We start from the raw sequence: 72,089 nt of genomic DNA, 5'->3' as shown, positions 1-72,089 counted from the left end.
GTTTGATACTAAGCATTTTATATGCTAACAGATAGTTGGACACTTTACCTTGATCTGATATATGTATAGTAATGAAATATGAATTACCTGTTCTTATATGTATAGTATGAAATACGAATTACATGTTCTTATATGTATAGTGTGAAATACATGGTAACCAATTAAAACAGTTAATACCCGGAATCTAATTTGAATACTCTTGTATAGAGAGAGAGAGAGATTATTTCTTTAGTTATTCTATATCATGACAATATTAAGTTTAGTCTTTTTCCTGTTGTCTGATCCATGCCAACATTGTATAATTTTTATTTAATACTTCAAGGTTTTAAGCTAATACTTTGAAATAGTTCTCTAGAAACAGTAGTTTTTCACAAAGAGCATTTCTGTTCCTCTTTCCCAATAGCTGGTGGCTCCTTTTTGCAATGCTGGCAACTGTCACCCCAGATTGGGACTGGTGATTACAAAAGCAGTTGTCCTCTGCTGCTGCTGGGGGTTTTACGACGTGTAAACCGACCTATAGTTCCTGTTTCGGTTGTTCCAACCTGTTATCTGGCATTCCAGCAGTCACCAAAGTTACACATTATTTGTTGAAATTAAACAGTTTTCAAGTCAATGGATACGACATCCATCTTTGGGGCTGACTACCCCTGGCTGCAGCTGTTGGTTGGTGCTTGGGAGGGTTGAGCGCAGCCTGCGGCTCATCAACAGCTGTGCCGGCGATTTGAAGTTGACTGGGGTGTTGCGATATTCAAGGAGACTTAGGTAAGGGTCTCTTCCGTCAGCTTTAGCCTTGTTCATGAGTGATTCTGCTGTCTTTACGGTTCTCTCCGCTAGTCCGTTGCTCTGAGGATAATGTGGGCTTGACGTGACGTGTGTAAACTCCCACGACTTGCCGAATGCCTCAAACTCCTTAGACTTATATTGTGGTCCATTGTCTGAGACAATGGTCTCCGGGACACCATGCCTGGCACAGGCTGCCTTTAGCTTGTGGACTACAGCTGCTGATGTGGTGCTGTGGAGTCTGTCTAGTTCGAAGAACCTGCTGTAGTAGTCGATGGTCACAATGTAGTCCTGGTTGTTCCAGTTGAAGAGGTCTGTCCGTATAACCTGCCAGGGACGGTCTGGGATGCGATGAGGCATCATGGGCTCCTTGGTGTTTGATGGGCGGCGTTCCTGACATATTGAGCACTTTTCCACGATTTGCTCTATATGCTTACCCATTCCAGGCCAGAACATGATGTCTCCTGCTTTCAGTTTTTCATTTTTCCATGCCCATGTGGCCTGCATGGGTCTTGATCAGCATCCCTCCTCTGAGGATGGTAGGGATGACTATTTTCTCCCCTTTGAAGATGATTCCATTAGTTTTGGATAGTTCATCTCGGTGGTTCCAGTATTCAGTGATGTTCTGGGGGCATTGTTTTCTTTCCTCAGGCCATCCCTCCATGATAGCCTGGCTAAACAGCTTGAGCTGTGTGTCATTGTGTGTTGTTTCTCTGATCTCCTGTAGTCTGGCGTCGTGTACAGGTAGGCTGTTGTACACCATGTGTACCTGAAGGTCCATCCCTTCACTGAGTCTGTCGTTGTGAGAGGCGAGTGATTTCCTGGATAGCGTGTCGGCAACTGGGATATCCTTCCCAGGGCGATGCACGATCGTGAAGTTGTACTTGTGTAGCTGTAGTATCATTCTCTGTAGCCTTGGTGGGGCTGCGGCGAGGGGCTTGTGGTCAGATTGCACCATAACATGGCGACCGTAGGCATATTGATGGAAACGTTTGAATCCATATAGGACTGCGTACATCTCCTTCTCGATTTGTGCGTAGTTGACCTCGCTGTCTGTGAGTGATCTGGATGCGTAGCTAATGGGCCTTCCTTCCTGCATCAGCACAGCACCCAGCCCATACTTCGATGCATCTACCTGCAAGCTGAGCTCCTTTTCAGGGTCAAAATAGATGAGAACTGGCCCCGGTTCACTGGTGAGTATGACTTTCATTTTCTGGAATGCAGCGTCGTGCTGTGCGTCCCACAGGAAGTCATTTGATTGTTTCAGCAGCTGTCTCATGGGTGCGTTGATCTCGGAGAGGCTCGGGCGAACTTGGCCAGGTAGTTGACCATACCTAGCACGGTCTCCAGCTCTGCACGGCTCTTTGGCGCCTCCATCTCCTTGATGGCAGCTATCTTGCCTGGGTCCGGCTTCACGCCGTCAGCTGAAAGAACGTGCCCGAAGTAACTCACTTCGGTGGCTCCGATGGTGCATTTGTCTGCATTGAGCCGGACGCCTCTCTCCCGTGATCTCTCTAGCATTGCATGGAGATTCTTGTCGTGCTCCTCTCTGGTCGCGCCATAGACGAGGATGTCGTCTACTATCGCTGCTACTCCATTTAAACCCTCGTATGTCTCGTTGATTTTCCGTTGGAATTAATCCTGAGCAGAGGCGAGTCCAAACGGTAAGAGTAGGAACCTGTACCGTCCGAATTATGTGTTGAACGTCGTCAGCTTTGATGATTCTTGAGAGAGCTTGATGGACCAGTATCCTGATCTTGCATCCAGTACGCTGAAATAGCGTGCACCTGTTAGTCTAGGTGTGATGTCCTCTAGTGTCTGCAAAGGGTAATGCGGGCACTTGATAGCCTTGTTTAGCTCCCTTGGGTCCAAGCATATTCTGAGCTTGCCTGTGCGTGGTTTCTCAACGATGACTAGTGCACTGACCCACTCCGTTGGTTCAATGACCTTGGTGATGATCTGTGTGTCTTCCATATGTTGTAGCTCCTTTTTCAGGCGGCTACACAGGGCGATCAGTGTCCTTCTCAGTGGGCAAACCACTGGCGTGGCATCTGGGTCTATATGGATGTGACACTCTCCCGGGAACAGTCCAATTCCTTTAAACACATCGTGATATTCTTCCATGATGGTTTGTTTGTCTGTGTATGCAGTGACTAACACTAGTTTAATAAGGTCCATATTCAGGCATGCTTGTAAGCCTAGAACTGGGGGTGCCTGAGTGTCTACAATGTAAAAGTCCAATAACATGTCACACTCTTTGTATTTACAATTCAACGTGCATGTGCCCTTTACTGCAAGCTTCTCTCCACCATATCCTGTCAGTCTGCGTGAAGTAGGCTGGATTTTGCATTTATCTTGCAAGCTGTGATACTCTCTCAAGGGAATTACATTTACCTGTGCACCTGTGTCTAGTTTAAATTTAAGCTCTGTGCCCTGCTTTCCTATTTGTAAGCTGCTCATGCGCGCTGCTCGTGACGCCAATAAAGCTTTTGATCTGAGATTGTGCCAGCTCGTGAGCTGTAGCTACATCTATTGCTTTGTCTAATGACAACTCTGATCTGACATTTAAAAGTTTCTCTCTTACTTTTGCTGAGTGTATGCCAAACACTATACGGTCTCTAACCATCTCATCATTGTTCACATATGCACAGTCCTTCACGAGCAGTTTCAATGCAGTGACAAATTGTTCAAACAACTCGCTAGGTTGCTGGGTTTTTTCATGGAATTTGTACCTAGCGAAAATCGTGTTCCTTTTTGGAATTACGGTACGTATGCTTCGAAATTGTCATAGTAGCTTTTCAATACCCTTGCTTCCTCTGTACTGAGAATCCATGTGTTGAAAATGTCTCTCCCTTTTTCTCCACCCCACACTAACAGGTAGCTAGATTTTTCCTCCTCTCCTTTCTTTTTTAACGGGCCCGAAAACATTAGCTCCGCGTGCTGTCTGAACTTCTTCCATTCTCCCGGCAAGTCCAGAGAGTCCCAATTCATCCATGGCGATGGAACCCCGTTGAAGTCCATGTTGAATCCCACATCTGACACCATGTCGTATTTATGCTTTAGATAAATAATCATTCAGGACAAGGATAGTACGTTAGCTTCTTTATTGCGACGTCAGCAACATGAGTGTGACTCTAACGTAGGCTAGTAGCCAACTGGCCATCAGGACCCCGTGTGTGGGTACTTAAACAGAAAGGTGCGCCTAGCGCCTAGCACGCCTGTTGTTACAAAGGGTCAGATTAAACCGAATATATATATTTATTGCTTGAGATCCCATGTATACTATTTGTATATCGTTTGATATCCCTTGTATATTCTTTGTACATATACACGGAATATCCCTTTACCTAGTACAGACCATAATATTCGTTCTCCTATTGGACAGCGATCCCCTAGGCGCCACGGCCATACCCCCCAATGTCTAGTTCAAAGTCACCGCTGAGACATGCCTGGACATGCCCGGCTCTGCGCAAGAATACGAGACAGAAATGAGGCTGGTACTAGATTGTTCACCTAACGTATAAATACGGCGCAGGTGAATACAGCAGTATGTTAACCAATAAGTTGAAGCCTCACACCACGATACAACGTGCTGTGAAGTGGGCCCGTTTTGCCCCAAAATAGAGCCTTGAGACCGCGTGCGAATTGATAGCTGAAGTGTCAGAGTTTAACGCTGTATCGTCGAGTTCGACCTATTCTATTATTTAAGTAATAGTCTATTATGTATAGTGTATCGTGCGGCTATCGTTCTACAGTGACCAGCATTACCAACGCTTCCTCGTACCGAGCTAGTGTGCTTATCCAGGCTGGGCGGCTTAACCTGGTGCCGTCATCCGAGGAGCCCTAGACGAGAACCGTGTGGATATGTACACTGGATAACCTACACCGGCGACTACAGAGCCCTTTTCGGCTGGATTATATTTGCTTTGGTCCTGTAGCTGATGGAGCGGAGAATCGTCTACACCCACAATTGTGTGGGATTTACCCTGTGAGGAGCAACGTCGAGCCCGCCTCTAGGACGCCTGAGGCCGGCTAGCTTTCTTCCATGCGGCACTGCATACCGGAGAATAGCTGTTGTTCGTCTGCGGATCAAGAGATTATTGCACTGTCTCCTGTACCTGGAGTCTCCTTATTCCTCGTTGACCCAGACTTTCGCTACCGACAAATCCTCTCCCCTGCTGGCCTACAACCGGAGGGACCCTATTAGTATCTCCAGCTGCCCTACTAGTGTACCATATATATAATTCTTATGATACAGGTGGTATTAATTATCTCCTGCATAACATGCTCATGGACTTACGCTCTTGACCTATTCATGCACATTCTTCGCCTTACAAGCGCAATTCTCAATCTTGATAAGTAAAGTAATGTAAGATAATCTTCGTGCTGCTAATAAATATTCTTCTAAACGAGTATTTGTGTGAAACCGTGTTATTTTGGATGTGTTCATCTCATATACCTGTGTACTGTATGGCCAGTAGTAATGTACATAAGTCAGTAGTGGTTTAATGATACCATACTTATTCAATACAGTCAGGGAATTGTACCCCTCAGTTACAATTGGTCCTTCGAGCCGGAGGGTAATTAGCGTAATATTAATATAATATTAATATTAACATGGCCAATGATGAACACTCCACAAACGGTTCTCCTAAGCTAGATCGCCCGGAGCGCAGACGGCAGCCACCTCGTTACCTAGAGGACTACGCTGCCAGTCTACTACCTAGCTTTATACAGACGTTAAACGCGGAAAAAGCGGATAGTAAAAGTATGTCAAACCCTACCGACCAGGCGACCCCGCCAGTAGAGACCCTAGTGGGTTCTAACGTAACTGACCAAGCTCACGGGGGGGACCAGGAGGGACCTGACATGACTTTACCCCCCGCCAACATCAACGAGGTAGTCCCCGGAGAGCTCCAGGATAAAGAAAGCGCTCCAGGGACAGAACCCGACCCACTACCAGAAGAGAAGCGCGCCCAGGAGACGGACCTCGAGGCGCGCCCAGAGAACAGATCTCCAACGAGCACTGCCAGAAGCCGATCACCTCCGTCGGTGTCTTCCCCCAGCGAAGCGGACAAGATGCTGGCGCAGGCATTCATCGCCACCCTGGCAGCCTCCACCGAACGCGATCGACTTCAAGCGCAACAGACGAGCGAGCGCGAACAAGCTGCGGACCAACGAGAGCGCCTTCACGCGCAACTCCAAGCGCAAGCCCTCAGTGAACGCGAACATTCTGCAACCGAGCGAGAGCGCTTCCAGGCGCAACAAAGGAGTGAAGACGACCGCATAAGACTGGAGACCAGACGCCTTCAGACGGAAGAGAACATTGAAAGAAGCCGCGCCGATGCACAGCACGCCGCCGCCAATGCACAGCGCGACGCCGCAAATGCACAGCTCCACGCCGCCCATGCCAGCGCCAATGCACAGCGTGACGCCGCCAATGCCCAGCGCGAAGCAGTGCGCGACGCCGCCCATGCCCAGCGCGAGGCAGAGCGCGACCGGCTGCAGGCGCAGACGATGGACAAATTGATTGCCATGGCGACACCCCCTCTCTCCGCACGGAGCTCCCGGAGATCATCACGACAAGGGTCTAGGGCACATTCCCCTACCCGACCAAGCGACCCGGGACCCCGCCAACAGGAGGATCCTGTCCACGTCTCCGAACCCCCTCCCCGGCCGGTCCATACGAGACCCAGCAACCGGGAAGAACCGGACCACGCCGAGAGACTGAACAGAAGACTCCAGGACCTAGCAGAGGAAGAGGAAGAGGAAGAGGAGGAATGTCAAGCCGACCAGCAGCAACGTACTCTGGACCAGGAGGCCCAGTACAGCCCAGACGTCAGCCCCGAGTCACTGCGCTACAAACCCCCGACTCAACTCACGGGTGAGTTTGACGCATCGTCAGCACCGAGGAACAGCACCTGGGTACCCGGGCTTCGGTACCCACCAAGTACCAGGCCACGACGACACGTACGGGGAGACTCGCCCAGGAGGCCTCTCCCCCAACGCTCACCGATGTGCCAGCCATCCATGGCATCGTACCTTGGCACACCGACATTCCCGGATTTTACACGCGAGGACAGAGCACAGTACACGGAGCTACGGATGTGCTTAGAGACTATGCTGTCCGACGTCCCAGACGAGATGTACAAATATGCTATCCTCCTCAAGCACCTGAAGGTGCCCAGAGCGCATAATATAGCGCTGGCATATTCCAACTCAAGTACCCCATACACCGCGGCTCTAGTAGCCCTCAAGCAACGTTATGGACGCATATGGGACTACGTGATACAAGAGATAAGAGACATCGACCGTCTCCCCCCAGCCAGAGACAACAGAGCATTAGATGACCTCTCTATCAAGGTACAGTCCCTGGTAGGGATGCTGGGGTCCCAAAAGGAAAAAGGGATATACGAACTGTACGCTAACTCTAATGTAGAAATGGCTCCCTCCCGCCCGACAAAAGCGTTTTCGGCGGCAGAGAGACCACCGCGACCCCAACGGCCCAGAGGCATCCCTCCTAGACCTATCTGAGTTCCTCGCCAGGGAGGTCAGCAGCCTACGACTGGATACGTTCGTATGGAGTGGACCAAGCCCAAGACTAGGACCTCGGGGATCAAATGATAACCGCCGGTCGGTGACCGTTATGCACCAAGCCGAATCAGTACCGCAGCACAAGAACCACAACACCCCCTCGACGAAAGAGGAGTGGAAGATTGAATGCCAGTACTGTGAAGGGGAACATCGGCTGTATCAATGCGACACTTTCGGGAAGCTGACCACGGACGAGGTGAGTCAGTGGATCAAGGACCACCGCCGCTGCTTCCGCTGCGCGCGCAGCCATATGGCAGCTGAGTGCCGTTTGAAAAAGAAGTGCAGCAGGTGCGGCGGCGCCCACTTGGAGGTCCTGCATGACATCAACAGGCGTCCGCCAGGACAACAAAGTGGGCCCGTCACGGTAATGTACCAGACCGAGGCGGTGGCACCAGTACCGAAGACCCACCAGACCGCCCCCTGGTGTACCGACTGCTACAGCAGACACTGGGAGTCACGGTGCTACTCGGACGACCGCGAGTCGGCACCACTCCAGAAGATCCAAAGCAACCGACCAACAGGAGTGCTCCATATAGACCAGCATAGCGGGACCCTCCGAGTGCTCATCAAAGTGGTCAGAGTGCTCCTGAGCTACGAGGACAAGGTCCTGGACACTTACGCCGTCCTGGACGATGGGTCTGAAAAGACTCTCCTCCTCGCTTCCGCCGCAGCCCAGTTGGGCCTGCGGGGTGCCAAAGGTACCATGACAATACGCACCATCAGAAGAGACCAGAAGACCATAAAGGGTGAAAAGGTCCCCTTCAAGATAGCAGCGGTGGACCAGACCGAGAAGCAGTATAGTATTACCAACGTCTTCACCAGCCACGACATAGGCCTATCACAGTACACCTACCCCATCCCACAGCTGATGGCGAAGTATGTGCACCTACGTCAACTACCTATACCGCTTATCGACGGCGCCACACCAACCCTGCTCATCGGCTCCGACCACGCGGACCTCATTCTCCCAATTGAGGCGGCCCACATCGGACCCAAAGGATGCCCAGTCGCGGTTCAGACCCGACTGGGGTGGACGCTCCAGGGCCCCCTCTACGGACTTGACAGTCAACCCACGTCTACACGCTGCCTACACACAAAGGCGAGCGACACCGGCCACTCCCTCGTACAGCCCGTTGAGAGGCTACTGACATTAAGCGAGAGGCCTGTGAGAGAACCGTGGGCACAAGAGGGAGTTCGGAACTCCACCCCCCTCAGCTGCGCTCCAGACGTAGCTGACCTCGAACCCAGCACCCCAAGCGACTCCTTGATGGGGCGGCCGGAACCGGCCCCTCCTCAGACGGGGTACAGAGCAAACAAGAGAAACAGACGGAGGAGGTGGAGGCGCAGCCAAGCACAGATCAAAGCAGTCTCAGGCCCGCTTCCTCCTAACCCCCCTACCATCCCTTCCAGCCCGTCAGAAGCGGGTCAAGGACGGGGACAACTTAAAAGTGGACACAGTCGTCGTGATCATAGACCAGTCACTACCCCGAGCTGCGTGGCCGGCTGGCCGCGTAAGCAAAGTGATCACCGGTGCCGACGGAAAGGTCAGAGCGGCAGAAGTGCTCGTCCAGGGGCGGACATACACCCGACCCGTGGCGAGGCTGATAGAGTTGCCAAGGCTCCCCGACTCGCTTAATGACGACCATGACCCACTGACTTTGTGAATTGCCCTACTCCTCACAACGGACATTGAGTAGTGGACAAGACGGTTAATCTGTCTCTGCTTATCTAATTAGGTGCGGACTAATTAGGAGGCGGCTGTTACAAAGGGTCAGATTAAACCGAATATATATATTTATTGCTTGAGATCCCATGTATACTATTTGTATATCGTTTGATATCCCTTGTATATTCTTTGTACATATACACGGAATATCCCTTTACCTAGTACAGACCATAATATTCGTTCTCCTATTGGACAGCGATCCCCTAGGCGCTACGGCCATACCCCCCAATGTCTAGTTCAAAGTCACCGCTGAGACATGCCTGGACATGCCCGGCTCTGCGCAAGAATACGAGACAGAAATGAGGCTGGTACTAGATTGTTCACCTAACGTATAAATACGGCGCAGGTGAATACAGCAGTATGTTAACCAATAAGTTGAAGCCTCACACCACGATACAACGTGCTGTGAAGTGGGCCCGTTTTGCCCCAAAATTGTGAGGTTTGGTTCTTTCCCCACCACAGGCTTCTTAAAGTACTGTGATGATTGGTCCGCTCCCCACCCACTCGCTCCGTTCCTTTAAGGTACTTTGTTGATTTATTGCATTCCCTGCCTCGCTCCGTTCCTTTAAGGTACTGTGAGGATTCTGCGTTTGATTGGTCCGTGCCGAACACACACTTCTAAGTCAAGTATCAATTACCATCACGCACCTGATGTGTGTTCTAATCAGCGCCCCAAGAGGCTTTATAGACTCTGATTCCCCTAGTATCGATGTTGGATCGTTCTGAAACATTCCCTGCATTTGCCTGTTCCTTCCCGTCGCTGCTTTCCCTGTTCTGTTGCTTCCCAGGACTCTCGAGAAATATTCCGTTTGGAGAACCTGCTTCCCCGTTACGAAGCGGCCGCTTGTTTTGATCTGCCCGCTTTACGCGCTGCGCTCTGGTGAGTTTTTGTAAACAGTCTTTTGGATCTATCGTTTTTTGTGTGTTTGTTAAAGCACTGAAGAGATCCTGTTTTTGTTCAGACTGTTCACTCTGGACACTGCTCACTGTGTGTTTCACACCGAAGATCTGTCACTTGGATTATTTGTTTGGACAATTCACTTCACCAGTCACCTGTCAGTTTTCAATTGTGCGCTGAGCTAACTCGGACTCTCTCTCTCCCTCTCCGCCTCCATCCGGAGTATATGCTGGGAGGATCTGCAGAGCGGCTCAGACGTCACGGACAAATTCGACAACGTAACCTTCCGGGAGAAGCTGCAGAGCAGCAAACATTCCTCACATGCCTGTTTCCCAGTTTGTTCTGTTCACCACCAAATTCATTCTTGTTACTCAGTAAATAAACACGCCCTTGATTTTGGCTAACTCTGAAACAACTCTCTCTGTGCCGTTTGCGTTTGGGGTCGGTGTCAAACCATAACAAAAATAGAGCCTTGAGACCGCGTGCGAATTGATAGCTGAAGTGTTTAACGCTGTATCGTCGAGTTCGACCTATTCTATTATTTAAGTAATAGTCTATTATGTATAGTGTATCGTGCGGCTATCGTTCTACAGTGACCAGCATTACCAACGCTTCCTCGTACCGAGCTAGTGTGCTTATCCAGGCTGGGCGGCTTAACCTGGTGCCGTCATCCGAGGAGCCCTAGACGAGAACCGTGTGGATATGTACACTGGATAACCTACACCGGCGACTACAGAGCCCTTTTCGGCTGGATTATATTTGCTTTGGTCCTGTAGCTGATGGAGCGGAGAATCGTCTACACCCACAATTGTGTGGGATTTACCCTGTGAGGAGCAACGTCGAGCCCGCCTCTAGGACGCCTGAGGCCGGCTAGCTTTCCCATGCGGCACTGCATACCGGAGAATAGCTGTTGTTCGTCTGCGGATCAAGAGATTATTGCACTGTCTCCTGTACCTGGAGTCTCCTTATTCCTCGTTGACCCAGACTTTCGCTACCGACAAATCCTCTCCCCTGCTGGCCTACAACCGGAGGGACCCTATTAGTATCTCCAGCTGCCCTACTAGTGTACCATATATATAATTCTTATGATACAGGTGGTATTAATTATCTCCTGCGTAACATGCTCATGGACTTACGCTCTTGACCTATTCATGCACATTCTTCGCCTTACAAGCGCAATTCTCAATCTTGATAAGTAAAGTAATGTAAGATAATCTTCGTGCTGCTAATAAATATTCTTCTAAACGAGTATTTGTGTGAAACCGTGTTATTGTGGATGTGTTCATCTCATATACCTGTGTACTGTATGGCCAGTAGTAATGTACATAAGTCAGTAGTGGTTTAATGATACCATACTTATTCAATACAGTCAGGGAATTGTACCCCTCAGTTACACCTGTCATAAATGACATATTCAAGGCATGAATATTACAGTTGCTAATCATTGACACATGCTAGCCTGTAATAATCCCCCCCAGAAAAATCTACTTTGCATTTGATATATTGTAAATATATGCCATCACACACACTGGCATTTAAAGGGTTAGAATAATAAAATGAATATGTGTTGTTATGATCAGGGCTGAAGCTGAATAAAATATTTATGAAAGAAAGGGTTGTAAATTATTTCAACATATAGTAATATTTTTATGGCGTTTTTGAAGAGGACAATTTAGTCCCTTATTATGGTAAGAGTGAGTATTTTTTTCAATCTGACATTACAAAAAACAGAAAATCCATCAAAATCAGTGTTGTTGCTAATCATACATATGCTAGCCTGTTTTTTAACAATAATTTGTGATGCCATCACAAACACTGGCATTTAAAGGGTACAATTAAAAAAGATCCTGCACCAGAATGCAGGAAATTAAATCTTTGTAACAAAAAATGGTGGGGGACCCCCAGACCCCCTGCTTAAAAAGTGGCCTGACTGGGGCTATATTTCGCACTATATTTCCTGGCCTGAATGATTTCCCCAGTCCGGCCCTGGTTAAAAGCCTCCAATGCTTACTAGTGTGTGTGTGTTTGAACGTTTGCATGTTTCAACCATACATTTCCATTTATTAAAAAAAGAATATATATATATATATATTTTAATAAACTAATTTTGTTGCCTCCTATAATAGTGGGGGTCGCGGCTCTCTGACACCGTTATTTCGGGGGTCGTGGCCTGAAAACCTTGGGAACCCCTGTCCTAGTGGAGATGAACATGTTCAGGCTGTAAATCATGATCCCCAACTCCAATTCCATTACAGTCCAATTCCATTACAAGCAATCAACAGAGAATAAACTGCATCCTTTTTTCCTCAGATTAGCTGCACCTTTAATTTCAGAATAAATAACACATATTGAATCTCTCTTTGTTAACAGGTATAGTTCCTAGTACCCGGGAAACAGCCCATGTAAACACCGGTGTATAAAGGTGGAGATAGAAGTGACCTAAAATAATTATCAACCAATCTCAAAGTTATCCTGCCTAGCAAAGATCCTAGAATCATTGGTAAACAACCAACTTTCCCTCAACGTATTCTGTATTAAGTCCACACCAACCAGGTTTTTGAGAAAAGCATAGCATGATTTCAGCCAATTCTTTAGTTATAAATATGTAGTATCTGCCCTTGATAAAAGAAAACATTGTGTTGCCCTGTTTATGTATAAAAAGTTAGAAATTATGAGAAAATGTGGGTGTTCTTGGAGCAAAATATTGAGTTCTTAGAATAGAATAGAGCCAGCTTCCCTATGATTAGCAGAGAGAAGCAGTTTTTCTGTCTGTGTTTTTCATCATTTATTTATGGTCCTCCCTGGCAGAGAGGCGAGAGCTGCATTGACATCTGTTTTCTATATAAAGCCATAATTGGAGATTGCCCAATTTATCTTACTTCTCTGTTGGAGTGGACATCTGGACATGGTACGGTACACGTTCCAATGACTGGCTCTCACACTTAAAGCACATAGAGTTTGTACTGAACTTGGGGAATCTGCTTTTAGCTTCTTTTTTTTTTTTATATTTTTTTTTATTATTGCAGAACAAAAAGTTATTAAAAGTCAGTACTCAACACACAATGCATAATGAAACTTTCAGTAAAGGTGGTTATAATATATGCAAGTACAGAAACAGGATAAAACAAAAATAGTCTATAATAACATTTTAGCCGTATACAGTGTATATCCAACGAAATTACAATTATATAAATGTTAGTATATAATATACCCCTAATACCTATTTTCTAAAACCCTACACACATATGCTCCAGCTCAAACCCCCCCCCTCCCAGACCCCCTCTTGGATAGTACCTCCATTATCCTTTTAGCTTCTGTGCTCCTGACACGTGGAACATCTTACAAACAAACTCTAAAACTCAATATTTTGGTGTCCTTCTGTCAGTTTAAATCCTTAATCAACAACCATTCCACCCTAATGTTTTAATTGATTGCACAAACTTATTGTATTGTTTATTGTGTATTTACTGTATTTATCATGTGTTTATTAGTATGATTGTATGCTTGACATAATTGGAAATGAGGCCTTGCCCTCAATGAATTTTCAAGTTGAAATAAAGATTGAATGAATTTGCTTTTCCCAATCCTGAGGTCACGATCCCATTTGCTGGTCACCTCATTAAAATGGGGTGGGGTCCCTCCCTAGAATAATTGGTGGGGTCCCTCCCTAGAATAATTCCCAACTAAACTAAAAATGAGTGTAATAATATCCATGTTTGATCTGAGAATAAGACTTGTGTGAAAACATACTCAGTATATATGTCATCACTGACCAGATTTTCATGTACTTTATACTAAGTATACTATGGGGAGAGAGAGAGTGTGTGTGTGTAACTTTTAGGTTGAGCACCTGCCTCCAATGCCGATTATCTCCACCCTGCGCTGAGCCACCTGGAACACCGGGGGAGCTATGTCAGAATGCTCTTCATTGACTATAGCTCAGCCTTTAACACAATCATCCCAGACATCCTGGTCACCAAACTGCTGGATCTAGGCCTCCCCACACCCACCTGCTCCTGGATTAAGGACTTTCTGACAAACACACCCCAGATGGTGAAACTCTGCCCCCACCTCTCCTCCTCCCGCACACTCAGCACCGGCTCTCCCCAGGGCTGTGTGCTGAGCCCCTTGCTGTACTCCCTCTACACCCATGACTGTAGTCCAGCCCACTCGGAGAACATCATCGTCAAATTTGCTGGACTTATTGCAGGGGGGGATGATAAACTAACATCGTGGTGTTCGGTGAATAACCTAGCACTGAACACCACAAAAACCAAGGAACTCATCTTTGACTTCAGCAAGAACAGTGCAGACCCCACCCCCCCCTCTGCATCAACGGTGAGGATGTGGAGAGAGTCAGCTCCTTCAAGTTCCTCGGTACCCTCATATCTGCTGACCTCTCCTGGACCGCAAACACAACCACGGTCATCAAGAATGTTATGGTTTGTAACCGACCCCAATCGCACAACACAAGACAGGTATGAGAGTAAGCCAAGAACTGGGCATTTATTGAAACACACAGAAAACGGCACTGTCCCTTTAAGGGAGAACACAAATTACTGGAAAACAAGAAATGGGAAAAAGGCACAGTGCCTTTAAGAGGCGAGCTGGCTAAGGGGAAGGCTAAGGGAAACAGGACAGGGCAAGGGACAAGGGCAGGAACTGGGAGGACTAGGAGGACTGGACAGGGATGACTAGGAGGACTAGGAGGACAGGACAGGGAGGACTAGGATGACTAGGAGGACTGGACAGGGAGGACTAGGAGGACTAGAGAGGGGAAACAGGGACAGAGGCCCGCGGAGGCGGGCTGGGGACAGGGAGGACTAGAAGGACTGGACAGGGAGGACTAGGAGGACTAGAGGACTGGACAGGGAGGACTAGGAGGACTGGACAGGGATGACTAGGAGGACTAGGAGGACAGGACAGGGAGGACTAGGATGACTAGGAGGACTGGACAGGGAGGACTAGGAGGACTAGAGAGGGGAAACAGGGACAGAGGCCCGCGGAGGCGGGCTGGGGACAGGGAGGACTAGGAGGACTAGAAGGACTGGACAGGGAGGACTAGGAGGACTAGAGGACTGGACACAAGCATTAGAAGAATGTTGCTGCTCTGCAGCTTCTCCCGGGAAGGTTCGTCTGAGGAATCTGACAGTGACGTCAGAGCCGCTCTGCAGAATCCTCTCGGCAGCTCTCCGAGGTGGAAACGGGACAGAGAGGGAGAGAGAGAGCGGGTTAGCTCAGAGTACAGTTGGGAACAGAGCAGGTGACAGGAGAAGTGACTTGTCCCAAAACAGAGTAATCCAAGTGACTGAATCTTCGGTGTAAATACACACTGCAAGTAATGTCCCAACAACAATCCACGTGATAGAATCTTCGGTGCAAATACACACAGTGAGCGAAGTCCCAATTATAATCCAAGTGATAATATCTTCGGTGTGAATACACACAGTAAGCGATGTCCCAATAATAATCCAGGTGAAAATATCTTCGGTGTGAAATCACACAGTGAGCAAAGTTCAAGCAAATATTATCCCAAATGAACAATCCAAAAAGCAGGCACAGGGTGAGTGACAGTCTGAACAAAAGCAGGATCTCTTCAGTGTTTAACACACACGAAAAATGATAGGGTCAAAAGACAGTCTTGCAAAACTCACCCAGGCGCTGTGCGTAAAGAGAGCAGGATCAAACAGGGCGAGCGCGTCGCTACGGGGAACGGGTTGTCCAAGCGGAATACTGAGTGGTGCGCGGCTGTTTGGAGTACGCGCCGGTACGGAGAGCGCGTCTGGCTCGGAGGTCTGGATGCGCGTCAGGATGCGCGTCTGGAGTGAAAAGCGCGTCTGCTGCGCGGAGGTCTGGATGCGCGTCTGGATGCGCGTCTGGAGTGAAGCGCGCGTCTGCTGCGCGGAGGTCTGGATGCGCGTCTGGAGTGAAGAGCGCGTCTGCTGCGCGGAGGTCTGGATGCGCGTCTGGGCGTCTGCTGCGCGGAGGTCTGGATGCGCGTCTGGACGTCTGCTGCGCGGAGGTCTGAAGTGGAACACTGGAATACCTCCCGTGGAAGTTTAGAGAGCGCAGTCCAGTGTCTCCTTCCAGGCAAACGGCGACAGGAGGCGAAGGCTTGAGCGCATCTCACGCCGGAGATGAAAACAGCATAACAGACAGAAACCGAAACTCCCGTAGGAGCCCTTAGACAGAGAACCTCCCGAAGGAGTCTTGGTGATAGAGATATGATACGGAACGACCCGACAAGGCCAGAGGGGAAGAGCGAGGTACTTAAAGCCCAAAGGGGAACTAATTAGAATACACGTCAGGTGCGTGAAGGTAATTGATACTTGAAACTAGAAGTGTGTGTTCGGCACCAGACCAATCAAACACATAATGACAGGTAGTCCAAGGGTGTGGCTGCTGAAGAGCAAACGAACGCGAGGGTGGGGGCTAGTGAAGTGAGGAGACAGGGAATTAAAGTACAGGGAACAGGAATTAAAGGTCCAGGGAGAGGAGAACCTCACAAAGAAGGCCCAGCAGAGACTTCACTTCCTGAGGGTGTCGAGGAAGAACAGACTGGAGGAGCAGCTGATGGTGATCGCTCTGCTGTTGAGAGCCTGCTGACGTGCTACATAACAGTGTGGTGCGCCAGCTGCACTGAAGCAGACAGGAAGGCGATTCAGAGGGTCATAAACTCGGCACAAAGAATCATCGGCTGCCCCCTCCCCTCCCTGAAGGACTTACACAACTCCCGCTGCCTCAACAGAGCAAAAAAACATTACAAAGGACAGCTCACACCCTGGCTTCCACCTGTTTGACCTGTTGCCATCGGGCAGGCGTTACAGGTGCATCAGAGCCATAACAAACAGGCTCAGAGACAGTTTCTTCCCTAGAGCCATCAGCCCATCACCACCCGAACTCTAACATGCACTAATAATAATTCACCCCCTCCCACAGTGTGCAACATCCTGATGTGCAATATCCACAGTGCAATACCCACCCACTACCGTCTGACACTGTGATTGTTATTTGTGTGTTGTTATTTTGTATATTGTACAGGACTGTAACATTGTCTTATTGTATAGTAGTTAATGTTTCTGTATAGTATTTTATGTTTCTTGTATAGTATGTAATGTTTCTGTATAGTATTTTAAGTTTATCTTTTATTACTTGTGTGATTTTATTACTGCACCTTAAATTTTAGTCCCAAATCTCGTTGTATGCAAATATAATGACAATAAAGTACAATCGAATCTAATCTGGAGTAGTACTCATTCCAACCGGAGAGAGGCAGCAATGCGCCACAAAGCGCCTAGTATGTCGTAAACCTTGATGAAAGAAGAAGATTCCACACAATTTCATTGGTTGCCAACCAATGGTAAACCGTGCATTGTGTGCAGCAGTATTTAAAGCATGTCATCCGGTTCCACGTCAACGTTACCAGCTACCGTTACATGAGTTACTAACTATGTAATTGACGTGTTTCAAACTAAAAGCATCGTACTACGTGGCATATCATCAACGTTAAGCATGTCGTCTTTGTCAATTCGGCCTGTGGTAAGTATTGATGTATTGGTATTGTTGTATTGCTGTAAGGTTGCAGCTTGCTGGCTAACGTTAGCTTCTAACTGTAGCAGGCCGCAGCTTGCTGGCTAATGTTAGCTTCTAACTAGCAGGCTGCAGCTTGCTGGCTAACGTTAGCTTCTAACTAGCAGGCTGCAGCTTGCTGGCTAACGTTAGCTTCTAACTAGCAGGCCGCAGCATGCTCGCTGATGTTAGCTTCAAACTAGCAGGCTGCAGCTTGCTGGCTAATGTTGGCTTCTAACTAGCTGCCTAACGTTAGCTTCTAACTAGCAGGCTGCAGCCAGCGTTAGCTTCTAACTAGCAGGATGCAGCTTGCTGGCTAACGTTAGCTTCTAACTAGCAGGCTGCAGCTTGCTGGCTAATGTTAGCTTCTAACTGTAGCAGGCTGCAGCTTGCTGGCTAACGTTAGCTTCTAACTAGCAGGCTGCAGCTTGCTGGCTAATGTTAGCTTCTAACTGTAGCAGGCTGAAGCTTGCTGGCTAACGTTAGCTTCACTCAGCACGGAACTAGGCAAAATCTGCATATGGCTCGCTGATAACAAACTATCATTACACATGGGCAAAACAGAGTCCATTCTCTTCGGTTCAAATAACAAACTCAGCAAGACCGACGGATTCTCAGTTACAGTGGGTGACAATATTGTCACAAGGAAAGACGAAATTACCTACCTGGGTTCCATCCTAGAGGCAAATCTTTCCTGTGACAAAATGGCATCCAATGTAATAAAAAAAGTCAACCAACGAACTAGATTCTTGTACCGGATCTCCTCTCTGGTAAACAAGAATACCCTGAAGACTCTGGCAGGAGCACTCATTCAAGGGTACTATGACTATGCGTGCACCTCATGGTACCAAAGCACCTCAAAGGCGCTTAAAACAAAATTACAAACATCACAAAACAAACTGGTCAGACTACTGCTTGACCTGAACCCCAGAACCCACCTCACCCCTGCCCACTTTGCCAACCTAGGATGGCTTAGAGTAGACGACAGAGTACAGCAACTTGCAATGGGCCTGGTCTACAAGATACACTATACGACCGGGGTGCCCATGTACATGTCAAAATACTTCCCAAAGGTCAGTGAATACCACAACCACTACACCAGAGGAAGCTCAACAAATCATGTGAAACCCAGATTCGGCTCAAACAAGGGACTAAACACGTTTCGCAATTATGCCACAACAATGTGGAACGCCCTACCCAAAGCTGTAAAGGAATGTGAATCCCTGCCCACATTCAAAACCGCTCTTAAAGAGCACCTACGGGAGGCTGCAATTCGAAACTGGCCACCGTAAATGCCCAAAACCCCCACCACCTCCTAATAGACAGTCTCCTCCCCACCGTATGTATATATTCCCTCCCCGCCGTATGTATATTTCCCTCCCACCCCCTCCTAATGTACAGTCCCCTCCCCATCATATGTATATACTCTGTCAGGATCTAGGGGTAACAGTACTGTATATTTGAATACCGCCTATGTCACAAATGTATCAGTACTAAATACCTATATGTCCCTATGCCATAAATGTCATGTATGTTGTGTATGTCATAAATGTCTATATGAATTGAAAATGGGGGACCCTGATGGAAACAAGACAAACGTCTTTCTCAGGTCTGCATCCCCTTAACAATTGTATGTATTGAGCCGTACTGTATTGTACCCATTCTGCAATCTGTTAAATAAAGTTTTCATTCATTCATTCATTCATTCACTCTGTAGCAGGCTGTAACCTTAGCTGATGTTGGCTTTTGTTTTTTAGTGACCACGCAGCATCAAGTTTCAAGTTTGTTTATTTCTCACAATTAGGGGTCCACGATATTGATTTTTTTGACCCCGATATCGATAACTTTCTGCTCAAGGCCAATACCGATAACCGATAATATATATATTTATTGTATTTTAAAAAATTTGTATTCCTGTAGTTTTGACCTAACCAGATTTATCATGAATGAATGAAAAACTTTAACAGATTGCAGAATGGGTAGAGTACAGTACAGCTCAATACATACAATTGTTAAGGGGATGCAGACCAGAGAAAGACTTTCGTCTTGTTTACATCAGGGTCCCCCATTTTCAATTCATCGTAACATATATGACATGCAGATAGACAGTACTGCTACATCTATACATTTATGACCTACCAGATTTGCAAATACAGTACTGTTTATGATACAAAAAGAGTCCAGAAAAGAAGTGTATACATTTGACGTAGAAACTGTACATTGGAGGAGGTTGGGTAGGAGGGGTGGGTGGGGGACACTGTACAACTGTACAAGCAACATTGGAATATTGACAAGACCATACTTGGTCATTTTTACTGTACATTGGAGGGGGTTGTGTTAGGACATTTACATGGGCCAGTTTCGAATTGCAGTCTCCCGTAGGTGTTTTTTGAGTGTTTTTGAAAGTGGGTAGTGATTCACATTCCTTTACAGCTTTGGGTAGTGCGTTCCACATTGATGTGGATCATGACATGAGCGTTACTACTATGAACAAAGCCAAGACAACAGTTTTGACTCTTCAAATAAAGTGACTATATTAATTTTTCCAAATAAATATAATTTGAATCACAAAATTCACAATCCGTCAATAACTTGTAAACATAACACTGCAAAATGTAAACATTTGCCAATTGCCATAGTGAGGTTCATCACTCAGTGATGTAAAAATAAAATAAAGGCCTCTAGAACTGTTGCAAATATTTGCATAAGCCTGGGATTCAAATTCAATATTGGCAGGTAAAATTGGACCGTCAGATATGTCTCTATGTATACAAACTGAAAAAGTGCATTCCTCACAGTATCAAAAACAAATAAATAAGCTACTGAAACAAGTTCCACACAGTAACAAACAGTCATTTTACAGAACAAAGGATTAATTATATTACTTATAATAATCCATATAAATGACTGAGTGAACCCTTTTTTTCCACTAAACTATTAAGCATTGAGGTTTCAAACTTTCTTGTTTTTTTGTTTTTTTTTCTCAAAGAGAGGGATAGAGACGGATGGATTCACGCCTGACCCTGTATTGTTATTTTTTTTGATAACTCTTCTACTGTTTTTTAAATTCTGGTCGGATTAGTGGGAATTATGTACCTGGGAAATGACGAAGTAGCCGACGGAATCCTTTGTCAACGAGGGAAAAGGGCTGGTCGTCAAGTGCCATCATTTCTGTGATCAAGTTAGAGATCGCTTGAGCCCTTGGGTCATTTCTGTCAAACTTCTTTAATTTTGCAAACGCCTCGTCAATAGGTACACGCCCCGTCGGTTCCTTTGCAGCTGGCTTTGGATTCGCAGCAGCTTTAGCTGCTCGCGCGTCGTTGTAGGCTTTTAACACGCCATCGTAGCGGTGGTGTTGTTGCAGGTGACTTATGTTGGATGTGTTATAGCTTGTTGCCCTTTTCCCTCCTCGTGGAACTTCTGCATTGCATTTGTTACAAATGGCAAGTAAACTGTTTTCCTCTGAAACTTTGAAAACTACTGACGCCATGTTTGTTTACTATCCGCGCTGCTTCTGAAAGTTATGTGACTACGTCACAGCCAGGCATGAGAAAGGGAGCGCTGGATTTGTGAAAAACTCCCATCTTCCTAAACCACACGCTATCAGTCGTACCACAGTACTGGCAAAATGGGAGGAGCCTACAGTAAAAACAAACGCCCTTAATCCCAATCCACCCACACCGCATTTCTTTAACCAAAAAATATATTATATTATCGGAGCTATCAATAATTTTATCGGGATGACGTCATAATTGCTGATATCGGCCCGATAATTATCGTGCATCCCTAGTCACAATACATACGTCGTACATCGTTGCTAGCTCTATCGACGAGCTTTGTATGCATTAACTTGCATGCACAATAGTGTTGTCACGATACTGGAATTTCGACTTCGATACGATACCTTGAAAAGTATCGATACTTTCGATACCAAAAAAAAATTATAATTTTTTTTATTATAATATATATATATATAATTTTTTTTAACAAATTTTGCTTTTGTTGCTGGTTGATTCTCCTCAGCTTCTCTCTGGTACTATACGAGAAGATAAATACACTTTTAAAACCCTTTGTTTATCTTTAGAGAGAGAGAGAGAGAGAGATTTCTCCGGAGCATTTATTAACGTTACATTTTCAACAACATTGCTGCTAATTGGACACTTCATGGAGGCGGGGTAATGTTGTGTCGAGTTCATGCGTGTACTGGTGTAGGATGGGCTCCGGCTCCGCTCGACCGAACGTTGGAAACGGGGTAGTTGTGTCGAGTTCATGCTGGTGTAGTGGGCTCGGCTTGACGTTACTCCGTTTCCATGAAGTAATAGGTGGCCAGCTAGCTAGCATTAAGCTAACGGAGGAACGACGGCTAACGTTAGCTAATAATAGCGTTGTTTACAAACTGAAGACTGGGCTGCGCTGCCCGGCTGTGAGGGGGAGGAGGCTGCAGCAGCTTGTGTCTGTTGCTCTGAGCGAGGAGGAGGAGGAGGCGGAAGGGCAAGGCTCTGGCAGCGCGTCTGTCTGTCAACAACTTGCGGGAACAAGCCAGCTGGTACCGATACTGCAGAAAGTATCGGTACTTCGGGAAATGAGTATTGAAGCCGTTTTAAATATTCAGTATCGATACTTCGATATTTTTGACAACACTAATGCACAAAGCTCGTCAATAGAGCTACATTGGTTGCCTGCTTTTCAAGTTGATATGTGCTGCTTCTGACATGCAAACATCGGCATTATTCTTGAATGCTTTGAGTATTTTTGTTTGTCGCAGGTTAACGAAAACCCAGCACAGATGAGTAAAGTCACTGTTCGTCGAGCGAAGAGGAGTGTCCTTGGGGAAATCTCCAACGTGCCCAGTAACTTTATGGCGGTACAAACAAAGGTCGAGTAACGCTACGTTTCAAGTTTAATTTGCCACGTATAAAGTACATGCACATTACAGTGAAATGCTTGGTTCTGTATGAGCCCACTTAGAATGTGCTTCATGCAGTAAAAATTAAGTCAAACAATATACAAACCAAGGTACGACTTAAAGTACAAAATGCAAACTGATGTCACTGTTTCTACAGAACTCTGGACCAGTCAAGTCTTCAACCGAGTCGTCTCTCAACGAAAAGACCAAACTAATCAATGCAGTCAAGACCATCGGTCTACTACCAGTGTTTCAAGTTCCCCTCCCTTTCGTGCCAGAAGAGCCACCTAATGTCTCTATTAAAACTGACAAACTCTGCCAGGCTTTCTCCGAGACTCTCCTCACCGTGGACGACATTGATGAGGGTGATTCAGACATGCCACAGCTGTGCTCGGAATATGTGAACGACATCTATGCCTACCTGCATGTACTAGAGGTAATTCAATTGGCACTTTGTCCCATTGACCCTGAAAGTGGTGACATTGGATTACTGTGTGGGTATTTTATTAAATTTCAATCTAATTGGACAATGTGTTTTTAAAGCCGCACTAAAAAGAAAAGAGCGCCAATAACGATGCTTTAATTATTTTGCACACTTATTGTTTTAGTATTGGCAGTTATTTGTTAGTTACTGGCTTTATCATTTACAATACCTTTTGTCAATGCTGCAAAGTTGCAATATTCAGTTGACCGTTTTGTAAAGTTCTTTGTTCATCTTTGCACTGTTTGCATTATGGCTTTTCCTTAAACGGGAGCTATGTAATCTGTGCCATGCAGATCGGTTTCCCTGATAAGTTGCATGCCAGGTCACATACTTTGGCATGGCAAGTCTCCTGCAAACACCGTCACGTGTCTGATTACGTAGCTCCGTTTGAGGACGAGTCGTATGCGAGCAGTGCTGGCTTTATAGACATGGTACTTTACAAAACAAATGCTGAATATTGCAACTTCCACTTTGGAATGGTGCAAAGCTTGGTGTATAGGAATGGCATCCAGTCTGCTGGATCAGATCCTACTAGGTTGTGCTGCCTTGCTTTCTTTCACCAGGGTTCACACAAGGTCCTTTGTGCTTAAAGTGCTTGATTTTTGTCAAGGCTTGGAATTCCTTGAACAGCCCATTTTTAACCAGGTGCTTAAAAAGTCCTTGCAATTCTAATCAACCAATCGCATTGACAGTTTTGTTCATCCATGATAAAATAGTTCTGAATCAAGAAATGTATTTAATAATTTTTTTATTAAAGTAACTAATTGTGTGAAATTGGGTTTTAAGCCATAAATATTGGATCAGATTTTTTTTATTATAAAAAACGGCATTTAAAAGAAATTGTTAAAATGGTGCTTGGAAAAGCACTTGAAAGACCTTGAATTTCATTTTGCACTCTGTGGGAACCCTGTGTCACACATCTGTAATGAGTTCTGTGCCACAACCTCTTGTCTCCAGGTTCAGCAGGCCGTGAAACCCAAATACATGCAGCAGGATTACGAGATAACGGGGCGCATGCGAGCGCTCCTCGTCGACTGGCTGGTCCAGGTTCACGCCAGGTTCCAGCTGCTGCAGGAGACCTTGTATCTCACTGTTGCCATCATGGATCGATTTCTTCAGGTCAGAACCTTTTGACGATCTCCCCATTTTCAATGCCTTTTCTTTTATGGAATGATGCAAAGTAACTCTTAACCTGTTCCACCAGTGGAATATTTTCGCCTAAAATATATACCTAGGTAAATGGAATATTGCTCCACTTCTACAAGGCTATTAGCATATTCTTGGTATCTAGGGACATCTATGGACCTCAGGGAATTATTCAGTGTCAGAAATATTGTGTCTATTACTAGGCTTGCTTAAATTGTGATGAAACAAAGGAGAATATGAATTATGATTTTTCTTTGCATCTTTGACGGTGAATAACACCATGATGATAATGACTACTTAAAAAACTCCCACTAATCTCGTTCAGTACCCTCTTGAGATCATGTGTAAAAAAAAATCTAAGGAAATTAATAAAGGGAAGATGATTAAACCGAAGGTTCTGTAGATACTGTACTGAATTCTCCCATCCGGACCAATGCAATTTGAAATATTATTATAGAATATGATGCTTATAAATTACCTTATTATAGCCAATTCGCACATTTATATATATACTGTAGTTTAGTATCACCAGGCATGCATAAGAACAGATAATGAAATCTACTCTACTTAAAAATTTTCCCCACAGTGCAACCGTTTTGAAACGAATTTCAGATCCAATTGTTCCTACATGTTAACAATAGGGAAGAGAAACTAACTGCGTTTTTTAGAATGGTCAAAAACGTTACCTTTTGTGGCTTATTATCCTGAATAATAGTTATTGAAAGAATTCATACAGAGCTCTGAACCTTGAACCCCATATAATCTTCCAGGAAGTGTAGTTCGGAAAAATTCCAACACTAATCGACAGCTATGCACCCCCTCTACAAAATGGCCGCAAAAAGACTACAATTCCCACGGTTAAACATTTCCAAAATAGTCGCCCTCGCGACTAGACTTCATAAATCGAAAAGTTAAAATCTATCTAAAGGCACTTTTAACCTATTGCTAAACTAACGTATTGATGATAATATACATTCTACATGGTTTTGTGACATGTTAGTGATGTTAATACTTAAACGTTTAATATTAAAATCGCAAAATGTATGCAACACTCTTAAAAATATTGATTTATGACCAGATGCCATTTTGGGACCGGTCCCGTCGGGTGGAACAGGTTAACCTTTTAAACGTAATGTGAAGCGATGTGTATGGTGCTTCAGTTTAGCCAGGGACGTTGGACTTGTTCTGTCAGGCACACACCTTTTGAATGGAGGCAACGGTGTACAAGACCTAATTTGAGCATGGGAAGTGGCCATCATGGTGTTCTAAGCTCGTTGTTTCATATAATACTAGTCTCATGGCCAGTACAGGGACTCTAAATGAGCTTCTATCCCCAGGCCACCGGGCTGCTCAATGTGGACTCTATGTAACACTAACTCATCCATTCTACACTCATTGCACATGACATCCAAATGCACACTCTAAAAGATTCACTTTTTAAACATTACACCATATTTTATCTATTATAGTGCTGTCGATAGATTAAAAAATATTTACCAATTAATCTCACAAATTTCTGTAATTAATCTAGATTAAAAATAGCATTTTTATACTTAAGACCGAAGCTTGTAACAGATATTTACTTGAGTAAAATCATGGAATTAATGTAAAATCAACACAAAGTATATTTAGATTCAAAGACTTATTTAATAGCTTTCTTTGAATACAGTTTCTCTCCTGTGAAATACAAATGTTCAACAAAACCATCAACATTGACTCAGCTAGACCTCTTTGTTATATCCGCGGCGCTAAAATTGGACGATTTTTCTCTCTATAGATTAATCTAGATTAATTTATTTTAATGCTTTAAATAATTTAAATTAATCTCAAATTAAAGCATTAACTTTGACAGCCCTAATTTATTCCTAAAAAGATTTGCACTACCCAATTTTTGTACATTCTAGTTTTGTATAGTGTTTGGTCTTTATTCTTTTACTCTTTACTCCATGAAGCACAATCTCGGGAGGCTCATACAGAACCAAGCATTTCACTATAATGTACATGTACCTTATATGTGTGACGACTTAAACTTGCCATCTTTCTAGCCTAAATGCGGTAACATCTCTTACTCCCCCATGTACTTCAGATTCAGCCGGTCACACGCAAGAAGCTGCAGCTGGTCGGTGTGACCTCCATGTGGTTGGCCTCCAAGTACGAGGAGATTATTCAACCGGAGATCGGAGACTTCGCCTACATCACCGACAACGCCTTTTCAAAGGCCCAGATCCTCGTCATGGAACAGATGATCCTGAAGGGCCTCAACTTCGAGCTTGGGCGCCCTCTTCCCCTGCACTTCCTCCGACGAGCTTCCAAGGCGGGAAATGTGAGTCTTTTGTAAATGGAGCGGTTCACAGCAACATTATGACATACAGTCTAGAAAGATTGATTTATGACGTGATGTCATTTTGGGACCAGTACCGGACCCGTCGGGCTTAACAGTTTAAAGCAGTGGTTCTCAACTAGTCTAGCCTCGGGACCCAACATTTTCCTTAGTCATTAAGTCGCGACCCAAATTTTTTAACCACTATGATTTATTTTTAAAAAATTGCAGTAATACACAATCTTTCATGCACTGTTAAAAACATGAAATAAACAAAAGTGCAACTATGGCTAAAAACCCAATGAAATAAAATGATTATAAATAATATATGCTTCGCAGATTTCTTAGCTTAACATAACATACCTAAGTTTGGCGGAACTAATGGGATAACTGGGGTTGCAACAAAAGTGCAACTAGGGCTAAACAATGAAATAAGTATTATTTTAACACATTCGGGGCCAACCACGTGTATATATACGTGTTTTGGCGCCATGCTTAAAGGGCCAACCACGTGTGTGTGTATATATATATATATATATATATATATATACACGTGGCAAGGTTGTTTTGGCTTTTATTCCATTGTAATATATCTTACTCAATGTCACCGAGCGGCACTGCAGATTTACCCTACTCTTGGAATTCTCAAAAGTGCATTACCGGCCAGATCCTCGTAGGGGCGCTGTCTCAATAATGCAGTGTTCCCTGTTAGAGACCGTTTATTTAAAAAAAAAATATGAATGGACTTTTCTGTTAGCCTAAAGCTATGCGTGTAGCCGATGGCCTGGAATAGTTTTTGGGACACTGAATTCAGTATGCAGTAAAGGAATATATCATCAGCCAATGGACATATGGATCTACCAGATGGCGATCGATAACTGGGAAATCCTTTTTGCAGTCCAACCAGCCACAGGTAAGAGCGATTTGACGTCAATTACAGCCCGATCGGGCCTTGCTCTCATAGCCATCCACCCGGTTAGCGAATGAGGCTAATGCAGTGCTTCTCAAACTTTTTCTGTCAGGCCCCCCTTTGGTGGACCAAAATATTTTGGGCCCCCCCCCCTCGCCCCAACAAAATAGTCATGAAATGGGCCATGTTTAAATTTATTGAAATAACACCAATATCGTGACCTTTCAAATTGGCCCTATATTTTGTTTTCAGACCTGTCATGGATGAAAAGCCAGCTTCACACAGATACTGTATGTGGTGCTGAATGGTATCAACACATTAACTGCTGCATCATGAGATACTTGGTGAGCCATGAGATGAGATACTTGGTACTCGGCAGTCAGCACCACACTCTGAAACTAGCTCTCCAGGTGGTATCAGATGAGATTTCAAAGAGTTCTTCCAAGAGTTTGGATGGAGATGTGTCAGGAAGCTTTGTCTCAATGTTGTCTGTAAAGGTTTTTTTTATCCAGAGTAACTTGGTGATCCTTTTCTGTGTTTTATTAAATAATGATTTTGAGAAATGGTATTTTCATGGAGAACAGTGCAGCTGCAACAGATGGCACTTTAGTGATAATTTCCTGTAATCAAAAAAAAAAAAAGGGTTTATTTATTTTTTTTTTTTAATAAATCTCAATGCCCCCCCTGTCATGCCTCTGCGCCCCCCACTTTGAGAAACACTGGGCTAATGTAATCAATAGGGGTGGAACGGTTCACAAAATCGACGGTTCGGTTCGTATCACTGTTTTTTCTGTTCGGTTCGATATACGTTGCTTTTTATAAAAAAAAAATGTAACACTCAAATCTAAACATGCTTCTCATTTATAAAAAAAAATGTAAATTAAAAAATTATGTTTGGCACACAAAGACCGAACTGACTGAAAAATATAGGCTACATTTGTCAAAGTATTGACTTAGTGCAAACAAACAATATGCTCAGCCAGCACTAGACTTTCCTTTCTTTAATATAAACACAAACAATGTCAAATTCCCTGATTTGGTCAGTTCTTAATGGAAAGATTAGTTTTCCGCTTGAAATTAAAGTGCAGTATTTGAAATACAATGAAAGGAATATGGCTGGATTTCTTATCAAAGGGGAAAGTGTCAGTTATTTAAAAAACAAATTAGAAGGCCATCAATATAAATTGCAGCATACATCAAACTAACACACACACTGTACTGTTTCAAAACAACACTGCTCTGTTCATTCTATTTTTAAAATACGTACATTATCCGTCTACATTTATTTAGACTAACATTATTTAAATATTGAGTGCAACTGTGGTGGATTAGCGTAATTCGGTGAGTTCAAGTCAAGAGTTTCATCTGTCACGGCATACAAGTATACAATGAAATGCGGGGGGGTCTTGCCCGGAACAATTGTGCAAATACAATAATAATTAGGGATGCCCCGATCACTTTTTTTGACACAGATACCGATCACCGATCGTCATGAGCCATATCGGCCGATACCGATCCAATACCGATCGTTTTTGATTAAAAAAAAATATTTTATATAATTTCTTATTTTTTTAATATAAAATATATATTATATAATTAGACTTGTACTTATATTATCTGCGAGACATCGCCACCACGCAACAAGTCAAAATGCTCGCTATCTGCAAACAGCTCCACTGTCTGTGTACTCTAGTAGCCTCCAGCTACGGCCAGGATTCGCCGGCACTGCAGCTGGACCCTAGTATTGGTATAAATCACATTCAGCAAGCCCTCAGCTCGAATACGCATCGAATCAATGTTATAAGACATTGATATCAGGAGCTAGCTGTAGCTACTGCTAGCCGGCTATATAACGTTAAGACAACGCCTCAGTGAACTATTTAGTTCAATGGGACATTTTGTTTGGAACAGTGAACTAACGTGAGAGTATCAACATGCACTATTAGACTTGCTGGAGCATTTGTTGATACTGTATCAGTAGCTAGCCGGCTAAATACCGTTAGACAATGCCTACTAAAAGTGAATAGTTGACTGGGTAATTTTGTTTAAACAGTAACGATAGCTAGGTAGCTAACGTTAGCTTGCGGTCGAATGCACTATAGACTCGAGCAGAGGAGCCTCCTCTCAGTCCTGTGTTTACAAACTTTACACGGGTGCGGGCGGGGCAAGGGAGGAGGCGCCGCAGTTTGCAGGTCCTGTGTGTCTGAGACAGACGGCGAGTGAGATCTCCGCTTGATCGGTTTCCGCGATCAGCGAATATGACTCATTATCGGAATTCACCGATCGCATATTTATACTGATTATCGGCCGATAACGATCGGTGGCCGATCGATCGGGGCATCCCTAATAATAATATATTATAGTGTAATAAGAATCCAATAGAACGACATTGTGCAATAATACAAGTAATCAAGTAGGGCATATCGGTATATGTACACTAGTTATTTACAGAGCATGGTAGGACATACTAGGTCCTGTGGTAGTGCAATACACTGTTGGCTACGGATGAGGCACTGGGTCTGTACAATGCTATATTATACAATCAAGTTATACTATACTATTCTTAGTGACCTTTACTTTTTTAAAGTGACCATAAGTGTGAGCGTGTGCAGCATGAGTGTGTGCTCATGTTAAGGGGAGACACTGCAGGTGAATAGGGTAATTCTTTTTACTAATAGATATCACAATGAAACTTCCCCAGTTGATTACTTATATTAAGACAAGACTTTTTTGTATTACAAGTTTTCTGAAATTGTATGTTTAAATATGCAAATGAGGCATGATCTACTTAAATATGCACTAATTTGCATATAATTCCAGGACAGAAATCTGAACATTGGATAAAGCCATTTTCAAAATTATAGTTTCATTTTGTTGACATATTAGAGCCAAAGGTTATTACAGAGGGGATTTTTTATATCTCTTTTTATCACTCCATAAATCAGAAAATACTCCATTCAGTCCATTTTTATGGTAAAATTCCATATTTCGCCATGTTTTTAGGAATAAAATGTGATATAAATCAGGGTATGAATGCGATATCAACAAACCCTTCTGTAAATACCTTCAGAACATAGATATGAATATAACTGGAAGTTTTGGTGTATGTGAGTGCTACTGAAGTGGAGATTTCTGGCTCAGAGTATGAGGAAAAACTCTTAAAACTCATTTTTGGGAAAACACCTTCAAAGTTCTGTATTGTAAAATGCCATACTTTTAAACAGATATTTACAAACACAATACCTAATCAAACCATTAGTAATAGACAACCTAAACACATGCCTGATAACTGAATAATAATAATAACGATGTTATTGAACTGAACAGAACTACACACAGGCTACAAACAGTGTAGTACAGTGTAGTACCCCCTAATAGGCAAAACATATTTTAATAGATATCACTATGAAACTTTCCCAATTTGTTATGTACATATAAACTAAGAAAAAATATATTGCATGTTTTCTGAAATGTATGTTTATATATGCAAATTAGGCACTTCGCCATTAAATATGTGCACATTTATGGATGCAATAAGGCAAAATGATGTAAAATAAACAACTAAATGTGTGTTATTGACGTTTTATTGTCACTAGTTTCATAGAAGACATGTTTAGGAAGCAAAATATAACAAAATCTCAAAATCAACAAAAAAAGTATATTTGACTATTCACCTGCAGTGTCTCGCCTTAAAGTGGCTGCTAGTGTGTGAGCGTGTACAGTGTGTGTGGAGAGTTCAAGGCTCTGATGGCTTGGGGGAAGAAGCTGAGCCGAAGTCTCTCTGTCTCTTGAGTTGGAACTATCTATGGGTTGGCGGGTCCGCAGGGACATTTTAGCGTGTGGGACCTTCAGCTCAGCCAACGTTATCAGCTCTGGTAACGTTAGGAGTTCATAACATGCAGTGGAAAAGCGGCAATAGTCCCAGTTGTTGTATGTTAGCCTTCTTGGATGTTGAATAAATGCCTATCATTGTCTTTAAACACCCCGCCTCTCAGACTCTCATGTTCTCCTCTGCTAGCTAGTAGCTACGATAACATTTCATTGACTGTATTAGCTGGCGCGCTACCATAGTTAAAACGTGCATTGTTGTACAAACTGCTAACGTTATGGCCAGATGTGTGTTACTAGGCCTATGTAATGTTAATGGCTATGTTTTTAAAGTCGTAATGAAGATTGATTTATATTGCGCTTGCCATTTACACAAACTGACTAGCACCTGCAGTGCTGCTGCAGCCAGCGCTCACCTCTCACCTTTATTTTATTTTTTTTTGCGCATCCCCTGAACCGTACAATACACAGACGCCCGAACCGTGGAGGTCGTACCAAACGGTGTACGGTTCGAATGCGTATCGTTCCACCCCTAGTATCAATAATCAGAAACTACGTCCCTCGCCCCACCTTTCGTGCATTCATGGTGGACCATGATACCGACAATATGCATTTTGAGCGTTAGATTTAACGTTATTAGCGTTAGCACCCTATATCTCGCGTTCCAGGAAATACCCCAGAACATTCTGCTATAACGTTCATATTCAAGACGCTATAAAATGGGAACGTATTGATGAGAGAATTATTTATTGAAGAGACTGTTTTTAGTGTCAAATTGACTGAGAATGGACGGATAGCAATAATATAAAGTATAGATTTAGCTCTACAAACAGCCTCACGCACAATGAAAGGTTGTTATGAATAGCTGGCCGTATAGAGTGGGCCCCGTCTAATCCCAATGGCCCTGAATGTGTTAACAGACTTCTTAGCTTAACATAACAGACCTACAGTAAGTTTGGGGGAACTAATGGGATAACTGGGGTTGCAACAAAAGTGCAACTAGGGCTAAAAACACAATGAAATAATAATAAATAATATATCCTTCTTAGCAGACTTCTTAGTTTAACATCCCAGGGAACTAATGGGATAACTGGGGATGTTGTTTGCTCCTGACAAGAGTCTCAAAGTCTGGGGTGATGGTAGACAAAGCATATCTGAGGTCATGCTCAATGTCTAATCTGTTCCTCTGCTTTGTCTTCAGCTGGACCAGAGCTAAGAAGCCACTTTCACAAAGATAGGTAGTTCAAAAAAATTTATTAAAAAAAAAAACACACATTCGCGACCCACTCAAAATGGTCCCGCGACCCACCAGTTGAGAAACACTAGTGTAGACTATAACCGCCTGCACACATTCGATTATACAGGCTGTGTGAAAAGAACACACGGGGTGAGTTAAGAGTAGGGAGGGATGGCGTCTGAGGCCATGGAGCACAGAGCGGCGCTGGGCCAGCTGTTCTACTGTTAACCCTTTCACTACAAGTTTCTTTATTAGTTGTCATACAGAAGTACAGAATACTTTTATATAAAATGCTTCTTTCTGTTATGTTCCGGGAGATTGTGCTAGGTAAAAATAGATGGGTATACTAAGTATAAAATAGAAGTCAGGTATGTAGACAAAAGTGTTCAATATATACATGTAGAAAAGTAACTGAGTTACAATACTATATACTATACAGTACAATGCAGAAATGGGGTGAGGTACAATTTACAGTAAGGTGTAGTGAGGTATGGGTTGTGCATAGGGCTGTCTTAAATACTTCGAAGCTTCGTTCGATGGCACGAGCTTCGAACATAAAAAAAAAAAATCGAAGTAAAATAAAAAATTGCCTCCAATCTTGCGCCTCCATTCCAATGAAACGAAAGTAAGCGGCGCCTTCCCGCCTCCATTCCAATGAAACGAAAGTAAGCGGCGCCTCGACTCCACCTCTCTACAACAAGCACGTGGAGATTATCTGTCTTGAAAACAACAAGGACATGTGCAGCAAACATGTCGACGAAGAAGTCATCAGACGTGTGGTTACACTTTAAAATATGCAAAGACAATGCCCAAAAAGCCGAGTGCCAGATATGCCAGAAGATTGTTTTTCATTTAAATGTCTGGAAGAGCTCAAAAATAAAAATGTCAAATGATATTTCCATTGCCTTTTTTTTTGTTGATTTAAATGTTACTGATTGTGTTAAATGGGCATATACCGTAATTCCTCTAATAGTAACCGGGTCTCAAATACAAGCCGGGTCTCTATTAATGGCCGGGTGCGCTCTTGAGCTAAGCAATTATAAGCCGGCCTCCTAATACAAGCCGGGTTACTAATATACTGAGCTGCATACTGAGCTAGTTACTTGATTTCACTTTGAAAACATTGAAATGACCAGTGACTACCTGTAATTGCACCGTTTACTATTTCATACAGTACTTTGTTTCAATAAATGAACCCAGTACATTTTACTGGGTTCAAACTGACACAAAATGTTGATTTATTCATTATGATCAGTTTGAAAATTTGAAATATAGGCCTCCCTCTTATACAGGCCTCCTCCTAATACAAGCCTGGTACCCGCTACAGTTGAAACAAATACAAGCCGGGGTTACTATTAGAGGAATTACGGTAATATCGTCTCATATCGATCGCAGGCACCTGAATCGAATCGTATCGTATCGTGGCAGACTGTGTGATATCGGATAATATCGTATCGTTGTCCAAAGAATCTATATCGTATTGTGATGAAACTGGTGATTCCCACCCCTAATATGTGTACTTATGCACGCTATAGAAGCGGGCTGAAAATCGATTTATATTATTTCCTGATCGCACACGCTGATATATATATATATAGGTGAAATAGTTCTGATTATCCCAAGACTGTTAAAATAGATTTCTTGCCTCAGATCAGATGTTCTCCAAAAAGATTATTCCAAATATCGATCGTGTTTATTGATCCAACGCTGGGTACTGGAAACACACTTTCTCTGCTGTTCTGGTGGTAGTCTATTTGCCAACACAATGAACCCGGAAATTTTGGAACCACCAAACTTTTATGATAGATATGGATAGTATGGGTCACCAGCACTTGGAAACTGCCGGATGCTAAGTTGTACATGTTGGGCAATTTTTTTTTGTGTGCATAATTAGCACACATTTGCATAATCACCTAAATGGACAAATCTCGGAAACTACTTGATCAATTTCAACAATGTTGGAGTGGTTTTGGGGGTTATTCGGGATGCTGAATCCATTGATACTAGAAATTGCTATATTTACTGGAATTTACCAAATTTTTACTCATTTTTGGTGCATTTTCAGTCAATTAGAATGTTTTAGAGGACACTAAAATTATTACATTTGGACAGCACAGACATCATGTATTCACTATCTCTACTGACTCCAAATAGTTCCTATGGTAATGTCATATTGTCATAGTACAGTAGATAGGCAGGTGTATAAAGATCTGCGTTGTCAAGACAAAGACTCAGATGTGAAGGGCATCCGCTCTTTTTTTTTAATACCTGTAACGTCACAGCAAATTGGAAAAACACAAACTGGTCAAACTGTGTTCCTTAATACAATAACATAGCTTAATAAAACGGAAATAACAAAGGTATTTACATTACTCAAGCATATATGCCACAACATAACAATATGCGCTTCTTCTTCTCTTCAGTTTTCTGATTGAGCCGATGAATGACATGAGTGTGCATCATCCCAGGTCTGAGAGTCACTGAAGGCCATCGCTTCGGATCACTCCACTTGATGAGGCAAGCGACCACATACAGCTGCATATCAAACGTTAGATGGCTTTGGCTCATAGCGAGTTGCTTGAGTGTCTAAGTAGGCCATGGTACTAAGCACTGTATCAGGGTGCGCAGGTGGGGAGTCAAGTAGTGGTCCAAAGACACTTATGGTCTTCAGTTTTAGAGCTCCGTTATCATCACTGCGATCTTGCACAGTATTGTATGCTGACCAGTCCAGGGGAAGAGGGGAAGAGTGGAGCTGCGAGAGCCAAGCAGCATCCTTCTTCTGTGCTCTTGACACACTCTGTGTGATGGCATCTTGGATAGCATCAGTTCTTGGGACTTCTTTCAGAGCTGGTGGTGTCATCTTCTTGGGGCCTGTGTAATGTTCGTTCACAAAACTGCTCTTGTGAGCCAGATGGTTTCCCAGCATCAAGCTTTGTCAGACAAGGTCGTTTTAGTGACATGACCCCACCACCAGCAGTGGCTCCTCCAGGGAACAGAATACCTGCAGGATTCTGCACAAACTGAGTGGCCATGGCATGAGTCGTGCGGCAACCGTTCGGTGTGAAGACCACAAGATCAAAAGTGTCACCCCAACTGTGGATGGGGCCAATCTGCCTCTCCAAGCCAACTGTGCGCAGATACTTCTCTGGCTCCTCTGAAGCATATTTGGCAGCTGACTTCCGGAACCGTATGACTTCATCGTAGGTGGTGACAATGCCATGCTCGTTAAGATTCTTGACCAGCTCTGCACTTACGGCAAGCCCCAGAGTTGTCTGATTCCAGCTCCCACTGATGTGCTGCTGGATGCACTGAGCGAGTGTAAGTGATGGTTTGGTCACTTTTCCTTCCTTTGATACCAGACAGGAGACAAACTTCAAAAGGGATGGACTTGTGGCTTGTATGATCTTGTCATGCTGGAAGCTGCCAAGGTCATATTCACGGTGCAAGGGAATATTCTGCACCTCAGCTTGCACTCTCTTCACAAGCTTGGTGATAACTTCATCAGCGGCAGTGGTTTTATCTCGTTTTACCAGTTTGAGTGACTTACTCATGGAATGTCTAAAACCAATAGTCTGGCACCCTTCCACCCTCATGACAGCTACAGCATCACCATAAAAGTCACACAAGTTAGATAGCATCTGCTTACTGCAGAGGTGCCCGGAGTTGGCTACATATATATCATCTAACTCTGACCAGGTTGATGACTTGTCTGCATTCATGTGGTCAATGACAACAGCTATCAAACGGTCTGCACTGGGAACTTGCACTTGAGGAAACTCTCTTGAAGTCATTGTAGCACTTGGTGTGATACTGGGCATCAGCTGCATGCAGGTCCAGGATGGCATTTACCCGTAGAGCCACTTCCTCAGCCCATTGATCCTGGCGCTCATCACATTTAGACAAGATGATGTTTTTGAAGGATGGCATTCCTGGTCTCTCAACAGTCCGGCATTGTTTCACTGGCTTCCATCTATCAGGGTGTTTGTTGTCTTTGGGTTCGCAAATGATACCACAAAACGGACATTGTTTAGAAAACTCAAAGGCATGAGAACGAGACATACGTTTCCCTAGCTGACCATCAGATGAGCTGAGCTTGCGTTTGGTTGCATTTCTAGACTTAGAGCCATAACATGATTTGTGACAAACTACAGAGGCTGAGGCTGACACACCATGGGTAGCAATGATGTTCAATACAGTCTCAGTTGTAGCTGAATCGTCAAGCTCTTCACTCCTCTGAAGCAAAGCTGTAATGCCTTTTGGTCCAGATGTCTTGAAGTCATTGTCCTTGCCGTCACAGGGCTCGAATAGGCATTTCTTAATTGACATGTCAATCTGAAATTAACAAAAGAAGAATGCACTATTTGTATCCTCCGTCTCTGCACTACCACACACTCTACATTACAGAGCAATATGGATACATTGCCAGGATGTACATTTCGGATGGGCTGTTCACTATTCCAATGAAAACATGTATTTCCCATGTTATTGAACTTGACTGGTATTTGCATTAGGCCTACCTTTTGGGTCTCTTTCTCTGCCTCAGTGCCTCAGATCTTCTATCACACAATTCTACATTAAGTAGAGCAAAAGTACCATATGAATACTCTACAATATTTAGAATCAAACTTGATGCTTCTCTGTGTGACGAGGGATAGAGCCTGGTGACGCGAGGCTAGGTAATAACCGGTCATAATCACGCATGCATGTCATGACATACATTGCTAACATGGCTAACTACTGTAGCTATGCATTAACATTAGTTACCGTCAGATGGCTAACGTTAACCCTAAGAGCTAGCTTACTACAGCTTGTGATCATATTATATTCAGTGTTTGTTATTATTGGATAGTAATAAAACTAGTTTGTGTATCTCTTTCTATTTTCTCAACTTACTTGCATTGAAACGACAATCCTTGAAAATCAGGGGTCTGTATTTGCTGTAGTTGCTCATTGCCACAGTAGGAATGAGATCATGGTGCAAATGAGCCATTACTCACTTGGAAGTTTTGCATTAAAGATTAGCGCACTGAAGTCTAGGTCAAGGCTATGAACTGGGGTTCTGAGGACATTTTATAAGGTAACAGTCACATACAAAAATCCAATAGAATAGTTTCTAGTTGTGGCAGCAAACTGCTCCGCTGCCACGTGGACTCATGACAGAGCTCAACTGCAGCAGTTACCCCAGTAACCAAGCATAAGCGCCTAGAGTACCCCATTAGGCGCTCTACAAATTAAAGTTATTATTATTATCATTCTGTTTACAATTGAACATTCCATGAAAATTATCTATAAATTCAGCATCTTCTGAAACATTTATAAACAGAAAATTCATAAAAAAATGGCACCAAAATGAGTAGAAATTTGGTAAATTCCAGTAAATATTGCAATTTTGAAACTTTTTCTTCTCTTTATCATAAATGGATTCAGCATCCTGAACAACCCCCAAAACAACTCCAACATTGTTGAAATTGATCAAGTAGTTTCTGAGATTTGCCCATTTAGGCGATTATGCAAATGTATGCTAATTATGCAAATAAAAAAAGTTGCCCAACATTTACAACTTAGCATCCGGCAGTTTCTGAATGCTGGGGACCCGTACTATCCATATCCATCATAAAACTTTGGTGGTTCAGAAATTTCCGGGTTCACAATGGGGCTCAATGGGATGGCAAATAGACTATGGTGGGCAATGACTTGGATCATCTCCGGTTGCTTGTCTGACAAGTAAAATGTGGAAGCAGGACTTTTTTTTTTCTCCATGCATTTCATTCAATCTAATCCAAAGGGGTGCAGTACCATCCGGAGATACGATAGGGGGCGGTATTTTCCTTGTTCGAGTTCAGACAGATCCCCACTGGTAACGTGAGGCTAGATTGATGAAAAATTTATGGAAATCGATAATAAAAAAATATTGCTTAAAAACGAGATCTCTCGTCGGTTGGCATGAAATAACGAGAAATCTCGTCGTTGGCACTGAAAGTGACTTGGAACTTCCTTAGGCGCCTAAGGAAGTAGAGGTGCCGTCTTCACAACACTGTCGATGTGCGTGGTCCATGTCAAGTCCTCGGATATGTGGACTCCGAGGTACTTAAAACTGTTCACTCTCTCAAAACGGTTAACCCTTTCACTGCGACAAACCGAAGGTTAACCCTTTCACTGCCACATGACAGAAGGTTAACCCTTTACTATCACACAACTGACGGTGGCAGTGAAGGTGTTAAAAGGTGACACCCCCCACTTCCGGACCATTTCTTTTAACCTCTTAAACAGGCGCCCCAAAAAGTGGCCATTTCGTTTTTGAGGACTGCATACTTGACAACATTTTATACTTATACAGGGTGTCCGCGGATCCTTAAAAAGTCTTAAAAGGTCTTAAATTTGTTTATCAATAATTAAGGCCTTAGTTTGTCTTAAAATGTCTTAAATCCATTTTCAGAGGTCTTAAAAATGCCATAGAAAGGAAAGATAAAATGCCATGTCATCTTATGTTTTATTATGAAATCTGGGGGAAAACGGTTAACGGGAGATAAAGTTTGACTTTTCATTGACCGTGTTGTAGAATCACGCAGACCGGAATGGGGCGGAACCAACACAACTCCTTGTGTAATGTGTTGGCCGGGGAACCAACGGAGTATAGCTAACGTTAGCAAGGCGAAGCGATAACGCTAACGTTACGTTTAGTTTAGCATTTGCACTCGTTAATATGGGAAAGTGCCAATTTAACGAGAACTGGCTCGACAATCCACTGTTTGCGCGATGGTTGGTCCCAGTCAAATACCATCACAAGCCCCGCTGCAACAAAAAAAAGAGCAGTCGCGTCGCACATGCTGAGCGCTCTGCAAAAACCGCCTGCAAACTACTATTTCGCATTTATTTTCGGCCCCTGCCTCCACACCAGCTGCGCCATCTCAGGTAGGACTATAACATCTGCACCAACAGAAGTCCGGATAACATTCGGCTCCACGCCAAAGCTTGAAGCTGAGGTCTTAACTTGAAAATAATCTATTCACGGATGTAAACAAGGACACGTTTGTGTTTATGTTCGATGAGAGCTTCACCCACTATGTATTTCTTCCTCCCACCCACCCCCTCCTAATGACGTACAGTATCCTCCCATGTATGTTAGGATCTATGGGTAACAGTACTGTATATTTGCATATCGTATATGTCACAAATGTAACGGTACAGTACTATATACCTGTATGTCCCTATGCCATAAATGTCATGTATGTTGAGTGTCATAAATGTCACTATGAATTGAAAATGGGGGACCCTGATGTAAACAAGACAAACGTCTTTCTCTGGTCTGCATCCCCTTAACAATTGTGTGTATTGAGCCGTACTGTATTGTACCCATTCTGCAATCTGTTAAACAAAGTATTCATTCATTCAACCAAAACCACAAAAACAAAACAACTGGATGAATGAATGAGAACTTTATTTAACAGATTGCAGAATGGGTACAATACAGTACGGCTCAATACACACAATTGTTAAGGGGATGCAGACCAGAGAAAGACGTGTGTCTTGTTTACATCAGGGTCCCCCATTTTCAATTATAGTGACATGACATTTATGACATACTCAACATACATGACATCATGACATTAATGGCATAGGGACATACATGACATACAGGTATACTATATAGTACTGTAGTGTTACAATTGTGACATATACGATATGCAAATATACAGTACTGTTACCCAGAGATCCTAACAGAAAATATATACATATGATGGGGAGGAGACTGTACATTAGGAGGGGGGGGGGGGGGTTTGGACATTTACGGTGCCCAGTTTCTAATTGCAGCCTCCCGTAGGTGCTCTTTAAGAGCGGTTTTGAATGTGGGCAGGGGTAAAGTGGGTTTTAGGAGTGAGGTTAAGCAGTAGTCTGACCAGTTTGTTTTGTGATGTTTGTAATCTTGTTTTTAGGGCCTTTGATGTGCTTTGGTACCATGAGGTGCAAGCATAGTCGTAGTACCCTTGAATGAGTGCTCCTGTTAGAGTCTTCAGGGTATTCTTGTTTACCAGAGAGGAGATCCGGCACAAGAATCTTGTTTGTTGGTTGACTTTTTTGATACCCTGGGGAGGGTGGTAATAGTTATGTGTTCTGACAGTGGCTGCTTGGCCCCTGGTATATTTTGTATAGCTATATTTGCTATTTATGTTTGGTCACCCCTTTGTTGAAATTCATCCAATCCAGTTACTCCTTAAGTTCAAGATTTTTAAGTTTCCAAGTTATGTTTTAATAAACATCTTTGGACCAATGTGTCCCTAAACTTAAACTAATTGGTGTCGTTGCATGATTTTTGTTATTGTGAAATTGGTATTAAATTTAATTCTGAGTGGCATTAAAAAGTCTTAAAAAGCATTAAATCTGACTGGGCTAAACCTGCAGATACCCTGTTATAGCACAATGCATAAGCCTGGTCTCTTTTGAAAGATAACATTCTGAAGTTTCTGATACAATAAAGAAAATTCACTTTTAGTGCTAATGAAATGGCGTAACATAGGTCTGAACTTGAGTTGTAGAAACTTGTTACTCAAGTTTTTCTGTAGTCGTTGCAATATCTAAATATAATATTTCCCAAAAAATTGGTATGAGCTAGACTCCGAGTGATTCCCAACCTGGGGTCCGCGGACCCCCTGGGGGTCCGCCAGGGGGCGCAGGGGGTCCGCCAGACCACAGATGATTTGAGGCATTTTTTTTTTATATATATATAATTTTTTTTTTTTTTTTTTTTTCAGATAAATATTTAATTAGCATATTTTTATCATCAGAAGCATGAATAGTCTCTCCACTACAATAAAAAATAAAGATAAATAAATAAACATCTAGACATGATTTTTGAACGTTAACCGTAGGCTACCGGGTAGCCACTAAAACGCGAATCAGTTGACTATCACTTTCCGTAGCTAGCCTAGCACGCTAGTTAACTTTCTCGGCTCGTCTGCAGTCAGCCGTCAGAGGCGAAAATGTGTGACAAACGAAAAGGAGATGACTGTAGCTCATCTGCAAAAAAGGTTAGGACCTACAGCAATAGCGGAAATTACATCACCATGGGCTTCACTGAGGGACCAGACAAACGACCTGAGTGTGTGATATGTGGAGAAAAGTTGGCAAACTCAAGCCTGAAGCCCAGCAAGCTGAAGAGACATCAGGCGTCTAAGCACCCAGAAACCGTTGGGAAGGATCCAGACTTTTTTCGGAGGAAAGAACAGTCTCTCAAGGCGAACAAGCCTGTTGATGTTAGTAGTGTGGAGCAGGGGTGGCAGTGATTTACAGAAGGCTACCGAAGCCTCCTTTGAGTGTTCGCTTTTAATTGCAAAAGCAAAGAAACCGCACAATATTAGCGAGCAGCTCATCAAACCAGCCTGCATCAAAATGGTTTAGAAACTGTGCGGCCCACAGGTGGCAGATAAACTAAAATCAGTACCACTCTCGAACAATGTAGTGAAAGACCGAATTGATAAGATGTCAAGTGATTGCGAGCAGCAGCTGTCAGAAAAGCTTAGAAAGGGTCCATTTGCCATATAACTTGATGAAACTACAACTGTCGCAGACGAGGCTGTGCTCATCGTTTATGTGCAGTATATCGAAAATGAGGATCTGAAGCAGGACATTCTCATGTCAGTCAACCTTACTACCACCACTCGAGGTGAGGATATTTTTACTGCAGTGGATTCTTACTTCATTCAACATAAATGCAAACCGTTCACCATTAGGGCCTGATTTGAGAGGATGAATACAGGATTTGAATATTGGCCAACATTTTGAAATACATATGGTGCAAGATGAGATTTGTTGATTGAAGGCACAAGTCAAAGAAGCATAGTGGGTCTAATTATGATGCATATGCCTGTGTATAAGCAGTTTGTTATTAAAATGACAAAAAAAAGTATTAAAATGACCAAAAAAATTGTATTTTATGGTATTTTATTAGGAGGGGGGGTCCAGGAATTTCATCAGATGTTTGGGGGTCCCTGGGGGAAAAAAGGTTGGGAACCGCTGCTAGAGTACAGTACATGTCCAAATTTCATAAAAATCCATTCAGAAATTAGTGACTCTCGCTTGTGACTTCACCTAGATCCCTGATAAAGCCACTCATTGGTTACAACCCTGTCCAATAATTTTTGAGATCGCCAGATGATTGACTGAGCTAGAGCCCCGGGAGTCGGGGCGGTACTCGGGGAAGGGGGGAAAGTCTGCCGTGTACTTTGGCGCACGCCTCACATATCGGCATGTAACTCGAGAACCGCTGGGCATATTTTGTAGCCTGAAACGGCAATCGACGGGCAACAAATAGGGCTTTAATTCTATATATATATATATATATATATATATATATATTGTATTTAAAAAAAATCACACCCGAGCCGCTAAGGTCTGCAAAGTGACGCGTCGCGCCGGTGGGCAAATCGTGCTCAAGAGTGGCCGGACCCTTGCACGTTAAGAGGTTAAAACATTTAAATACTTTATTTCCTAACCCGATTTGTGTTTGGATGCCATGCCAGGTGGATGGCGGCCGAGCGTTTAAATCTAGTTCTGTATCCTAAGTTTTGTTTGCTTGTCTGTTAGGCTGATGCAGAGAGGCACACTCTGGCCAAGTATCTGATGGAGTTGACCCTCCTGGACTACGACATGGTCCACTACCACCCCTCTGAGATCGCTGCTGCCTCCCTGTTCCTCTCCCAGCTGCTGCTTGACGAGCTGCCATGGGTAAGACTGGTGTGGGGCTGGAGTGCTTAATGCTGTGGGGAATTAATCTGCTGAATTGGTGCGATAGTTAGGGTTGGGTACTGTTCACATTTGAACCGGTACCGGACCACCGTTACCGGTACCCAACAGTACCTTTTTCCGGTACTTTAGTCTCTAAAAATTTGTATCTACGGTACCTACCTCGGTTCTAAAAAAAAAATAAAGTGTCTAACTATTACTATTTATTTAGAACAATTTGTTAATATATATAATATTGCAGCAAGCGTTGTCTGCATCTAGCTTTGTAAAGTGTACCCACACGTGCAACCGTTTTCAGCTTGCCATTGCCCCGACTATGAATTGGAAGAAAATAAATTGGGTTGGCTCAATGGAAATTACACTTATGTGCCAGAGTCTATGCAGGGTTCAGTAGATAAAAGCCAGAGTCCATGCAGGGTTCAGTAGATAAAAGCCAGAGGCCATGCATGGTTCGTAAAATAGTTCTCCAGCAGTTGGCCAGTTCAGTCCTTGCCCACAGTTGTGGAGCCTGATGGCTGCTAGCAGAAAGGACTGACCAAGGCGATTTGTAGGGCTGTACCGAATGTCATTTTTTTTTTTTTTACATTCGAAGCTTCTATTGACGTTTTAGAATGATGTCGTCATATTTTATGACATGCATAAAATAAAATCCTCAATTTGAATAAAGTGATTAATCTGATTAAATTAGTCTTTAGTCTTATTTTTTTTATTAAATCAATTTTCTTTAATTAATATAACTTGTCAAGTTTCGTCAACATAAATAATCCAATAAGGGCACGGTTGGTACGAAGTGATGGTGCCAAGCGGTTGCCGATAGGCTACATCATTTATGATTGTTTTATTTGAATTCTTATGATTTTAGTGTAGCCTAATGTAGCCTAATATTTATCTGCAACTGTGATGAAAAACCCCATTGGTTTAAACGGAATGAATAGACTATAATCTAATGTCAACGTTATGAAGCGTCGAACTATTTGGTACAGCCCTAGCGTTGTGTGGGGGAGATGAGTATGGCTGAAGGTGCTCCTCATAGAGGAGGTAGGAGGGCTTCTCTCCACAAGCACCTAGTTTGTCCATTTGGACTATGACCCCCCCACCCCCCATTTCTTGAGTTGATGGTACACTTTGATCTGGCCGTCAGACCCGTATGATTGGGTCTTTTTGCCCGTTGTCTCGCCATTAACCATATTCACACGGTGGCTGTTTTTTTTCTTAATGTGATGCTCTGCTTTAAACCTCAAGTTCAAGTTCAAGTTCTTTAATAGTTGTCATACAGAAGTACAGAATACTTTCATACAAAATGCTTCTTACTGTTACGCTCCAGAGACTGTGCTAGACAAGATAGTATCAAATAACATAATAACATAATATAGCATGAATTTAGAAGAAGAAAAATGAGGTCACAGTGTTCGGTATAGACATATGTACAATGTTCTGAGTTACCATATAATATACAATACACAATACTATGCAGTGTACTAATGTACAGTACTATCTAGTGCAAAGCAGAAATGGGATGAGGTACAATTTTAGGTACAATTTACAGTAAGGTGTACGAGTTGTAGTGCAATCCTTCATCCATAAATATAAAGTGTGGGGAGTGGGTGCTACCTGATGTATTCAACAGGCGAAACATAAACTCTGATCTTCCCTCTGCAGTCTCCTACACAGAAGCACTACTCCACGTATGACGCGGACCACCTGAAGCCTATCATGGAGCACATCGCCAAGAACCTGGTCACCGTTAACAACGGCAAAACTAAGTTCCAGGTGCGTTTCCTCTTATGTTGTAACTTGTAACTTTTGTATGAGATGACAAATCAATGATGCTTCATAAAAACATGTTAACGCAATGGGCCCACAAACGCACGTGCACACAAAACAAAGTAATTTTGAGAAACAGAACGGTGGGGGTGTATAGACTATGCCCTGGAAAAGATGTGTCGGGCATGTCTTGGAACGGCAGTCTACAAACTAGAAACTTATCTACCGTACTTTTCGCACTATAAGCCGCACCTGACTATAAGCCGCAGCAGCTAAATTGAATGATGTGTACATATATAAGCCGCACTGGACTATAAGCCGCATGTGTTTTAATGTTTAATTACCATATGTAAGGAGTCGAGCCTGCAGCTTAATTTGACTTAACACGGGAAACCTCACCCGGCCCGGACACGGAAAGGATTGACAGATTGATTGCTCTTTCTCGATTCTGTGGGTGGTGGTGCATGGCCGTTCTTATATTGAGCTTTAAGTTCCCACCTCTACAGAGAATGACTCCCATTGGGACACAATACTGTCGGACAAATAACAAGAATTAACTCATTTGTATTAAGTTTAGCAAATAAGGGAACAGATGAATAACATTTCAATGCAGTAAAAAAAGCAATATTTCGATTTTCGGGTTTTGTCCACATATAAGCCGCACCGTTATATAAGCCGCAGGGTCGAAAAATGGGGGCGTATAGTCCGAAAAGTACGGTAATCGTCACCGTCTGAACCACTCGTCTCCATTTTTTTTGGGTCCTTTTCTTTTTACTGGGAATGGAATGTTTACATGGTTCTCATCGTGTGAGGCAGTTTCATGGCCCTATGAACTCTGACTGTGATGACCCATGAATTATTTCGTTGACTATGTTGACCATGATGTTTAACTGTTGTCTAATTCTCCTCCACCTCTCCAACCAGGCTGTGAGGAACAAGTACTCTAACAGCAAACTGATGAGGATCAGCCTCATTCCTCAGCTCAAGTCGTCCCTCATCAAGGACATGGCTGCTGCCCTGCTGGATAACCTCTGAGGTCGCTTCGTTATTTTATTTTTTATTTTATCTGGCACTTTATTGGATCCCCCCCCCCCCCGTGGGAGGTGGCCTATTAGGCCTTGTGATTTTAGATGTAAATGTTTCAAAGTAGCACTTAATTAAAACAGCATTTTGCTAATTTTAAGAAGTATTTTTCTTTTGTATTTATGAATGGCTACATTTTCTTTTAGTCGAGTTTCTTGTGGTTCTCAACCTTTACACCAAGTACCACCTGAGAACGCAGCTGGCTCTCCAAGTACCACCATATGGCCGATGTTAAAATACAGTCTATTCAGCTATGCACAGTTCACACAGGAGGCAAATGTATTCCTAATACCATTATTTATTAACTTCTGTCATGGCCCGTGGGAGGTGGCCTATTAGGCCTTGTGATTTTAGATGTAAATGTTTCAAAGTAGCACTTAATTAAAACAGCATTTTGCTCATTTTAAGTAACTACTGATCTAGAAGATTGTTAGAGGTTAAGAAGTTGTTGGGAGACAAATCTTAGATGGTAAATAGGTTGTATTTCTCAAAATGTTGGCGATATTATTTGCGGTCCTCTTTTTTTACTATTGTTCCGCAGACTGTACATGCGATTGACCTTTTAGTCATTTTGCATCACTGATGCCCTAAAGGAACACTCCAACATTTTGGAAATTAGCTTATTTGCCATCTACCCTGGAGTTAGACAAGAAGATGCATACCTTTTTTTCTCCTCTGTGCATGCAGTAGGAGTAGGAAGCCGTTGGGAACTAGGCTAATGGAGGAACCTACTTCCAGTGACTGACGCTAAGCTAGGCTAACGATGCGCGTCTTCCTACTCCTACTGCATGCACAGAGAAGAAAAAGGTATGTATCTTAACGCCAACATTTTGGGAACCCTGGAGTTAGACAAGAAGATGCATACCTTTTTTCTTATCTGTGCATGCAGTAGGAGTAGGAAGACGTTGGGAACTAGGCTAATGGAGGAACCTACTTCCAGTGACTGATGCTAGGCTAACAGTGCTCTTCTTCCTACTCCTACTGCATGCACAGAGGAGAAAAAAGGTATATATCTTCTTGTCTAACTCCAGGGTAGATGGCAAATTTCCCAAAATGTTGGAGTTTTCCTTAAGAGGAGCGAAGGATGCTGGGAGAAAAGAGCAATTTACATACAAATCAGTGGTTTGTGTTTTGCTGCGAGTAAAGGTCGGGTGAGGTCAGCCACAAAGGCAGGCAGCCATTCATTAACTATTGATGCTTGACTGGAGGTTTATAATTTGCGCAGTAAGATCAATTGTAGTTATTATACAGGTTCCCATATAATGAACAATACAGGACTGATTTTAAAAGACGACGAGGAAATATTTTATTAGCATCACGGTTGTGTGTGAATCTCCCTGCTCCACCCAAATATCTGAATAAGGCTTCATGGCTGAAGACTATTATTATATGTAGCCCACCAGTGCCGTCTGGGAGAAATGCGAGGCCCTGGCTGTGCGAAATAAAGGTAAAAAAAAGATGATTAATTTAATGAATGAATACTTATTTTTGCCACTTTCGCGGCCACTGGGATCCGTCTAATATCACTCTATAAGGCCAGCTTCTCATAACAATGTTCAACTGTGCGTGAGGTTGTTTGTAGAGCTAAATCTATATTTTTTACATGTCTAGAACAGCCATTACAAACGCAGCTCTGCCTGTCAGCTGGTAGCCAGAGGCTGGGCATACAAATCAACGTATTCTTAAATAGCCAGAGGCTGGGCATGCAAGTCAAACTATTCTTAACACAGCTACAGAGCTACTAAATATAAAAAATTTGATTTGTTTTTCACTCACCATTGAAGATACTTCTTTACGAGGAAAGTGTTACTCAAGTTGCAGCTGTGCGGAACACACCCAAGTCTGACAGAGAAAGTAACGTCAGCTAGCTAGCTGGCAGTCTCCATCCTCCCTGGCTGAGCTAAACACCGAATGGGATGAGTTGCATTAGCTACTGAATTGCTGAAAGGGATATAAGTTAAAGGAAAACAAGCCACCCTTTTCCCCGGTGCACGGTTGTGTTGAAGGATATATCCGCTGAAACTGCCACGTGAGAAGGTTTAAGCCAGGGGTCTCAAACTCGCGGGCCAATTGCGGCCCGCTGGATGATATTTTGCGGCCCCCTACTTGACATCAAAGTTTAGTGTTAGTGCGGCCCGCGCGCAACTTGTTACAGAGTGTGCGAGTTGGATGTTTTATTTATTTTCTTGTAGGCTACCATAGCGCAGGCTCATGACGGCAACGTTACGTTAGTGACTTGGTTGAAACGTGATTTCGGAGTGATACCAAGTGGAAGGAAAATATATCCAGTGCGTATGGCAGGCATTCTCGAAATTCTCCGCTGTCTCCTCTGCAAGCAGTGCTCGGTCTGTGTCGGTCTACTCTGGTCCAATCACATTCAGCGTCCCGTCAGCGTTTCTCCCCCCCACCCACAGTCTGCGAATCAGAGCAGAGTAGGGCGGGTTTTCACGGAATGAGTGTTGTCTCTTTCAGCGGGTCCGAGTCAGAGCGAGCACATCTACAGGTAGTCTAATCTGCAGGTACTGTAGCTAGTAACCTCGTTCCCAGTTTTACAGTATCTCCGTGAGATAAATGTAGCTAGTAGCCTAGTTTCGCCAGCAGGCAGTTAGTAGAAAAATATGGACTGAAAAATATGCATGCATCCTCCCAGCACCAAACCAATGTGCCTAATATGCCAAGAAACGGTAGCTCTTGTGAATAGTGGCAATTTGAAACATCACTACGAAACAAAACAGTTATTTTGATGCAGCCTTTCCTCAAAATTCAGTGCTAAGAACCACAAAAATAGAGACCCCGTACCTGTACCCCCTCGTGGATAATACCGGTCATCTTCACATCTCTCTACCGACTACCAGACCGACACCAACCAGCTCCCCCTAATGTTAGTCCTCCCACGATGCTTTGCCGGGCACAAAAGTAAACGGTCCATTGAAGCAGTTATGATTAACAAGTCAGACACATTCACGTGTCTACACTATTCTACAAACAATGTGAAATATATAAGCATGTAAGCAAAACTAGATTTTAGGTCTGATTCTATTTATTAAAATTTGTATAAGGCCCAGTGCGACCGCACGCCCCTTGCGGTGGCCCTGTAGCCCACCCTCCCCATTTGAGCCAAGTGAAGCGGCACCACAATTGGGGGTATTATTGATCATGGAAGCTAGTCAGGGACTCTCCTTCCCCTCGCTGTTGAGATGAGAAGTCGATTTTGCAACAGAATGTTTTACAGTTGTCAGTTACTCACAACGGTTGGTTATCCTACTTCATCTGATGACATGGAGCCCACCGCAGTGGCTTGAGTGATCATACCTATTTGACGTTAACCCCTTCACTGCGACAATTCACAGGTTAACCCTTTCACTGCCGCACGACAGAAAGTTAACCCTTTACTATCACACAACCGACTGCGACAGTCGATAGTAAAGGGTTAACCTTCTGTCGTGTGGCAGTGAAACGGTTAAGTGGTGAGCTGTGAGCTCACCGTCGGACTAACAACCTCCTACCTGGTCGTTTAGGAACTTTAGGGCAAGGCAGCAGATTAGCCAAAGAAGACAGTGTATTAGTGTCAAGACAGGAGGAGCACAGTTAGGGCAATAGTTTAATTTCACCATTTCATTCATTAGACGTTAACGTAATGAGACAATTTACAAGAGGGACTATTCACTCTATAGTACTTATCTCTTCAGCTACAGTATAGACGGTTATGGCGTGTGTGCGAGTGACTCTCACCTAAACGGACAATGTATGAAGTGTATCACGGCATACATACTGCACCTTATGTGTATACTGTGTAATTTTTTTTAGATTATATTTATTGTAAGGCAAATATAACAGAGGGCAAATCATCTGCACCTTGACCTACCGTAATTCCTCTAATAGTAACCCCGGGAAATACCGTAATTCCTCTAATATACATGAAACCCGGCTTGTATTAGGAGGCCGGCTTATAATTGCTTAGCTCAACAGCGCACCCGGTCATTAATAGAGACCCGGTTTTTTATTGAATACCGGTTACTATTAGAGGAATTACGGTATTTACACTGCCTACTTGCCCATATGTGCATACTCGGGAATTAATTATATTGTTTACACCGCCTATTTTTATTCTATATGTATTTTTACTTGTCCACTGTACTGTACTATAATTTTATGACCTGTATCTGTGTTCTATCACATGTGTACCTGTACCCCTCCCCATGCTTCTATGATGCCTGCATCCCCAAGGGGATCAATAAAGGAATGTCTTGTCAAAAAAATCCAATGGGGGTCCTTGTTCTACTCCATTACTTGATATTATTGTCTTTTCTGCCTGTACCTCCCCTTTCCCCAAGGGGATTAATAAAGGAACACTTTATTAGGGACTTGACACTTGAAAAGGTTTAAATCTGCTGTAGCCTAACAAGGTGCATTACTCTAGATCACCACAAGGGGCAATCCTTGACAACATAAAACTGACTGCAGAGGCAGACTCACTGGCTGTGATACATTTTCAGACATGACTGTGCTGTCAGAATGAATTCAACCAGTTTAATTTCTAAGGTCGGTGGCTATTAGAAAGGAAGTCGTATGGCAGAGGAATTATAACTTAAAATGGCTGCATTTGTGTTCCTTTTCCCAAAAATTATATTTTCAGTACACAAATATTAAAGAGGACATATTATGGAAAATGGGTTTTACCTAGGGATGTCCGATATTATCGGCCTACCGATATTGGCATTAAAATGTGATATCGGAAAGTATCGTTTTTTTTACATTTCTATAACCTTTATTTACCCAGGCAAGTAAGAACAAATTCAGATTTTATTTATTGTCAAAAGTATGCATAATGTTGTGTTAATTCCACAACAAGAGATATGTAATGTTAATTACCTGACATTCTGTTTTTTGGGGGGGGAAACCCTGCATATATCTGTATCGGAAATTAAGAGTTGGACAATATCGGTAAAAAAGCCAATATCGAGCATCCCAAACTTTTACCTAATCTTTGAATGGTTTTGACATTCTGAAATGTTGTTTCAATCCTGGGGGGGGGGGGGTGATAGGTTGGCCAGGGTATACGTACATCTTTGATTAACCAGCCCAAATAAGATGTTCAGAATTGCTTCCCCTCGATGATGTCACAATGGGATGAATTAGCTTTGATGAATCAGTTGGCGGTGCCAGGAACACCTAATCGACCGCCCAGTCTGTAGTCTTGGAGGCGCATTAGCCAGACTGGGAAGGACATCATTCACTAGGGCTGACCTTCGAGAAAAAAAATTGGAATTCGAAGCCTCGTGGCCGAGATTTGATTTTAATTCGAAGCTTAGAAATTAAAAAAATATATATTTATTTATGTTGTGGGACTTGTACAGCACTTTGTTCAACTTTGTCAGTGCTGTAAAGTTTAAACCTTTTTAGATCTTAGACAAACTAAACACTTTGCTTTCATGAAATATTGTAAGCAGTCATTTGAGGCTTTATAAAAGCAGCACAATAAACATCGGTCAGTGCAGAGTCCGACCTCATCTTGAATAACAAACGGCATTGCTTGTTGTAGTTAAAGGGGAACTCCAACATTTTGGGAAATTAGCTTATTTAACATCTTCCCTGGAGTTGGACAAGAAGATACATACCTTTTTTGTCTCTGTGCGTGCATTTTAGCTTTGGGAATAGACGCTCCGTTAGCATAGCTTAGCTTCATCACTGGAAGTGAGGCAGGACAGTAGCCTTACAGTGTATTGCAAGGTCTGACATTGACCAAACTTGATATGCATGACCTTGGTGGGCTCTAGGTCAACTCCTGAAAAGGGGGTCAATGTCAGACTTTGCAATCAAAAGTTAGGGGGCTAATAACCCTAATAATAATAAGATGGTACCCCTCTCCTTCTATTGGGTGACTTCAACCTGCCTGACTCATCTCAGTCAGTCATTTGTCAATCGTTTGACCTGACTCCCACTGCCATGCCTCCCACCCACAAAGCAGGCAACTCCTTGGATCTCATATTTTCCCGTAACTCCAGCATCATTAACACCACGGTAACTCCCCTGCATGTATCTGACCATTCCTTCATATCCTTCTCACTAACTCATGCTTAACCGAAAGGTCTTCACCCCAACTCAAACCGTCTCACTCAGACGCAACCTGCCCTCCCTATCCCCCTCCACCCTCTCCTCTGACATACTATCCGCTCTACCTCTGAGTGACACCTTCTCTGCTCTCCCCACAGAGATGGCAACCTCCACCCTCCTCTCAGCCCTTGCAACCTCCTTCGACAAGCTCTGTCTCCTCGTTGAGAAACCTGCCCGCCGTTCCCCACCCAGTCCATGGCTGACGGATGCAGTGAGAGAACAAAGACCGGTCCTGAGAGCGGCTGAGAGGAAGTATAGAAAGTCACGCCTCACTGCTGACATCGACACATATCACAACCTCTTGTTAACATTCTCCAAAACCATTACTAATGCCAAAGCTTCTTACTTTCACCATAGGATCGAGGCCTCTGCCAAGAATCTTCGCAAACTACATGCTACCATGTCCTCCCTCCTCACTCCCCCCCCCCCCCCCCCTCATCTTTCTCTGCCGAAGACTTCGCAATCTTCTTTGAGGAAAAAGTGGAGAACATCCGCAGCGCTTTCTCCCAACCCCCACCCATTCCAAATACTGAATCGAGAACCTCATCCTTCACTCTGTCATCTTTCTCTCCCATTACAGAAGCCGAGACCCTGACCCTGGTAACGTCGAACCGTCCAACTACATGCCAGCTGGACCAGCTACCCTCCCCACTCCTCCAGACCATAGCACCAGACATCCTCCCATTCCTAACTGCAACCATCAACTCCTCACTCAACCCGGGGGTGGTCCCCACCTCCCTGAAACAAGCCAGAGTCACGCCCCTCATAAAAAAAAAAAACCTGAACCCTACCGTCATAGGCAACTATTGTCCTGTCTCTCTTCTCTCCTTCCTTTCTAAAACACTTGAACGTGCTGTATCCAACCAACTTACTGCTTATCTCTTACAGAATGACCTCCTAGACCAGGGGTCGGCAATCAGCTGCGGCTCCCTGCCCCCCCCCAAAAAAAATATTCATCAACTAAAATATACAGTACGTCACACCCAGCGCCTCTCCCTGCCGTCTGCAAGTGGCTAATCTTGAGTTTCCGACCCCCTAGTAAGCTAACCATGGATAAATCCAAAAAAAGGAGTCTGAGGAAAATAGAGGGTTTAATTCAGCGTGGACAAATTAATTTGCTTTCATGACTAACGATGCATGCTTACCTGTATGCCTGATATGTGGTGTGAAATTTGCGAACAACGAAAAATGTACTTTCTTTTATAGATTTTCCACAAATAAGGGAAGGACTCAAATAGAGCTGCTTAGTTCAGGGTTTTATTTCAAAGTAGGTCTACACATGGTGGTCTTTTTTTGTGGAAAAAGTGGACTACTTTTTATTTGATAAATGTTCCACAAATAAGGGAAGGACGTTCAGGGTTTTATTTCAAAGTCGGTCTACAGACACCAGTGTTTTGTCTCCTTCTGTGTTTTATTTAAAAATAGGTCTACACAGCCAGTATTTTTTTCTCCTTCATAAGAGTTTGAGGTTTTCCTTTGTTATAACAGGTAAAACGGCAATAAAAAGTCAAACATTTTCTTTTTGTTGCTTTGTTATTCCATTAATGCAACAAACTGTGTATAATTTAGTATAATAAATCGCAAATTACTTTGGGTATGCAATTGTCAGGCGTTTTATGCTAAATGTGGGGTATGCTTGGGGATATATAAAATGTTATACACTGTTATCTTCATTTTAAGGGTAAATAGGTTCCCTGAGCATTTAATTTTGTGGGAGGGGGAAAAAGTGGCTCTTTTGATAGGGTCTAGGACAGGGGTCAGCAACCTTTACTATCAGTCTGGCTTCCGGACTGGCCACTCCACATAAACGGCCCTCATTGCGGTCACAGAGGCATTTCACTTAGCAAAAGCGAAAGGCCTCTCCTCTGTCCTGATTCTCCTAGATCTATCTGCAGCCTTCGACACAGTCAACCATCAGATCCTCCTCGCAGGAATGGGAGTGGCTGGCTCTGCGCTGACATGGCTGATATCATACCTCAATGACCGCTCCTATCAAGTGTCATGGAGAGGGACCCTGTCGGCCACCTGCTCCCTGCGGACGGGTGTCCCAGGGCTCGCTCCTAGGACCCCTTCTCTTCTCCCTCTACACCAGTGGTTCTCAAACTTTTTACACCAAGTACCACCTGAGAACGTAGCTGGCTCTCCAAGTACCACCCTATGACCGGCGTTAAAATACAGTCTATTCAGCTATGCACAGTTCACGCAGGAGGCAAATGTATTCCTAATACCATTATTTATTGTTAACTTTTGTCAGACACAGCCACAATGTAGAAATAATAAAAGGGGTAGCACTAGAACTAGCAAACTCTTCCACACAATTCTCATACAATGCAAGGGGCATTGAGAACATAATAACTAACATTCTCACATAGCAAGTGAGATAATTAAGAACTGTATTTCAGCAAATGTACTTAATTCAAACATACTCTCTCTCACACATACACACTCTCACACACACAGTAAGTGACACACACAGTGAGAACATTAATAACAGAATAATAACCATCATTATCACACAGCAAATGAGAACATTATGAACAAAATTTCATCAGTATTTCATCCAAACTCATTCACTCTCACACAGCAAGCATTTGTACTTCATTCTCTCTCTCACACTCACACACACACACACAGCATGTTGTTGTCCATTGACAACTCACATAAGCAGGGCCAGACTGGGGAAATAATTCAGGCTGGCAAATATAGTGTGAAATATAGCCCCAGTCGGGCCACTTTTTAAGCGGGGTCTGGGGGTCCCCCACCAGGATTTTTTTTGTTACAAAGACTTAATTTCCTGCATTCTGGTGCAGTTTTTATTTTATTTTACCCTTTAAATGCCAGTGTTTGTGATGAGCATGTGATTTTTCTGGGGGGGGGGGATTATTACAGGCTAGCATGTGTCAATGATTAGCAACAACACTGATTTTGATGGATTTTTTGTTTTTTGTAATGTCAGATTTTTATCTGACATAGATAGAAAAATTGAAATCTGGGGCTGAAGTTGAATAAAAAAAATGTATGACTGTTTAGACTGCATTACTCTCTGTCACAGTGATCTCCTGGTTGTTCCCCACTTAGGTTATCTAACTATCGCGCTGCCGCAACTAGAAACACTGGCCTGCTTCCAAGTTCAGTGGCATGACTGCGGACAAGAAAAAATTATAATAATTTTTTTTTACGTACCACCAGCAGGGGGCCCAAGTACCACCGGTGGTACGCATACCACAGGTTGAGAACCACTGCTAGCTATATGCATTTAAAAAAGAAAATCAGCTAATCTGTTAGTTACATCAATATTGTGCTGTCGGAACAGTCTTATGTTTGCGGGTTAAGTATTTACACTATCGTCTTGTTATCAACCAGGAAATGCTAGGCGGCTAGGTGGCGCAGTGGGCAAGGCGCTCGCCACCAACGCAGGATATGCTGGGTTCAGCTCTCGCCGTTGCTACCAGCTTGGCTGGTCGTTCATACTAATACAATTGGCAGTATTAGGGGGTGGGAAGCTGGTGGGTGGGGATCGGACGTTGTGGACAGCGACTCCTACAGGTCGGTTGGTGTGCCTGCGCAGTAGAATCAGGAAGCGACGAGGGCGGCGTGTCCCTCCCACGCAGACCCTCGCCGCTGAGAGATCGCGCTGTGCAGGTGAAAAGATGCGACGGCTGCCTCGTGTACCGAAGGGGACACGTGATGCAAGGCTTCGTCCACATTGCAGCCGGCTTGTGGGAGGCATGGCCTAACAACGTTCGAGACAGGGGAGGGTTGAATTGGACAATACGAAATTGGGGACAGAAGAAAAATGGGGAGAAAAAGTAGATAAAAAAAAAACAGGAAATGCTCATGTGAAAGTCTGTATCGTAAGTTGATACTGTACATCTAGTGATCTTTGAAAAGCAGGACAACTATAATTTTTCCAGCAAACCTTTAGTTATAACAATATATGTTTGCTATTTGGCCAAAAGAAGACAGCTGGTCTGGCCAGAATGCATATTATCCACTCAGCTACGTCACATTCAAGACTGAGTATTGTTTTTGTGCATTTGGCACCATTAGGTACACTGGCTTGTACCCATGACCCCTTTTCTTGTTTTATCTTAAATTTTTCGAAATGCAGATCTCATTTAATTAGGCTCAACTCCCGTCAGATTTCAGAGCAGTTGAGTAAGTGGAACCGTGTAAACATTTACATTTAGTCATTTAGCTCAGTGGTTCCCAAAGTGGGGGTCGCGAGCAGCCGCGGGGGAGTCGCGAGATGATTTCCAGAATGTATTGATTTAAAAAAATATATATATATAATATATATATATTTTTTCATGCAGTCAGGCCACTGAACTTAGAAGCAGGCCAGGCCATTGCAAATATTTCACTTTTTGTGTTTTTTTTTTAATTTTTTTACAATAATTTGTGATGCCATCACACACACACTGGCATTTAAAGGGTTAGAATTAAATGCATTGAATATGTGGTGGTTATGATCAGGGCTGAAGTTGAATAAAAGATTTATGAAAGAAAAAGTGGTACATTATTTCAAGCCTTTTTAGTCCTTTATGGTAAGAGTGTGGGTATTTCTTTCAATCTGACATTACAAAAAAATACGAAATATCCATCAAAATCAGTGTTGTTGCTAATCATTGACATATGCTAGCCTGTTTTTTTAACAATAATTTGTGATGTCATCACAAACACTGGCATTTAAATGGTACAAATTAAAAAATTCCTCCAAATATTAAGTCTTTGTAACAAAAATGTTCCTGGTGCACCGTGCAGGGGGACCCCCAGACCCCCTGCTTAAAAAGTGGCCTGACTGGGGCTATATTTCACACTATATTTCCTGGCCTGAATGATTTTCCCAGTCCGGCCCTGATTAAAAGCCTCCAATGCTTATTAGTGCGTGTGCGTTTGAACATTTGCATGTTTCAACCATACATGCTCTCTGACAACGTTATTTCGGGGGTCGCGGCCTGAAAACTTTGGGAACCCCTTAGACGGCGGGCCGAAGCTTGCTAGAGGCTTTAGTTAGTGAAATGATTGATCTGGTTGTAGAGAGGATATGATATTTTAATATGAACTACATATATGCTATATTAACACATTTCCGTTTGTTGGCAACGGTTTTTGGGTCATAGTTTTATGAAAACTAATGTTTTGATAGCTAAACACGACTGAAACTGCTGCAAAGGGGCGTTGTTGCAGAACCAATCAAAACGCGTTACAACGTCAAGTGACTTGATTTCTCCCAATAGCATTCCCCCATCTCAGGAACTAAAATATCGCGTCCTGTGTCTTAACAGTGGAATTCGCTCTGCATCGGTAAGGTGTTAATACATTAACACTTTGAGTGCCGGCAACGAGATTTCTCATTAGTTCATGCCAACCGTTGAGTGCCAGCGACGAGATATCTCGTCTTTTTCTCTTTTTTTTTTATTATCGATTTCCATTCATTTTTCATCAATCTAGCCTCAGGTTACCAGTGGGGATCTGTTTGAACTCGAACAGGGAAAATACCGCCCCCCTATCGTCTCCGGATGGTACTGCACCCCTTTGGATTGGATTGAATGAAACGCATGGAGAAAAAAAAGTCCTGCTTCCACATTTTACTTTTCAGACAAGTAACCGGAGACGATCCAAGTCATCGCCTACCACCAGAACAGTGGAGAATGTGTTTCCAGTACCCAGCGTTGGATCAATAAACGCGATCGATATTTGGAATGGCGATCAGGAATTGGAATAATCTTTTTGGAGAACATCTGATCTGAGGTAAGGAATCTATTTTACCAGTCTTGGGATAATCAGAGCTATTTTCACCTATATCAGCGTCAGTGGCGGCTGGTCAATAGAGGGCGCTAAAGCGCCGCCCCCCCCTGGTAAAGAGAGCAGGAGAAGAAGAAAAAGTTAAATTTTTATTTTAGACTCCTAGAAATAAAATAAACATGTTTAAAATGAATAATATTTACTCATTTTAAGTATGTTTGTGTTTCCAATGCACAATATAACGTTAATATATCAAATATAAATAATTGTTGTGATTCACAGGAAGTCACTGTCTGATAGAGAGTAGACTACCTGAGGCTGGGCGAGACATATCGCGCACACAGTGGCCGTGCACTGGTTTCATCGCTGTACCATCGCAGCCAATTAAATAGGTCAAGCAAATACATTTCGCCTATCAGTGCATAACGCACTGTGCGTTGAAATATGATGTAATATGATGGAAGCCAGGCGCGTTTTCTAGCGATCTAAGCAATCAGGGTCCTTCCGGATGATCCGGCAGTCCGGATATTTTGTAGTCCCTTACAGACTGCGATCTGCAAGCCAGGGGCTTTTCGTAGCTGGATGCAGCTAACGATGGTATGGACTGTTTAAACGTTACTGGAGTTTATTTTTGAGTGGATTTAAAAGAAGTGGATTATGGCTTGTTCAACAACAACAACAAGCCTTGTTGTGGACTGGACAGCTGAATATCTCGCCCCATTCAACTCTTGTGAAGTCATGTTTAACCCTTTAATCGCCAATGACGTGTTTAGACGTCATTCCTCGCCATGCGTAATCTGCCAATGACATCGTACAGCGTCTTTGAGATCAATATTTCAAAAATCTGTCATGGCAATCATATTTCACCCACGGAGACTTGACGGGTGCTGTAGAGCTCCTCTCAACTCTCCAACGGTGCAAGACCGCCATCTGGTGGCCGATCGGCGAGGTGCCAAAACCGGAAGTGAGCGGCCGGAAGTGGTGCTCACCCATATTTCGTCCGGCCACTCGCTATCGCTCGCGGGACTCCAGCTTGATACACTGGATAGCGATCCGTTGCCAATAACTCGATAAACAACATGATTTGGACGTATATAGTATTATACAACCTGGAACTGGACCAACTAGATCGACATCCAATAATAGCGAACTTTCTGCTCCACGCTGATCGCCCAACGCTACGAGGAAGCTGCGGTGAGTTTCAGCGTGTTTGATTATTATTATACATACAAACTGCTCCGATCAACATATCACCCATACTACATAAATTATTTAACGTCGGCCACAGACTTATAAACGCCCCCCCCCCCCCCCCCGTCACCAGCAGATGATGAGGCATGATGTTTAGGACCTTGTACAATTGAAATTTTTTATCTGACGTCAATCGGTATCAAACTACATTTGATGATCTAATATATGTATTTATGCCTATATCTCACGTTCTGCAGAATGCTGCAGAAAACGATAAAAACATATTTATACTTTAGTATGAATATGTGAATGAAAAAGTAGAACGTTGCTACATCCTAAACGATAGATACTTGACGTTGAATGGGCCATAGTAATGTCAATTTAGCAATACAATTTAAAAAGTTATAGCCCTGCAAAGAAGGGGAACATCTCCATAGATTTACAGTGGTGGCAGAGAGGTGATTAAGATCAGAATAATCCCTGGCAGATAAAGGGTTAATAGCTAGCCTTGGCTCGTTTAACAATATGCAAAATATGCTGTACAGCCCTGTACTCATACTGAAGTTATTCTTGGTATATACTACATACTACTAGGTCTGATCTTTTGCAGTTCCTTGTGTAACGATAGTTTCCACGTCGCGCTGTGTGTGAGTGAGAGAGAGATAGAGGGGGATACTAATTAATTTCGCCGCGGGGGGCATAATCACCCGGGACAATATAATGGTAACTTGTTTCAAATGACAAGATATACCTCTGTGATTATTATTGTACGGATCTGAATACGGGCGTGGGAGCATGCACAAATATAGTACAGTGATAATATGCTGCCTGCTCCCGAGAGAGAGATATTTGGGCGTGCATGTTTGTGTAGGCGCTATTGGAAACGTGGCTGCATTGACTGTATCATATATTGATTGATGGCAATGGTGATAGTTGTACTGTACCTATTCTGTACATGTTTGCAAAATGTTTGGTATAGCGCCCCCCCTGGAGAAGAATTCACCAGCCGCCACTGATCAGCGTGTGCCATATGTGTGTATGTGTGTCTGTGATCAGGAAATAAGATAATTGATTTTTCAGCCCGCTTCTATAGCGTGCATAAGTACACATATACTATCGATAATCTAGCGTTTATTTGAAAACGATTCATAAATAGGCAGAAAAATTACAACGTGTTTTGTGTATTCCAGTAAAGGGCGTTTATCACAGAATCTTTATTTTGTTCTGGAACTTTCAAAAAACGAGCGTTTTTCAAAATGGTATAAAACGGAAATGAACCGATTAAAAAAACAATCTGTTTCGACAATGTTGACTGCAAACAAGTCATTGATAAGCGACGGCCATATTAGACACATAGCCATAATTTAAGATATAGTTTATGCGTTCGCATATATGAGAGCTCTGTCATTGAAGTGGGTGGTGGCACGCAACGGGGTTCCGGGGCACCGGACCTGTGGCACTCAGAGTGTTAATATTGAAATGCATTTTACTTAAATGTACAGCATTATTCAAACGTGATAGGATGTTATGAGTCATCAGCAGTTTATATGCAGTACATTTTGGCTCCAGAGATTACACATGGCAAAGTGTGGGTAATGCCAGCTTACATAGACTAACGTTACGTTAGCTACAGTAACTTTCTCAGATAGCAATCTAACATTAACGTTAGTGGAAATCAAACAACCCAATGCTAATAATAGTTGTTTCACATTCTTGTTGGTTGTTACATTAGCATGTTGTGAGTAACCACAAGAGACGAAGATCATATAATAGTGGTAGAGAACATTTATAACACAATAACAAGTGTGAAAATAACTTAGGCTACAGTAGTTCCTTGTGTAACGATAGATTCCACGTCGCGCTGTGTGTGAGTGAGAGAGAGATAGAGGGGGATACTAATTAATTTCGCCGCGGGGGGCATAATCACCCGGGACAATATAGGTACATGGTAGGTTGTTTGATTTGCACATGTATCTCCCCTTCATACATTGTGTTTTTTTTGCAGCAGTACACAAGTTCCAGGATTCCGACTGGGGCTGGAGGAAGTGACATCCAGTCAACAGCACAATTCTCTCTGTTGGCAGGAGCATTTTCACTGCCTTGACTTTTCCATTCCCGTAAAAAGCACGCACTGTATCACAGCCGGTGAAACAGTGGAGTCCGATTAGCGCATCAGAGACTTCATCACAAGCCAGGTATCTGCTGTAGTTGATTCCGTCATAGGAGAAGAACCATGGCAGCATGATCCGGACGCTGGAAAGATGCAGACTCCAATCTGCCTCTTGTGTCGCTCTGATAAAGGATAGCAGATGCTCTACCATTTCAATGTAGGAACTCCAAAATTGGAATGTCTTACTCTCTTGTTCTTTGTTGAACCTGTCGTAGCATTCAACGACTGCTGTGAACTCCTGGGATTCAACAATGACTCCAACGTCGTCGGTAGAGAAAGCTCTCTGGAGATCGGTGGCAAATGTTAAAACGGCTTCCCGACAGTCTTGAGGTAGGGTCTCCAGGTATTCTTTCCATCGTAGCCTGTGTAGTGCCTCACATGTCAACTTGTTGTGGCTCCGAATGCTTCTGTTGTATTGGTGACCTGATATAACTCCTCCAACAGATCCAGCAGCGATGACATCAGCCTCGATCAGGATGTCTTGTAAGCCAGCATCACCAAAACGCTTGCCAATACAGGAAAGCCATGCATGTGTGGAACTCACCCATTCGAATGGTAAGCCTCTCCTTGTATGTGTCCTTCCCCCACCGTCTCTCCTGAGCTTTAGCATAGATGTGGGGGACGCTATCATTTTTAAATGTATCATGCATTTTGTCATTTTAAATGTATATATAGGCTAAATCAAAATGTACTTATCTCTCTTCAGAGCCTAGCTGTGCCCACTGCACTAGGGCGGGCCATACTTTTTTCTTTTTGGAAAATCAATCGAGTGGGGTGTCTAAAATATGTGTTTTTCTGTGGGGAATTCAAATATGGGATTATTTTTCTAATCGGATAACTCCTACCTACATTGTTTTGGATTTCAAAATGGCCGATTTGACCATTTTTCACCCCTTGGCCATACATGGATGCCAACATGAATCTGAAGGAAATCCTAACATGCAAGGTGTCTAAATTATGTGTTTCTTAATGGGGAATTCAAATATAAGTTCATTTTTGGGATATGATAACTCTAACCTACATCATTTTGGATTTCAAAATGGCAGATTTTACCATTTTTCACCCCTTGGCCATACATGGATGCCAACATGAATCTGAAGGAAATCCTAACATGCAAGGTGTCTAAATGATGTGTTTCTTAATGGGGAATTCAAATATGAGGTCATTTTTGGGATAGGATAAATATAACCTGCATAATTTTGGATTTCAAAATGGCTGATTTTACCATTTGAACCCATTGGTATTGTATTACAAAATTGCAAAGATAAAAAATATATGGGAAATCATTTATAATGACAAAGCCATCAAATTTATTAACAAGTGAACTGTATATAACTGGATACAACTCCAAAGATCAATAATAATAATACTAACAATAATAAATTGTATTTGTAATGCACACAAACACCTAAGTGCTAAATCTCGATCTCCTGACTTCTTGAACTTTGCCAGGTTCCTATATCTTGATTGGACTCATTCTTGGATGGCAAGATCTCCTACTGTACTGCTTTAGCCACCAACCTACAAACACAAACTTAAAGTCAACGTCAGCCATAAATAGGTGAGCTCTTTCCAGAACTACTCAGCAGAAACCTCTGTAACCATTTTAACAAACGTCTCAATGTATTGAGAAAATCCATGGGGCTCCATCAATCCTCTATCTTCTTAAATTTGATCAGGTTGCACAAGTCCTGCTTGGATTCATTCTTGGACATCAGCCTCCTGCTGGTCTCCTGAGCCCTGATCCCTCCATCCCTTTTTTCTTGTGAAAAGTACTTAGCAGAGGCCTCAGTCACCATTTTAACAACCCTCTCGATGCTTTGTGTGTGGCAAGGCCAGTCGAGAACCTCCATGGGGGTGTTGATTAAGTTCTTCACCTCGGAGGTGCTTAGGGAGCAAATCTTCTGACCAGCTGATTAAGCCACCAATGCTGGAAGCGTCACTATTGATGTGAGGTGTTCTTCTGATCCTGACACAGGAGTCTCCCAGCTGAGTGTCTGGATCCCCCTCTCCCCTGATGGCCAGGATTCTCTCCACCCCCTCAATTCTCTCTTTTTTTTTTTTTTTGATCCACTTTTTCTCCCATTTTTCCATATTTTCTCCCATCCCAATTTCGTATCATCCAATTCAACCCTCCCCTGTCACGAACGCTGTTTCTTGCCTCCCACAAGCCGGCTGCAATGTGGACTAAGTCATACATAGCACAAGTCCCCTCCGGTACTTGAGGTAACAGCAGTCGCATCTTTTCACCTGCGCAGCTCGATCTCTCAGTGTCGAGGAGTAACGCGTGGGAGGCTCACGCTGCCCCCGACACTTCCTGATTCTACTGCGCAGGCGCACCAACCGACTTGTAGGAGTCGCTTGTTCACAACGTTCGATCCCCACCCTTCAGTTTTCCCTCCCCGTAATACGGCCAATGTGTATTACTGCGGACGACCAGCCAAACTGAAAAACAATGTGGAGAGCTGGATTCGAACACGCGAATCCTAGCGTCTCCACACTGGTGGCGAGTGCCTTGCCCACTACACCACCTAGCCGCCGTTCAATTCTCTCTTTTTTATCCTCAGAGCACAGCAGTGTTTGGAGGATGGCTTCACTGTGGGCATACCAAGCAGATCTTCTCACAGTTGGCATCACAACATCCAGCACCTCCTTCCTCTGAGACTTGAGGCAGTCCAGCTGAAACAGGATGTGCCTAGGCCCTTCCATCCAGGAGTGCTTGACCTTCATGTTGAACCAACATGGATAATACACTTCAATGATGAATTCCACAATGCATTGTAGATTATTCAGGTTCTTTCTTTTAAGTTGATGCTTTGACACCCAGAGCCTGAGGCGTCTGTTTGCTGTGGTTTACCGGTCCAATCTCCAGCAGAGCCAGCCTTGTAGAAAGCACTCCATCCCTGATTGCACAGACCAGCTTATAGCCATAGTGTTGATCAGTTGAGAGATCTTGAATGATCTTCTCAGGCAGCTTGATCAGCGGAGGGCCAAGAAAGATCCTGGTGAAGTTAGGATTGATCTCCAAGTCTGTAACAGAATCAAGGAGCTGTCCTATTGGCCCAGACAATTTGTTGTCTGACAGAGTAGCCCCATCAACTTCAACAATGAGACGGCGCAGTGGAAGTTCACCAGTGTGCAGGTTGCACACCAACCAGACCAGCTTTCTCCCCAGGTGCAGCTCCAGCTTCCGCATTACACCTGCCTTCACTCCAGTGTTGACATTGGTCGAGTCTCCTCCAATGGCCCACAAGGTCTTATCAGAACCTCTCTCTTTCAGCCAGGCACACAGGATCTTAGCAATCTTCTCTGCATGGGACTCCTCTTTAGTTGCTTTCTCTGGTGTAAAGTGGAACAGATAGTTGCTGCCAGGCTCACTAGCAACACTATAGTGTTCTTCCTTGATCTTTGCAGGAAAAGATTGGTCACTGCCCTCAGCTTCCATCATCACATTGGTCATGTCAATCCGCCCATCAAAGAGGATACAGGAGATCCCCCCCTCCTCCCTGCACTTCTCCTCAAACTCTTCCCCCAGCTCTTGCATCAACTTTTCTTGTGCTCTCTTAACCTTGTTCTTATCAATCACTTTACTTGTGTCATCTTCCAAGATGAGTCCTGCATCAATCAGAGCTGCAGTTGCTATAGCTGCAGTTGGCCTTAGACCTATGCCATACCTTACACTAGCAAGGGCGATGTTTGGAATCTCATCATAATTTTTCCGTAGCTTTGCTGAAGCTGCAGGGTCAGTTTCAGGAATGAGCTCAACTTCAGGGACTGTAAGGAAGCTCTCAACATCCTTCCTGGCAACCTTGTCTGCTGCTGCAAAGCTTTCTTCTTTGCCCCTTCTCCTTTTCTCTGCCTTCTTTTCCATCCCCTGCCTTTCCAATGTTTTAAGAAGATAGAGGATTGATGGAGCCCCATGGATTTTCTCAATACATTGAGACGTTTGTTAAAATGGTTACAGAGGTTTCTGCTGAGTAGTTCTGGAAAGAGCTCACCTATTTATGGCTGACGTTGACTTTAAGTTTGTGTTTGTAGGTTGGTGGCTAAAGCAGTACAGTAGGAGATCTTGCCATCCAAGAATGAGTCCAATCAAGATATTGGAACCTGGCAAAGTTCAAGAAGTCAGGAGATCGAGATTTAGCACTTAGGTGTTTGTGTGCATTACAAATACAATTTATTATTGTTAGTATTATTATTATTGATCTTTGGAGTTGTATCCAGTTATATACAGTTCACTTGTTAATACATTTGATGGCTTTGTCATTATAAATGATTTCCCATATATTTTTTATCTTTGCAATTTTGTAATACAATACCAATGGGTTCAAATGGTCAAATCAGCCATTTTGAAATCCAAAATTATGCAGGTTATATTTATCCTATCCCAAAAATGACCTCATATTTGAATTCCCCATTAAGAAACACATCATTTAGACACCTTGCATGTTAGGATTTCCTTCAGATTCATGTTGGCATCCATGTATGGCCAAGGGGTGAAAAATGGTAAAATCGGCCATTTTGAAATCCAAAACAATGTAGGTAGGAATTATCCGATTAGAAAAATAATCTCATATTTGAATTCCCCACAAAAAAACACATATTTTAGACACCCCACTCGATTGATTTTCCAAAAAAAAAAAGTATGGCCCGCCCTACCACTGCACCCTGGCTGCCCCGCTCTCTCACCGTGGTATTTGTGGTGATATTTTGTGTAGAATAAGGTATTAATGTCACTTAATTATTTAATGGAAGGCTTCAGTTATCCGTTTTATGAATCCAAATTACAGATATGTTTGATTTGATTTTTATTTGTCTCGAACATAGAAACATAAAACAAGTTTAAAAAACAAAAAGGTAAATAGTCAAAGACTATTTCCATACAATAAGTGTTCGAGAAGGAACAGGGGGAAGTAAAACAACTTATCAAGCCCTGCCCCTTCCTTACAATGTTTGACATTATAATTTAATAAAAATAATATAACAAATAATTAAATAAAAGTAGTTTTTTATATATCCAAATGAAATAATAGGCAGTCACATTATTGCTCAAGCTCCTCTCCCTTATGTGTCCGTAAGTGCTTGTTTATAGCTGTATTGATATTTTTGCTTAATTTTATACTCGCATCCAGACCATTCCAGAGTGATACCCCACAAACTGCAATGCACATACTTTTAAGAGTTGTACGTACCGTAGGTTGCTTTAAAGCTAATGTCCCTCTAAAATTATAAATACTCTCTCTAGCCATGAACATTTTTCAAATGTTGTTTGGTCATTTGTTTTTTATTGCCAGAAACATAATTTGTGCAGATTTGAATTTGATTAAGTCCATGAATTTTAATGTTTGACTCCTTACAAACAGACTATTTGTGTGATCTAAATATCTACCATGATGTACTATCCGTATGGCTCTTTTTTGCAGTGTGCATAACTTTTGTAAGTTGCTTTTATAAGTATTTCCCCAGATTTCAACACAATAGATAGATATGGTACAATGAGTGTGCAATATAATGGAGTTTTCTGATTCAGGATATATCTAGTCTTGCCCAGTATACCAATACTTCTCGCTAACTTTGAACACAAATATTTTATATGGGGTTTCCAGCGGAGTTTGTGGTCTATTAAGACCCCTAGAAACTTGTTTGTATATACTCTCTCAATTTTTACATTATCAATTTTCAGTTGAGGATCAGTGTTTATTTGACAATTTCCAAATATCATGAAGTTATTTTTTTTTCAAATTGAGTGATAACTTATTTGTGTTGAACCAACCTTTTAATTTGTCCATTTCTATGTCACTTCTAAAAGCTGCTGAAGGTCATCCCCCGAACATAAAATGTTTGTGTCATCCGCAAAGACAACAAGTTTCAGTATGTCAGATACTTTACATATATAATTAATGTATAAAATGAACAATTTGGGTCCCAATACTGATGTTACAAACAAGGTAACAGGGAACTACGCCTAATTTCAGAATTAATACATGTTATTCCTCTGCCTGGTCTAAGACAGTACACAAATATTAGTGCAAATGAACAACTCTCTCTCACTCTCAAAAAAAAATATTAATATGATCCACTAAATTCCATGGCCGAAAGGAACAGGAAGAACAAAAATGTTACCTGCCCCTACACACATACAGTACACAGATACTGGTCATAGCCCAATATTTACCAAACCAAACAAAATTGACACTTATTTTGCATAAATGAAAACATCAATTAAATTAACATAAATACATTTTGTGTATCCATCAGTTAAATTGCATATTTATTGAGGTTCATTCATTTATACACACACCCACACACATTTATCTATATATTTATAGTACACATTTATTTTATGTTTTTGTAGATTTTTATTGGTTTGTACTACCGGGCAGTCCGGTAGAGAGAGAGGGAGAGGAGGAAATGGGAGACAGAGCAGGGGAAGACATTCGGCAAAGGACGCCGGGTGCGGGAGTCGAACCCGGGTCGGCCGTTTCGTGACGCAGCGCATTACATGGTGTGCTACTAGAGCGCCCCAATAGTACACATTTCTATTATATCAAGTATTATTCTATATTATACTTCTATATAATTGTATTATTTTATTTATTATACTATAATTATATAAATATATAACAACCCTCCTTATTATATTATATAAAATATATTCTTGATGACAGAGTACCCAGGGAGTTCAGAACTGAGACCACAACTATAGAATAAAGCTCATCTGTATATTAAAAATTTAAATAAAACAAATGTTCTGTGGGTCTCCCTTCATTGTTAATGGAGCAGTTCCAGACTTTATACTTGATGACATCACAAATTTGCTATATGAGAAAGTAGCTCATGTTCACATATATTGATTGAACGGTCTTAGACCATGGAAATAACACATTAGAATGTATCATTTTGAGTGGTGCTCCCCTTATTGTGTCTGCAGCCTCCTGTATAACTGGACCATCAACCTCCTCCTCCCACGCCAGACCCATGACACCCATCGGTACGTTACTTATGTTTTTGAGTTTGTCAGTTAACATGTTGCAAAATATTAGGGCAAATTTATGTATTGTTTTTTAATCTGTCAATTGCGTGCTGATTTTATGCCTATGTTCATTTTATATGAATTGCTGTGGGGCACTTTGAACTGCGGTCCATGTGTGAAAAGTACTATATAGATAGTTATTCATATTTATTATTGTTATATTGTAGAAATGTGTTCATTTAATGTCTGTAAAGTCTTGATGACATTGAAAATGAGGGTGACCTCAATTGTCTTTTTGAGAATAAATAAAGGTTTGAAATTAAATTAAATGTTTACAAACTATTGTTCAAGCAGTGTCATAATAATAATTTTCTTTTTAACTGCAGGTCACACCACCAGGTTCACAGAATCGTGCACGGGGTAGTGCCAGTGTACTTCAACAACTACTTCAACCGAATCAGGGACACCCATGCATACCCAACTAGGCGTAGCTCAACTGACTTTGTGCCAGTCAGATTCAGGAGTTGTATGGGGAAGGAGTCATTTTTATATTCTGCAGCCATCTTTTGGAACAGTCTGCCCAGTGATCTGAAAATCGTAATCAATGCTGTTAGATTCAAGTCCAGCCTAAAGACATGGCTCAAAAGGGACTATAATTAACCCAGACACTCAGCTAAAAGGCACCCTTACATGTTTTTATGCGTCTGTTATGTATATAAATGGTAAATGGTATATGTGATGTGTTGTGATGTCATGTCATGTCATGTCTGTATGATGCATGTCTAAGCATCACATTCCCCTACCCCCCTACAAGGACCACAATGGAAATGAGCTCTGAGCTTTCTTGTGTACATCCTTGGCAGTATCTCCTGACTGTGCTTTCTGTCACATTTTTATATATTGTCAAATAAAGTCATTCATTCATTCACCAAGAGGCAGAAACTGGGGATCTGGTTGTGTGGCCGGCCCCCTGCAGACTATTGAGGGTTTAGTGTTGTGGGTCCAGTGTGATCACTGTCTGTCACAAATGGTTCCACACCATTTGTGTAGTGGGAGGAGGAAGATGAAGATGCCAGTTTTTGGTGCTATTGGTGTTTGGATGAATGAGTGTATGAATGAATAAATGTATGTGTAACGGAGGTACCGCAGTATATCCACAGTCACGATGGTACAAGTAGTTCAGTGGCTGTGGATGGTAAGCGGTACTGCAAGTAAACTCACTCCCCAGAGGCATCCAGACCCAGAAGCCAGAAGTGAATTCACTTCTTGGTATAGTGGTCTGTGATACCGCCCGCGACGCGGGAGATCGGGGTTCAACTCCCACTCAGGGCGATCCCTTAACAGGGGTCGAATCGACTAAACACAACGCAACAAGATCACACCGGCTACATATGTATGGTGTATTGTGTTGTAAATAGTTTATATTGTTTAAGTTATGTTTATAAAATGTTATAAAGTGCTGGCTGTTGTGTTAAGTTTGTCATATTTTCTCACTAATGCTAATGTTAAGTGATTGTGATTAGTATTTGTTTGTTAGAAAAGCAACCCCGAAATTGGCCAACAAATTAGCATGACAAAAGTGTGGCGCTAGCGTTACGTTTGTTGTCTAAAGGGGGACAACATTTTACAATTTAAGATTTTAATGATAATCCGCTTATAAAAGGACAATTTAAGCATCGTTAATTTGTAAGAAACCTCAATGAAAACGGTGCATGGTAAGTTATATTCGCTATTGTTGTGAAAATGTGATCGAATCCTAGCAAAATGAGGTCGAAGTTGGCCACCGTGACTTTCCGACAAGATGCGAGAGCTTGCCACCTTGGTTTGTGATAGCACTCCAACCAAGTAAAGTGAGGCATGTAATAAACTTGGAATCAAATTGTGGTTGGATAGATCTTAATATCACATTAACGTTAGCCATAATGGCTAACAAGCTCACCTGTGACGTCGGTATAGCTTAATACAGTGCGAAATACAAGAGTACAATCTTAGTAACATTTTCTGAAAACAATACACAAGTTGAACATAGTTTTGAACGTTTTATTAGAATAGTATTTACTGTCTTTCAAGTTCCAATGTATAATCCAGACATAGCTAGCGTTCCAGATCCATACTCCGTTGTTGACATGTTCGGGGTCTTTAATTCCCGTATGTGAATTCTTATTGGTTTATCAGCTAGATGTGTCCAAAGATATGCATGAGCAAACATTTAATTTAAATGTAAGATTACGAAAAACGATGACCACAAAACAACTGCCAACAAATGTATTTTGACTTAACATAATAACTAGATATCACACAAATAATTGTGTCCTCTATCGACGCAGATCAATCAAGTTCACTTTAGACGCACTCGGCCCGCCATCTACCTGCTCTAAACCACATGCAGTATTTCCTAGTGAGTCCTGTTGCAAAGCTTACAGATGTCAAATAATAGTTGGGAGGGACGCAATTTTTCAAAACAAAAAAATGCATTGTTGCATCTATATTTAGCACATATTTGATTCAATAGAAAATAAACAAAAAAATACAATTACCACCAGCCAGAAAATGGCATTTTCTTGACTCTGAGGGAAAAGGGCAGGTGCTCAAGCACCCCTTGGGCCCTATGTGTGTCTGGTTAGAGGCAGCCACGTTGGAAGAGAGACTAGTGTTAAAAGAGAAGATTATTGAGCAAGGCCTCTATTCAAACCATGAAACTGGTGTTTGAAGTAGGGCTGGGCGATATGGCCTCTAAATGATATCGCGATATTTTTTGACCATATCACGATACACGATATATATCGCGATATTTTGACATTTCCTCTAAAGCACTTAAAAATGCTTGATTTAACCCTTTGATGCATACAGTCACGCCAATATGATGATTATAATAAGTCCCTGCAACATATGTTTGCATTATTAAACCATGAAGATGCTTTAAAAAATAATTTAATGAAAATGTACTAAGAGTAGTCTACTGACACACTAATAAAAAAAATTATTTACATCTAAGACTATTTATATAAAAACTCTTGGGTGCCTAAGACTTTTGCACAGTACTGTGTTTTCTATCCACTTTAGCCAAACACACACACACACACACATCTATATACACACACTGAGAAAATAATAATCACACACAAAAGTATAGCCCCTTTCGTGCCTTTCGGTTTGCAAGCCTGTGGCTTTTGTGACCGGAGTCACTTGCCCACACGCCCCGATTACCCAGTAGAGAAACGACCAAGCGTCATCAAGGGGCTCGCGGTGTGTCAAGAATACATCAGATCTGAATTTCAAAGATACCCAGCGTACAATATGGGTCTAACACAGCTTCACGATGGGGTCTGGAAGCTCGGAGTTGCTGATAAACATTTTAAATCATTTTCATAAAACGAGTGTACTCACAGAGCGAACCTTGGCAAAATGGCTGGTGCGTCCAGCGATCACTGCACTCCCTATCGGTCCCTGTTGGTCATTACAACAATACACAGGAGACGCGCTCAGCAGATTCTACCCTGTAATGGCCTATAGGTAATGACCAACAGGGACCGATAGGGAGCGCAGTGATTGCTAAACGCACCAGGCATGCGACAAGGAAAGTTGCAGAAGGAGAAGACGCCATCTTGCTGCCAGAGTTCGCTGTGAGTAGCACTTGTGTTTCCCAACAATGTTTTAAACTGTTTATTGGCAACTCCGAGCTTCCAGACCCCATCGTGAAGCTGTGTTAGACCCATATTGTACGCTGGGTATCTTTGAAATTCAGATCTGATGTATTCTTGACACACCGCGAGCCCCTTGATGACGCTTGGTCGTTTCTCTACTGGGTAATCGGGGCGTGTGGGCAAGTGACTCCGGTCACAAAAGCCACAGGCTTGCAAACCGAAAGTCACGAAAGGGGCTAACAAAAGTACAGCGGATAGCAGAAC

General features: G+C 42.9%; 1 protein-coding gene across 2 annotated transcripts; it reads left to right on the top strand.

Annotated features, from left to right (window-relative positions):
* The first annotated feature begins 17,399 nt into the window (after nucleotides 1-17,399).
* Nucleotides 17,400-69,561, top strand: LOC311234354 (G2/mitotic-specific cyclin-B2-like). Of its 2 annotated transcripts, none has more exons than XM_084321507.1 (8): nucleotides 17,400-17,537; nucleotides 22,333-22,443; nucleotides 22,631-22,909; nucleotides 23,915-24,076; nucleotides 26,190-26,426; nucleotides 42,980-43,120; nucleotides 68,140-68,199; nucleotides 68,568-69,561. In XM_084321507.1, the coding sequence occupies exons 1-7, from the start codon at nucleotides 17,511-17,513 to the stop codon at nucleotides 68,149-68,151; spliced, it is 969 nt and encodes a 322-aa protein (XP_084177633.1). In that variant the 5' UTR covers nucleotides 17,400-17,510; the 3' UTR covers nucleotides 68,152-68,199; nucleotides 68,568-69,561. The 2 variants fall into 2 exon arrangements, with proteins under 2 accessions (XP_084177633.1, XP_084177632.1); XM_084321506.1 differs by lacking the exons at nucleotides 68,140-68,199; nucleotides 68,568-69,561 and adding exons at nucleotides 44,798-44,908; nucleotides 45,827-46,712.
* Nucleotides 69,562-72,089: the final 2,528 nt, after the last annotated feature.

The sequence above is a fragment of the Notolepis coatsorum genome (assembly GCF_963971535.1).
Source record: "Notolepis coatsorum genome assembly, chromosome: 9".
In the NCBI taxonomy this organism is placed as follows: Eukaryota; Metazoa; Chordata; class Actinopteri; order Aulopiformes; family Paralepididae; genus Notolepis; species Notolepis coatsorum.
This window is presented reverse-complemented; position numbering and strand designations above follow the sequence as displayed.

Excerpts from the sequence above, each read along its gene's own strand:
- LOC311234354 (XM_084321506.1), top strand. The coding sequence starts at position 17,511 with ATGTCGTCTTTGTCAATTCGGCCTGTG. Across the intron at positions 17,538-22,332 it reads CTTTGTCAATTCGGCCTGTG|GTTAACGAAAACCCAGCACA; the intron begins GTAAGTATTGAT and ends TGTTTGTCGCAG. Across the intron at positions 22,910-23,914 it reads CCTACCTGCATGTACTAGAG|GTTCAGCAGGCCGTGAAACC; the intron begins GTAATTCAATTG and ends TCTTGTCTCCAG.